The sequence below is a fragment of the Amblyomma americanum genome, chromosome 4 (assembly GCF_052857255.1).
Source record: "Amblyomma americanum isolate KBUSLIRL-KWMA chromosome 4, ASM5285725v1, whole genome shotgun sequence".
Lineage (NCBI taxonomy): Eukaryota > Metazoa > Arthropoda > Arachnida > Ixodida > Ixodidae > Amblyomma > Amblyomma americanum.
This window is the reverse complement of record NC_135500.1, coordinates 40,720,304-40,792,015: the sequence shown is the minus strand read 5'-3', so window position 1 is coordinate 40,792,015 and position 71,712 is coordinate 40,720,304. Positions and strand designations below refer to the sequence as shown.

At 50.4% G+C, this 71,712-nt stretch overlaps 1 long non-coding RNA gene across 1 annotated transcript; it reads left to right on the top strand.

Annotated features, from left to right (window-relative positions):
• The first annotated feature begins 36,543 nt into the window (after positions 1–36,543).
• Positions 36,544–40,140, top strand: LOC144127890 (uncharacterized). The gene is made up of 3 exons (XR_013313607.1): positions 36,544–36,676; positions 38,175–38,434; positions 40,058–40,140. It is a non-coding gene; the product is annotated as an uncharacterized LOC144127890 (long non-coding RNA).
• Positions 40,141–71,712: the final 31,572 nt, after the last annotated feature.

The window sequence follows — 71,712 nt, the reverse complement described above, 5'->3', positions numbered from 1 at the left end:
TAAAAGGGCGAGTTTTAGTATTAGGCGCTGGTGAGGTACCTTGTCAAATGCCTTCGCAAAATCTAAAAATAACGCATCGGTCAGTTGGGTTTCGCAGGAGAGCCCCCTACGAAACCCGTGTTGAGCCGGATCAAGGTAGCTGTTTGAATCTAGAAAGTTTATGATATGGGAATAGATGACATGTTCCATGATTTTGCAAGGCACGCTGGTTAAGGAGATGGGACGATAATTTAGCGGAGAATCCTTTTGACCTGATTTGTGGGCCGGGATGACCCTCCCCACCTTCCAGTCGTCCGGTAAAGTTCCTGTCGACAGCGATTGCAGAAACAGTAATGAGAGATAAATGGCAGAAATGTGTTTTGTGTTTTTCAGTACTTTTGAGTTCATTTCGTCCACTCCAGCGGCTGACGAAAGTTTAATTCTGTCGATGAGGTTTTCGATACCCTGCGCTGTGATTTCGATGGGAGACATTGCTGGCAGTGTTTGAGTAGGCGGAGTGGGCAATGGTGAGGCAGTTTCGTTTGTGAAAACAGATACAAACGCGCGATTAAATATTTCGGCACATTCAGTATCACTGGCATCCTCGCCTGCGGCATTCGTTAGAGCGATGATGCGAGTTGCTTGCGGGTTTATTATTTCCCAAAACCTCCTGGGGTTATTCGTTAGGATTTTTGTAGCCAAGGTGGCATTTCTCGGGTTTAAGTGTCAAGTCGGCCAACCGCAGGGCATCGAACACGGTCCGCAGGCGTTCAAGGTGTTGGTCGAAGGTTTCTGAGAACACCACCACGTCATCTAGGTAAACTAAACAGGTTTGCCATTTGAGGCGAGCCAGGACAGTATCCATCATGCGCTGAAACGTCGTTGGCGCAGAGTAAAGGCCGAAGGGCAACACCTTAAATTCATATAGGCCGTCGGCTGTGATGAAGGCCGTTTTTCCGCGGTCACGTTCATCAACCTCAATCTGCCAATAACCGGTCTTTAGGTCGATCGACGAAAAATACTTGGCGCGGCGAAGTCTGTCGAGCGAGTCGTCAATGCGGGGCAGCGGGTAGACTTCCTTTTTCGTTATGGCGTCCAGCTTACGGTAATCCACGCTAAAGCGCAGTGTCCCATTCTTCTTAACAAGCACGACGGGCGACGACCACGGGCTCTTAGAGGGCTGAATAATGCCGTATGTAAGGGGAAATGCGGTACGGCTGCTGTCGTATGGGGCGAGCGTCATCGGACGGGATGGTCCGATGCTTCGTGATCGTCGTTTGCCGCACTTTCGAGGAGGATGCGAAGCAGGTTTTGTACTGGAGCAGTAGGGTGCGGAGGTCGCGCTGTTGAGTCGCTGAGAGCCCGGAGCTAATATCGATGCGATCCAGGGACGTGTCCGGACGGTCCATGGCCTCGGACGCAAAGCACCCAGTAACATCGGCCAATTGGTCGACCCACGCGACGGCAGTAGCTCGGAAAAGGTGACGAGGTTCCCTTGTAAAATTAGTAATCAGGATTTCCGACCGACCGTCACGGAGGTGGACGACACTTCGGGCCGCGCAAATGCCATGTGTCAGCAGCCAGGAAAGGTTGCCCTCGGTGACTGCAGGTCCATCACGTAGCCCATCATCGCATTCGACGCTTGCAAAAACACTGGAGCGCGGCGGGATCAAGACACTTTCAGTGGAAATACGAAGGGCGGAGCTGCGTTGCCGAACGTCGGAGGTGTCGTCGGCTTCCGCTGTCGAAAACGTAACGGTTCTGTCATCATCATCATCATCATCATCATCATCATCATCATCATCATCATCATCATCATCATCATCATCAGCCTTACTACACCCACTGCAGGGCAAAGGCCTCTCCCATGTCTCTCCAATTAACCCTATCCTTTGCCAGCTGCATCCACCCTTTGCCTGCAAACTTCTTAATCTCATCCGCCCACCTAACCTTCTGACGCCCCCTGCTACGCTTACTTTCTCTTGGAACCCACTCCGTTACCCTTAAGGACCAGCGGTTATCTTGCCTTCGCATTACATGCCCTGCCCAAGCCCATTTCTTTCTCTTGATTTCGACTAGGATGTCATTAACCCTTGTTTGTTCCCTCACCCACTCCGCCCGCTTCCGATCTCTTAACGTTACACCTATCATTTTTCTTTCCATGGCTCGCTGCGTTGTCCTTAACCTAAGCTGAACTCTTTTCGTTAGCCTCCACGTTTCTGCCCCGTAGGTGAGTACCGGTAAGATTATGCTGTTGTACACTTTCCTCTTGAGGGAAATTGGTAAACTGCCACTCATGATCTGCGAGAATTTGCCATATGCGCTCCAGCTTATTCTTATCCTTCTAGTTATCTCCCTCTCATGATCTGGATCAGCTGTCACTACCTGCCCTAAGTAGACGTATTCCGGCACAATTTCTAGACTCTCGATGCCAATTGTGAACTGTTGTTCCCTTGCTAGGCTGTTGAACATTACCTTGGTTTTCTGCATGTTCATTTTTAGACCCATCGATATGCTCTGCCTGTCTAACTCGTTGATCATGATTTGCAGTTCACCTCCTGAGTGACTCAGCAAGGCAATGTCATCAGCAAATCGCAGATTATTTAGGTATTCTCCATTTATTCTTATTCCCAACTGTTCCCAATTCAGGCTTCGAAATACCTCCTGCAAACATGCGGTGAACAGCATTGGCGAGATCGTGTCTCCTTGCCTGACGCCCTTCCTTATTGGAATTTTATTGCTGACTTTATGGAGGACTATAGTAGCTGTGCAGTTGCTATATATATCTTCCAGTATTTTGACATAAGGCTCTTCTACCCCCTGATTACGCAATGCCTGTATGACTGCTGAGGTTTCCACTGAGTCGAATGCTTTCTCGTAATCAATGAAAGCTATATATAGAGGTTGGTTATATTCTGCGCATTTTTCTATCACCTGATTGATAGTGTGAATATGATCTATTGTGGAATATCCTTTACGAAAGCCTGCCTGATAATTTGGTTGATTAAAGTCTAACGTTGCCCTGACTCTATTAGCGATTACCTTAGTAAATACTTTGTAGGCAACGAATAGTAAGCTGATCGGCCTGTAATTTTTCAAATCCTTGGCGTCTCCCTTCTTATGAATTAAAATGATGTTTGCATTCTTCCAAGCTTCTGGTACAGTTGATGTCATAAGGCATTGCGTATACAGGGTGGCTAGTTTTTCTAGCACGATGTCCCCTCCATCCTTCAATAGATCTGCTGTTACCTGATCCTTCCCAGCTGCTTTTCCCCTTTTCATTGCTTCTAAGGCTTTCTTTACATCATCTTTCGTTACTGGCGGGATGACGCATTGCTGTGCACTGCTGTCTTTCTCATTAGCGCTCTGATTACATTGGCTACTGTACAGGTCTGTGTAGAACTCTTCGGCTACGTTAACTATCTTATCCATATTGCTAATGACATTGCCCTGCTTGTCTCTTAATGCATACATCTGGTTTTTACCTCTGCCTAGTTTCCTCTTCACTGTTTTTAGACTACCTCCGTTCTTTATAGCATGCTCGATTCTCTCCATGTTAAACTTCCTTATGTCGGCTACCTTGCGCTTATTTATTAACTTTGACAGCTCCGTTAGTTCTATTCTATCGTTAGTGTTAGATGCCTTCATGTTTTGGCGCTTCTTAATCAGATCTTTCGTCACCTGAGATAGCTTCCCGGTATCTTTTCGAACTGTCCTACCGCCTACTTCTACTGCGCACTCCGTAATTATTGATGTCAGGTTATCGTGCATTGAATGAACATCAAGATCATCTTCCTCAGTTAAAGCCGAATATCTGTTTTGCAGCGCTATCCTAAACTCCTGTGCTTTCCCTCTTACGGCTAACTCGTTAATGGTCTTCTTCTTCGCTAGCTTCTTCCGTTCCCTCTTCAAGTCTACGCTAATTATAGACCTTACCATTCTATGGTCGCTGCAACGCACCCTTCCGAGGACGGCCACATCCTGAATGATGCCAGGTTTAGCGCATAGTATGAAGTCGATTTCATTTTTAATCTCACCATTGGGGCTCTTCCAGGTCCACTTCCTGTTTTCTCGTTTGCGGAAGAAGGTATTCATGATCCGTAAATTATTTCTATCCGCGAATTCGACTAATAACTCTCCCCTGCTATTTCTAGAGCCTATCCCATAGTCACCTACCGCGTAGTCGTCAGCCTGCTTCTTGCCCACCTTCGCATTGAAGTCGCCCATCAGTACAGTGTACTGCGATTTTGCTTTATTCATTGCTGATTCTACGTCCTCATAGAAGCTTTCAACGGTCTGGTCATCATGGCTCGATGTGGGTGCGTAGGCCTGCACCACTTTCAGCTTGTACCTCCTATTCAGCCTAATTACTATAGCTGCTACCCTCTCGTTAATACTGTAGAACTCCTCTACGTTGCCAGCTATATCCTTATTAATGAGGAAACCCACACCTAGTTCTCATCTATCCTCTAACCCGCGATAGCACAGTATGTGTCCGTCCTTTAGTACTGTATACGCCTCACCTGTCCTCCTAACTTCGCTAAGCCCTATCACATCCCATTTAATTCCCGCTAGTTCCTCAAACAGCACTGCTAGGCTAGCCTCACTAGCTAAAGTTCTAGCGTTAAACGTTGCCAGGTTCAGATTCCAATGGCGGCCTGTCCGGAGCCAGAGATTCTTAGCACCCTCCGCTGCGTCTCAGGTCTGACCGCCGCCGTGGTCAGTTGCTCTGCAGCCGCTGGGGACTGAGGGCCGAGGGTTAATTGGTTTGGTCATAGAAGGTTGTGGCCAAGTACTACACCAGGGTGGCCAAATCCTGCTCTGGTGAGAGAGTGCGTTGTCGGTTCTGGTCAACGGTTCTGTACCGCAGGTAAATAACAGCACCATTCTCATGGAGAAAATATACGCCCAAAATAAGGTCACGAGAACTGTCGCGGAGCAGTGGGCAGCTAACTATGAACGTCGAGTCGCTGATCTGGACCCTAGCCGTGCACTGTCCAAGCGGAGTAATGATATGGCCCCCCGCGTCCGGATCTGCACGCCAGAGCAAGGGGTTGTAACTTTCTTTAGAAGCGCTGCCAATTTGCCACTGATAATTGAAAACTCCGCTCCTGTGTCCACCAACGCGCTAATGCTGTGACCATCGAGAAGCACAGGTACGTCGAGGGTGAAGCGGTCCTTTAGTTCAGCTGCTGTCGTCGATGTCGTCAAAGCTCTATCATCGGATATCTGCGTCGTCTGCATCGTCAGGGGGTCTTTACAGCATCGATATCCAGCGACTACGCCCCCGGAGGTCGCTGTCCTCAGTTTTCCCGGCGAGGGCTCGGCGAGTGGTCCGCTGTCGCTCGCGAGGAGTTCTGCATATTCGGTGAAAACGATGGACTGTGAAGTGACGGTGATCGGGACTGACGGCGCGCCATGGACTACTGAGGTTCCTGGGTCAAATACTATTCAATCTCACGGGGCCTTGGCGCATCAGAGGGAAATCCCTGCAGGCCAAGCTCTCGATATGGGCACCGGCGGAACAGTTGACCGGGCTCTCCACAGTGGAAGCACAAACGCCGGCGGTCAGGGCCACGCCAGACGTCCGCTCTGCGCAGGAATTCTCGATCACTCGGGATGCGGTGCTGCCCTGGATGCACGGAGGGTAGCAGGACGTCGTGATGGTTGGAAAAAACTGCCGCTGGATTCGGTACAGGGCGTCACAGCGCGTCAGCGTAGGTCGGGCGGCAGTTGTCTGGTTGGGCGTTGGTAATGCCGGTGGATTTGGGGCAGGGCGTCGCAGAGCTTCAGCGTATGTCGGGCGGCAGTAGTCTGTCTGGGTAGGCTGTGGTTCGGCGTGTAGTAACGGAGGCCTGATATCTTGCTGCACCTCTTCTCGGATAACGCTCATAAGGGAGTTGTCCGCTGGCTGCGACGTACCACAAATCTTCTCCAGCTCCTCACTGACAACAGCGCGGATCATGTCGCGGAATAAGTCGGTATTGCTTTCGAAAATCGGGAGGGAGTCCGTAATAGAAGCAAGAAGGATTGGCCGGTCGTACGCGGTGGAACGCTGCAGGAGGACCTGCTCCATCGTGACTGCCTCCGCTAGAAACTCGGCAACAGTGCTGGGGGGGGGGGGGGGGGGGGGTGCTGCGCACGAGGCCGGCGAAAAGCTGTTCTTTAACACCGCGCATTAGGTGGCGCAGCTTTTTGGTTTCCGACATGGCTGGGTAAGCCCGTCGGAAGAGCCTCGTAATGTCTTCGACGTACGTGGTAACCGTTTCGTTGGGCATCTGCATGCGGGACTGCAAGGCTTGTTCAGCTCGTTCCCGCCGATCAGCGCTGACATACGCGGCGAGCAGTTGACGTCGGAACTCAGGCCATGATGAAAGAATGTCCTCACGGTTTTCGTACCACGTACGAGCATCGTCCTCCAAGCTGAAGAAAACGTGCCTCAGCTTGGCGGCGTCATCCAATTGGTTAAATGCGGCGACACGTTCAAACTGGAGGAGCCAATGTTCCACGTCCTCCAGTTGAGTCCCGTGAAAGGACTTCGGTAGCCGTGGGTTCTGGAGGGTGTAGTACGCGGCGCCTTGTTTGACCGATTGAGGGGTAGGCGCCGAGAAAGAGTCGAATGGCCTGAGCACAGGAGGCAGTCGGCCAGGCGGCGAGGTTGTCTCCAATAGCCCATACTCAAGGGGCAGTCCAAGATTTCGGCTGCTGACCCGGTGCACTGGCGTGTCGACAGGGAGAGGTCTAGAGTCCTCGGTGTTTGGAAGTGTATGCAACATATTCGAGAGCGATTTACCCAGCGCACTCCACCACAAAATGTCACAAATGGGTTGCAGAATCAAAAAGGCTAGGCACAGGTCGCAAGGAACCAGTGTTCCAGTTGCAAAGAGCACGCGCGTCTCACTTCTCTGTCCTCATGGCCTGGCGGCAAATATATATATATATATATTGTGTGTGTGTGTGTGTGTATATAAACACACACGCACGCACCCACACGGTGGGCAGGTGAGCATACTGCCGCAAAACAGGCTTCAAACAGACAGACAACCACAACTACTGAATGCGCGGAACTCCCGCCATAAGTGCTAACGCACTAAAATCAATAAGTGGGTAGCCAGATAAGTGTACGGAGTAGACCACGCCGCCAGAGCAACCAACGAAGCGTCTGGGGGCAAACTCGAGGCAGGTGCTGGCTCTTGAATCACCTTTGGCTCGCTTGCCAGCGACCTCCTCGAACGGTTTGGTGCTCGATATCGGTATCGACGCAAGAATTTTAAAGCGAAAGCTTTACTGCCCTAGCGGCGCTGATTTCGCAGTGAGCTGCAGTTTGACCCTGAACGTCATTGCTGCGCCGCTGCCATAGCAACGAATCACGACAACGAAGACCCGGTAGGCCTGTGCTCCACAGCCGCGGAGCGGCTGGTGCCTGACCACGTGATCTAGCCGAGCGGACGCGGCTTGGCTTCTGTAACATTGAGTGCGTTCCGTACACTGGATAGGCAGCGTGCCCACCCTGCCACCCTGGCAGGTGGAAGTTAATGGTTGATCACGAGAGGTTGGTGACCCAATGAACGCTGCGGCCTATTGCTGCAGTGACCCGTGTTTGCCACAACGTTGTCAGCGCTAATGGATGCAGCCAGCATCTCACTCTCACCACCGCCACATACCTCAAAGAGCGATTGAGGCGTCCGCTAGCCCAGGGAGCCAGTTATGCGCGTTTCCTTTCCTCAAAATCATTGGAGTCTACAACGTTGTCAACGCCAACGCCAATCAGCACAATGAACGCGGACAGCTTTCGCTTTGTATATCCTGGATTAGCTGAGTTGATCCACATTCATTTTTTTTCGTTGGTGCTCATGCTGCTTGAAATGAAGTTTATGCTTGAGGAGCTGTAACGCCTTTGTAGTGCGTCCGGACCTGAGGGTATGTTAAGTAAAAAAAAAACTAATAAAATGGCTTGCGGCTTTGCATTGCTAAGCAAGAAATGTTGCGTGAAAGCAGTTTTTTGCAGGGGGACAACACTGCCACGCACCTCAAAGCGCGATTGAGATGTCCACTGGCCCATGGGGCCAGTTTTGCGCGTCGTCAACTTTTTCATCGCCAATGCCAGATTACCGAATGCACGCTGGCAGCCTATATGCTCCAGTGCCACGTTTCTGCAGCAAGCGCCAACGAGTAGTGCTCTAGTGTCGTGTCTCTGCCACAACATATACCACGCAAACGCAAGCAGCGCACATTTCTGTCACTAGCGCCACATAGCTCAAAGCGCGAATATTAGTTTCATAGTGGTACAAGTTCATGAAGAAGACGATATATAATGCGAAGCTTGAGAGTGTGTTGCCGCTTATAACGATGTGTGTTCGACTTCGGCGATAGCCTAGGGCTCTCGCGCAGTGGCCAGAGAAGCTGATCTGTTCGTTTCGCCGCGGTTCGAATCCCTGTGGCAGATATTTATTTTTATTTATTTATTTCTTTCACTCGACACAAACCCACAAACAGCGCAAGAATACAAATATCGGAAAGCCTTGCTCGGGGTTTACCCGTCATAGTAGTTCTTTCGCTCTCTAATATTACTAGCTTCAGCCATTCAAAAATCCACTGTGCAACACACCTGCAGTGGATGTTGTCGTTAAAGAGTGGAAGGTATCATTGGCTTTGAGCTCATGTGCTCGATTATCGTCCTGTTAGAAGATGTGATGACCCCCATAATGCGCAGGTCCACACGGGACGGAGAGGCAAAGAGACACCGTAGGGCTCAGTTTAAACAAACAGGTATATTCAATAATTCCACATGATGAAGATTATACATCAGAGGCTGGGGCGTCCGAGCTTACGTGCCGACGAATTCATGGGGGCGATGGAGTGGCTCCGGAGTTGGGCTCGAGCGGTTGCTGGCAGAAGCTGCACGCCGTCGGGCTTCGGCGCTGAAGGCCCTCTTCGCTAACGATGTCGTCCTGAGCGTGTATGCAGTAGAATTTCAGTAGTCGTCCGTTTCTTCGAGGATGGTTCACAAACCCTTCCTCTAGTGTCGTTCGGCTTGGAAGATGAACTGGAGGCGAGCTTGTAGATGATGACAGCAGAGCATAATTTTACAACAGAACAAACTTTGCACTACTTTTACTCATCGACCGGGCAGGTTAGTGCCTAAGTAGCATCACATTACATGCTAAGCATGGAGCCCCAGCTCAGACTGGACTGCATCCGTTTACATGTGCTTTTAAGCACTTGATTAACAAAGGACTAAGGGCGGTCATTTCCAGTGGCCCGCCCAAAGCATCAATTCTCCAATCCAAAATAACATGCGAGATGGGGACCACCCCTTTGGGTTGGGCTTAGCCTCGAACCCAGAGTCTGTTAACAATACAAACTAAATAGACAACAAAAACGCCACCACTCTCTCTCAAGTGAGAGTATACACAGGCTCTCTCTTCGGAGCTAATTCACTAGCGCCTGTCTTTCCACATTCTTGGCGAGTACTGCCTGTCCGCCATGACAGGTGTCCGTCGCGGCCCTTCTGGGAAGCTGTGGGTGCCTTCCCGGCGATAGCCCACGACAAAGGGGGGGGGGGAGGGAAAGAATGTCGTCTTCGCGGTAGCGCATAGCGTCGGCTGTGGTACGGCGCGCTCTGGCCCGCTGACAGCTCCCTTGTCCTGGAATGTAACCGGAAATTGGGGAGGATAAAGCCTGTTTCCCCGGGGGCGGCGGCGGGTCCGGTTTTTCTGGTCGTCACTCAAAGAGCATGGCTGGGTAATTGATGATGCCGCTGTCACGGGTCTCCGTCTACGCCGCGCCGTCGAACGTGGATCCTCGTAGCACACACGGAATGTCACACTCGCTCACCCTCCAGAAGAATGTTCTCCGAACATTTGAGTCCACGCAGCTCCCCTTGTCTTTCTGAATCGCCTCGCACAGTGCGTCCGACAAAACACTTTTCGCTGCACTCAACACCACTGCACAACACCATATGCCTCCGCTGTCAATACTGGCGTCTCCAGGGGCAGCACTGATCTTCTTTTACAGATAAACATGAAACTCAGCACCCAAGCCTCTCCTTTCTAGTCCAAACTGGACGAAACAAATTTACCACAGTTACAAAGGAGCTCCCACTTCTAGCACGATCACGGCACAGACAAAAATATAGATAACGAAAGGAAGTAGGGCAGGTTCTGCATGCGCTCCGCATGCTCTCCTGTGCAGGTGTTACTTAATGACAGAAAGGTTTAACTACCAACTCCGATAACTTAACACATAAGCACATAGCAATGTTATGAGCTGTGGCATTACACAATTCTAACCAGTTCAAAACTCCGCTCTGTTTACGCCATTAGTCCGACTTAGCTTTCCGATTTCGCAGCGGATATCGGCCTTCATGAGTCATACTAAGTAAGTCTGTGCCCCTTTGTCTGTTTGGGACTCGCGAGGGCTCGTGGCAGGAGCCTCTCCTGGCGTTATCTGCGCGGCAACCTCGCGCGCTTCTTCTTCTAGCAATGCATGAAGTAAATCCGGTGGCATTCTGGCCGTCACCTCTGGCGCCTGCCGAACAAATGCAGGAGAGGGCGTTTCTTGCGAACTATCTGCGCGCTCCGCTTCACTTCTGTCCCCATCAAAATCCGCGCTTTCCCTTTCCTCATTTCGTGAATACTGAACCGGTGCCGACTTGAGGCGATTTGCGTGTATCCTTATCAAGCGCCGGTTCACGTCTCGGACTCTGAAGTTTACCGGAGAAAGCTTCTCGACAACCTCGCACGGTCCTCTCCACTTCGTCTGGAACTTACGAGCTAGCCCAATCTGCCTTTGGCAGTTTTCAATGTACACGCTGTCCCCCACATTAAACGGCGCGTCTCTAGCACTGCGATCGTGCACCTTCTTCCTGCGCTTCGCCGCTTTCTTTAAGGCCTCCTTTGCGATGTCCTCGCCACTTGCAAGCGCGATTCTAGCTCCACCTTATAGTCGTCCAGTGAAGCGTATGGGACACGACGGGGGCCCTCTGGCACTTCACTAGGCTGGTCCGGGTTTCGGCCGTAGAGAAGAAAGAATGGCGATTCGCCCGTGCTCTCGTGTGCTGCGGAATTGTAGGCAAACATTGCATACGGGAGCCACAAGTCCCAGTCCCGCTGGTCGCGCGAAACAAAATGCGACAGGAACCCGGCCACGGTTTGGTTCAGTCGCTCCACCGCGCCGTTGCAAGCCGGATGGTACGGTGTTGTCTGCTTCTTAGCGATCTTAAGCAGCTCGCAAACTCTCCTCATTAGCTGCGACACGAAGTTCGTTCCCCGATCTGTCAAGAGTTGCCTCGGGGGTCCATGTCGGAGCACGATCTGTTCGACAAATGCTCTTGCAACCGTGTCTGCCTTCTGATCTGGGAGTGCTACCGCTTCCGCGTATTTTGAAAGGTGGTCGACAAATACTAAAATGTACTTGTTTCCGGAAGTGGTCGTGGGCAATGGGCCCATTATGTCCATACCTGTCCGCTCGAAGGGAGCCGAAACCTCAGGGAACGGCTGAATTGGAGCTGGTCTTCGTCCCTTGGGTGTTTTTCTTTCGAGACAGGAATGACACTTCGCACAGTAGTCTCTAACATCCTGTCGCATGCCACTCCAAAAGTACAAACGCTCCACACGCCTGCGTGTCTTCGCTACGCCAAAATGACCGGCGCATGGCGCATCGTGAAACGCGCGAAGAACCCTTTCTGTCCACGACCGAGGTATGACGACTCTCTCCCAAGCGGTTTTCTCTGGTCTCCCTTTCCTGGTTGGCCTCGTGCGCCGACACAGGGTGCCGTCTTTGTCAATGAAATAACCTAGCTGTTCGGGGTGAGACGGTGCGCCCTCTAAGCTTTCGATTATTCGCTTCAGGTCAGGATCTTTGCACTGCTCTGTGCGTAATTCGGCGGGGTCGACTACGGGGACAAACTCTTCTATAGCTGCCACGGCAGCTGTGCGGCTGAGTGCATCAGCATTCAGATGTGTCTTTCCTGACTTGTGCTCAACTTCAAAGCAGTATTCCTGCAGGTGTAGATTCCATCTAGCGAGTCGCGAGCTAGGGTCCCTGACACTCATCACCCATTTCAGAGGATGGCAGTCTGTGACTAGCTTGAATTTGCGGCCGTAAAGGTAGCATCTGAAGTGCTTTACTGCCCAGACAACGGCGAGGCACTCCCTTTCCGTAGCTCCGTACTTTTGCTCTGTGGGGCTCAGCTGTCGGCTAGCAAAAGCAACGGGATGTTCTTTGACCTCGATAATCCGAGATAGCACGGCACCAACTGCGAACTTTGACGCATCTGTGGCCATAACGAAGGGCAAATTAAAATCCGGGTGGCGCAACAGCGGTGCACTCATTAGCTTCCCTTTCAGGGCCCCAAAAGCATTCTCCGCGTTTTCGTCCCAGCGAAAGGCGACATTTTTGGCTGTTAAGGCGGTGAGCGGCTTAGCGAGCTTGGCGAACTCCTCTATGTGCCTTCGGTAGTAACCGATCAGGCCGAGAAACTGCCGGACCTGGCGGACGCTAGTCGGGGATGGAAAATCCGAGACACACCTTAGTTTCTCAGGGTCCGGTCGCACGCCGTCAGCTGAAACAACGTGCCCGAGGTATTTCACCTCGTTTTTGAGGAATTGGCACTTAGAGGGCTTCAGCTTGAGACCCGCTGCTCTTAGTCGCACCAAAACCTGCTCAATATCGCGCAAATGGTTATCAAAACTGTCACTGTATATGATAATGTCATCCATATACACGAAGCACAGCCTCCCCAGAAGACCTGCCAGGATAACATCAGCGGTTCTCTGCCAGACAGCAGGGCTGTTGGCCAGACCCATCGGCATTCTTTTCCATTCATAGTGCCCTGAGGGCGTGTTGAATGCCGTTTTCTCGGCATCTGCCGGATCCATTGCTATCTGCCAGAATCCCGCCGCCATGTCCACTACCGTGAAGTACCTGGCAGAGCCCAGCTGAGAAAGCGTCTCCTGTATATTGGGGATGGGGTATGGATCGATGCGAGTTACGGCATTTAGTTTGCGGTAGTCCACTACCAATCGATACGAGCCATCTGGCTTTTCCACCAATAGTGCTGGTGCTCCCCAGGGTGACTTTGAGTGTTCGACAATGCCGCGATCAATCAGGTCCTGCACCTGCCGCTCCATCTCCTCACGTTGGGAGTAAGGAATCCTGTACGCACGCTGGTAAACGGGCGATGAAGTGCCGGTTTCTATCCTGTGCTTTATAACGCCACAGCAGCCCAAATCCAGGTTGGACGCGGCGAATACCTCCGAGTAGTCGTTCAGCAAACCAGCCAGAGCCTCCCTCTCCCTGGATTTTACGTGAGAAAGATCGAACGACACCTTTGGAGCAGCCGAAGGACTAGCATGCTCTACAGTTGCGAGTACCGTATCGGTGGGCTCACGTTGCTCTATCGCAGAGGTGAAGAAAGCCAATGTTTTGTTCTTGGGAAGGCTCAGTGGCTGCTGGCTACAGTTAACCACCCGTAGGGGCACTCTGTGGGCGTCATTAACTGTCACGAGGCACGCGGCTGCCTTCAGGCCATTGCTGAGAGAGTCGACCGGCTCAAGCACTCCCACGGCGCCGCTCTCTACATCTGAAGGCACAAACGCGTACAAAATGTGCTCCGACCAAGGAAGGACGACCGCCTCCTCGACCAGCCGGACGGCAACCCGCGAATATACCTTCTCCAATGATCCCACTGTTTGACGGGTGTCAATATCGGTAATGCGAATCTCAGCCCCTCTCCTGTTCAAAAACGGAACCTTTGAGCCGCCCGCATTAACCTCTTCCTCAGAGAATGAGACTACTACCTTCCCTTTTCTCAAAAAATCCTGCCCTAATATACCTGACACTCCGTTTGGCAGAGACACCGTGTCCGGGCATACGTAGCAGGGGTGCTCCAATGCAATTCCGCCGAGAGAGAAGTGTAACCGGTAGAGTCCACTTATGCCAAGAGGATCTCCCGTTATGCCTACAAATTTGGTTGCCATACCACCAGACGCTTCTAACACCTCGCGGTCCCCCTTCCTTCGAAGCGTGTTAAAACTGCTCTCCTTAAGCAATGTCACCTTTGACCCCGTATCTATCAACAATTCCATGCAACAACCATTTAACTTGCAACGCACAACAGGGCATGCCTCGTCGGCCACACAAACTACCACCACCTCATCATCTACTGCTCCCTCCCCACGCTCCTCAGGCTGGGGAGGACTAACTAGTTTTTTGTCTCGGTATCTGGAGCCCCGCTGTCGGCTTGCTTAGGGCGTGTCTCGCCTGCTTCTCTTTGTGGCTCCCCACGGCGCACGTTTTTGGCAGAACCTGGCGATGTGTCCGCGACCCTGGCAAGCGAAGCATACGATTTCTTCAAAATCTCGCATACCGCGCCTGTAGCTTTGTGGCGGTCTCCGGTTTCCAGCGAATGGGCGCTGTTGAGCGCGCGCTTCAACCTGGCGTTCTACCTGCTGAGTTAGCAGCTGTTCCAAGCGATCTAACCGCTCTGTCAAGAGAGCAACCTCAGGGTTGAGCACCGCTCTCTCTATGACGCGTACTCTCGCTGCGGCTGTCGTTAACGCCTCATTTCGTTCCTCATCCAATGCGGCCTCCACGGCTTGGTCGAAATTGCTCGGCTTGCGCGAGAGCACGAACCGGCGCACGGGGTCTTGCAGACCAGCCATGAACAAAGCGGTCATTTCCTCTTTAAGTATATCCTCCGCGTATTTCTTCCTTAGCTGGTCTCCTTCCTCCTCCCTGCTTAACGTATCGCGTGCTAGGCGCTGAAGCCGCGACGCAAATGTTCGCACGTCCTCCCCTACCATCTGTCCGGCGTCACGGAACCTCTGTACCCGCACGTGACGTGGTTCAGTGTCGAAATGCTCAAACGCGAGCTTCTTAAATTCCGCAAATGATTTTGTGGATTTTACCTTTTCGTCTCGCCAGGCAAAATCATGAGCAGCTCCTGCCATCTTACACCTCGCCATTCCCAACATTTGAGCATCGGACCATCCCCCCATTTTCCCAATCTCTTCTAGCATGGAAAAGAAATCGCAGATTGGAACCCCTGTCTTATCTCCCGTAAACGTCGGAATGACGCTTCCTAATGCCAGCATACCTGCTCCGAGCGACGGCTGTGGAGTGGGAGCTCCCTCAGATACAGTCATTTTTTTTTTCAAGCCCTCCAGTGCCTCAAGCCTCTCAAATGGGGGTAAAAGTCCCACAATCAGTCCCGTGATTCCCTTTTGATTACAATTTTGAAGTCATGAATGTCACCGCATTCAGAGGACATTTGCTTTTGAGACCCCACTTCTGACACCAGTGTGATGACCCCCATAAGGCGCAGGTCCACACGGGACGGAGAGGCAAAGAGACACCGTAGGGCTCAGTTTAAACAAACAGGTATATTCAATAATTCCACATGATGAAGATTATACATCAGAGGCTGGGGCGTCCGAGCTTACGTGCCGACGAATTCATGGGGGCGATGGAGTGGCTCCGGAGTTGGGCTCGAGCGGTTGCTGGCAGAAGCTGCACGCCGTCGGGCTTCGGCGCTGAAGGCCCTCTTCGCTAACGATGTCGTCCTGAGCGTGTATGCAGTAGAATTTCAGTAGTCGTCCGTTTCTTCGAGGATGGTTCACAAACCCTTCCTCTAGTGTCGTTCGGCTTGGAAGATGAACTGGAGGCGAGCTTGTAGATGATGACAGCAGAGCATAATTTTACAACAGAACAAACTTTGCACTACTTTTACTCATCGACCGGGCAGGTTAGTGCCTAAGTAGCATCACATTACATGCTAAGCATGGAGCCCCAGCTCAGACTGGACTGCATCCGTTTACATGTGCTTTTAAGCACTTGATTAACAAAGGACTAAGGGCGGTCATTTCCAGTGGCCCGCCCAAAGCATCAATTCTCCAATCCAAAATAACATGCGAGATGGGGACCACCCCTTTGGGTTGGGCTTAGCCTCGAACCCAGAGTCTGTTAACAATACAAACTAAATAAACAACAAAAACGCCACCGCTCTCTCTCAAGTGAGAGTATACACAGGCTCTCTCTTCGGAGCTAATTCACTAGCGCCTGTCTTTCCACATTCTTGGCGAGTACTGCCTGTCCGCCATGACAGGTGTCCGTCGCGGCCCTTCTGGGAAGCTGTGGGTGCCTTCCCGGCGATAGCCCACGACAAAGGGGGGGGGGAGGGAAAGAATGTCGTCTTCGCGGTAGCGCATAGCGTCGGCTGTGGTACGGCGCGCTCTGGCCCGCTGACAGCTCCCTTGTCCTGGAATGTAACCGGAAATTGGGGAGGATAAAGCCTGTTTCCCCGGGGGCGGCGGCGGGTCCGGTTTTTCTGGTCGTCACTCAAAGAGCATGGCTGGGTAATTGATGATGCCGCTGTCACGGGTCTCCGTCTACGCCGCGCCGTCGAACGTGGATCCTCGTAGCACACACGGAATGTCACAAAGAAATACAATGCTGAGTTTAAAAATCACATGGCGTTGATCGCAAAGCTTTCGTGAGTTGAAACGATCAGAGCAGAGCAGTCGGCAAATGCGGGCTGGATTCCTAAAAAAACTGAAATAAACTGAGACGTCAGCTCCTCAAAAGGAAGCTAGGAAAGCACCCTTTTAAGTAATCGATCGTCATTTAGGTGTCCGGTCTTTCATATGATACCTCTTGGGCAAGCAGAATTGCACGTACGCTTGTTCGGACAAATTGTACAGGGCAAAAGCCGAGCTGAGCTAGAATAGGCCGACACGAATGACGAGGAAAACGTGATTATCGACTCTTTCTGAAACGGGACTGCGCTCTGTCTACTTCTATGAGTTCTCTGTTTCCTCAAGTTGCTACGATGCAGCGAAATACGCAGGTACTACGATAAAGGGTCGCAAGGCTCAGGCCGTGCTGGTAACGACAGGAAAGGAAAGCACCTTGACGCAGTTTTGATCATCGCCTTCTTTTCTCTGTGCTTTTCTCTGCGACTGCGAGTGGGATTAAGCAGCCGATCTGAATCAGACACGCCTTTTCTCGTGGTGGAATTTGCATCTTTCTCATTTGCTAGATGAAACGGACCCGCCTTCGCGAAAACTGAGCCTGCTCGCCATATCGAGTTCCATCTGCGACACCTTGTCTTTTTTCCGCAGCACCTGATACTATGCCCGGAATATTGAGGCGACCGCGATAACACGGCGTCGAAAATCGCGCGCAGTCAAGGCGACGTAATCCGCGACACAATCGGGGCCAGCTCGTTTGCGCAACGGTGCGAGCAAAGTTAGTGGAGCGGAGCAATCGAGAGCCTTCGCGCTTCCTATCGCTGTGTTCGGCTCGTTCTAGCGGCCGGTCAGGTTTACCTCCTCTCTCTCGCAACCACCGCTCCTTGCGCTGCACCGGGCGCGAGAGCTCTGCCAAATGAAATGCGTGCGTTACAGTGCAAGGGCGCTGTAAGACGGCCAGAGCGCTGAATGCTCGTCGCGTGATCGCAACGGCGAGCGGCTCTTACCTGAAATGCGCCGGAATCGCCTTCGCCTCGCTCGGAGGAGCTTGCGTCCCACGCCGTCCGAGCAAGTCGACCGTGCGGCAAAGGCGGAAGAAAGTAGGAAAAAGCCGCCCGGCCGGAAAATATGAAAGTGATCCCGGAACACTTAAGAGGCCGGCAGCATGCCGTGCAATTTCCGTCGCTTTGAGAAACGGGGCCCCTTCCATGCAGGCGCCTTTCACTTCATTGTCCGGGAAAACTTACACCCATTGGCGGCGTTATGGTATTTGGCGTTGTCCGCGAAAGGCAAAAATTGTTTCATCTAGATGGCGTATGGAGGCGCGAGGAAAGATGGAAAATAAGGGTGACCACAACGCTCCGTGGCCTTACATCAAAACTCTCCCCCTGCGAAGCCCGCACGACTGCACCATTGCGGAGTTTCGCAGCTACCGGAGGCCACTGTCGCGCACTGTGGCCGATAGTAGCACTCTGGTGGAAAGTTGCTTCACTGGGGGAGAAAGGATGGATCGCGTAGTCAGGGAAACGCGGATGACTGAAACGAATAAAGGAGTACACGGCGGCTCATTGCTAAGTCTGAATAAAAGTAGTCATTCCTGAACACCTTGAAAATGCAAGTGGACAAGATGACAGAAGCGCTTGAGGGAGAGTGGTTTTAAGATGGTTGTTTTAGCAACCCGTCCGACATTTGCCCACGCCTTACAAAACAGCTGACATAAGGATCCAACAAGATTTGCCGGCATAGTGGATTCATACTGAAATAAGCGGTTAACTGCGCTAAAGAAAACTTTTACGTATATGAAGTTTGCGTAGAATTTCCTTGCTGGGAGCATCCGCAGCAGCGATCCAAATATTTTTACCCCTCATCTATTAATATTCCAGTGGTGTTCACTTAGGCGCTTATTTAGGCAACGGCCTGTCTGCCCGGTATGCAACTTGCCACACGAAAGGGGCATCTTATCGACAGTTTCATTGGTGAACGGCAGAAACGGGTTTTGATGTCGTACGGTATCACAATAACGATACGAAACGTCCCAGCCCAAGAATCCGCAGCTTCCACCCTGGCGCCGATACCACAATATTGGTGTTTAAAAGTAACATCTGCGCCAATTACTTTTTCTTGGGAATACGCAACAACTACTCTTGTTGCAACTCATGCACATACATTTGTTCTGAAATTTGCATTAAGACCGGTTGACAAAAGCATGCTTGGTGACCGCTCCACCAGCGCAAGTGGTACCGAGGATGGTGGTTCCACTACGGCATAAACATAAAAAGTGCTCTCAATTCACTGAATTATTTGCTCTGCCACGTTACATTTTTAGTCACTGAACGAACCCAGATTCTGAACGCGTTCGTGAATAGGGAGATGTGCAGACCAAGAACGCATTTTGGCATTTAAAGAGTTTCATGGCTGCTGTGCGATGTTTTTTTCTTCTTGCTTGTTCTTCCCTCTTCCAACTCTGATTCCTTGCGGTGTTTAACCATCTGTCGCATCGGTAAACTCTCGAGACTGTCAAACTACGCCTTTAAAACGGCGACAGCGCACTCATTACGAATCCTCATTAACTCTCGCTCTTAAAACAGGCATTGGACGTATCGTTTCTTTACAGACAGCAATATTTCAATGGGACGTTCATAACCCCATGGCGCATTGCATGAACGCTTGCGCCTATCTACAGACTCATGTTCCAGTTGTCTCACTTCAAGTAAAGTCGCGTCCCATTCTCAGTATGAGACAATCAGAACATAAGACTGTGACAGCGGCGATGGGGAGCGGGCGTGGAAGTGTTTTAAGGCGAAAGCCTTTCTTGGCTCATCAGTGTGCGCAAGACCTGTTCGCAGGAAACGCTTACAGCTGTCCGCTCCACCTGTCAGCCAAACCAAATGAAAAATAAAAATAAAAAAGAGAAATAGAGGAAATAACCACAAATAAAAAGCAAACAAAGAAATAAAATAATAATGAAAATAAAAATCCACGAATAAAAAGCAACAAAAGAAAAATAAAGTTACAACCATTAAAAGAAAACGATACAAACGAACGAGAGAATGTCAAAAATAAAGAACATAAAGAAACATGAAAAATGAAGGGAGAAAGAAAGGGCAGGGAAAGGCCTTCGCATTTCCGCTGATAAGCAGACTGAAGTGCAATTGCAATCTTTCAGTTTCGGAATCCCCGTGGTTGTCTTTTTTTTCGTCGCTCATGAAAGTCAACTGCGTGAGTGCCGAACAGAAATGTTTCACAAGTCCCTTTTTATTATTTTGCACCGACCACAGAGATGTTTTTGTGGCCAAGTACTTGTCTGCCAATGCTTGTATTTGTATCCTGCCAATTGAACGTGGCCGTGAAAAATATAGATAGCAGAATTGACCCCGAAGGGGACAATTAAGCCTTACAGATGGAAAAGGATGTTTGGCTTGTTGCGCTTGTGAGTCGAGGAAAAATGCTGCGCAGACGAAAACATCCCCAGCGTGCAGCGTAATCTGCGCGCATCGCGGCGGAGACAGCGATTCGCACTCACGCATCACATCTCGCGAAGCAGCAGAGGTCACCTGCGCGTGTCAGACGCTTCGCAACTAAGCGTTGTTTCGCGCTGCCTTCAGAGCTGCAACAATGTAGACTCTCGCTTGCTCTCACCGCTGTCACTGGGGTATAGCGCACACGTGAAAGAGGCTTGGGGTTCGAATTCAAGTGCTGTCGCATTTCTGCACCGGTAGTAACAAACAAAACCCGAGCGTTCATTGAATCGAACAACGACGCTTGGGGTGCTGCCTGTCCCCGGCGAACAAAAATCAGCGTCAGTTGAGCTTTGCTAGACAGTGTTCAACCACGGTAGAAAGGCTGATCGTGGGAAAAAGGGAAAACATGCGGACTCGCAAGAACATTGTTTGGCCACCCTCCCACTCCCATTGCAGGGCAATGGCCTCTCCCATGTCTCTATAAACCCTGTCCTGTGCCACCTACGGCCAGCCTATCCCCTCAAACTTCTTTATCTCATCCGTCAACCGACTTTCTGCCACCCCCTGCTACGCTTGCCTTCTCTTGGAATCGAGTATGCATTACAATTCTAGGGTGGGCGCGTATTGTGCTTTTGCGGTTTAGCAGAGAAGCGAGAACTATAGGTGCAAGATGAATGATCAGTGAGGCTATAGCTGTAAAAGCGTAACGAGAGCGTGGTAGTTACCGTAGGGAAGTGTAAGAACTGAAAGGTTCTACTGACCTACGACTCAAAATCTAATCATGCTGACGAAGTGGGCGGATGGTTCTGTAGAATCGGAATTGTGTGAACTAATATTCAGAAAGACACTTAATTACCCTATGTGTTAGCAATGCAATAGCACTAAAGTTCGCTGATACGTTTGCCGGAAGTGACATCACTTCCAACCTGGTGATGTCGCTTGCCTCCAGCCAATTGGACTTACCTGCTCTCGTGACGTCACTTAACTCCAGTTAATAAGAATTATCCGGTCTGGTGACGTCCCTTCCCTTCAACCATTGAGTAATTTTTTCGATGTGAGGCTTTAAATGCTGGAGCGCTATAAACGGAGTGCATTGTGCACATGGGCGACTTTAGAGCTAAGGCGAAGAGGCAGTAAGGGCCGATAAGCGCTACGAACAGTAAGGTGGAGCTGCCCGAATGGTATGGTTACCTCGCGGAAAACGATATGTTGCAAACAGCCATGTTGTATTCCCGCCCTCTCTAGAGAAATGAGCAGAGCCCGCCTCTCTGCTTTGTGATCTGCGCACCGCTCAATATAATGTTGCACGCTGCTGTAAGAACCAAAAGGCGAACACAGTACGGACGATGACACTCCCGTCTTATATATCCACGCTTTCTCTTTGAATTTCTCTTTGCATACAGATTACGTGTTTTAGTTAAGTTGGAGGCTACCTTGCAACAGGTGTTCGGACCGATGACATATGCCCCTTCAGTTGCATGCTTTAAGGCGCGTTTGAGGTGTCCCCCGAGATGTAGAAATCTGAGAGCTACTGTGCCATTTCATTTAATAATCAGGATGTGTTTATGCAGTTAGCCGATTTAAAAGCAAATTTTTCCACTTACCAACTTCGACACCAAGAAATGGGGCATGTTCCAAGTTGCAGAACTCAACTTGGGCGCCATATGTTGTGTTATACTATGCCGTAACTTTTAAATGCCCTATATTCCAGCAACGCACAGGTGTAAAAATGTAGCTCCCGTTCCATCAAAGCCAGGTTCCTATCATGGCTCATCAAATATGAATGGCGGAAGGATGATACATAGCTTGTGTATTTGTTTGTTCTCTTGCTATTGTAACTCATGTATGAATTACATGCGTTACTATTTTATTTGCTGTGTACTTGCTGTATGCCACGTAAGCTGCATACTGTATGCTATGTTGCTCATGTACTACAATATTATCAGAGAAGGAATTGATATGTTAATATTTTATTTTGCTTTGTGTTCGCTGTATGCTATGTACTGGGGGGGGGGGGGGGTGCTAGGGCTGTCTGCAAGCGAAAATTGTTCGCCTTTTGCCTTAGCCTGCCCACATCTTTATGGTGGAAACAAAAATGATATGAAATGAAAAATAGTAGATAGGCTCTGCGCTTTGAATTGGCAACCATTTGCGTTTATGCAGACTTTTACCGACGTGCCACTGGCACTCATTTTCACCGCTGGCGAAAAGGCCTAGTCGTTTTTGGACAATGTTTGGACAATAGGATTGCTTCTCTGCTGCTTTGGCTGCGAAAATAGGAGAACTTAATGCACATCGACGAATGCCAGCCGCGATTGTAGACGCACCGTAATCCAGCGATAGAGTACAGGATACAGAGCTTAAAAAAAAACACAGGCTGGCCCTACGAACCTTGCGTGCCGTCGCAGCAAGCGTACTCGTACCGCCCATAAAGGCTTTCTGGCTCTGGGCGACGCGAGCTCCGCGCGGGCTAGATGAACTGGCGGCTCCGCAACGAGGAAAACTCTGGGTACTTGAGACGCTGCCGGTTGTTTCACAAAACAGGCAAGGATTGCTGCGCCACTCTGTTTCTCCGGCAGAAGCGAGCCTCAAAGGTGCTTTGCCAGAGGAACTCGGCTATTAATGCGAGAGCATTCAGTTTATCACGCGACAAAAAAAAAATGCAGGCTTCTCTGCCACGAAATTAAGTCATTGGTCTATAGAGGTTACGTGATCTGGTGACATCGTCACAACCTGCGCTGACAGGCCTCTTCGATTGGCCCATATCGGTCACGTGGTCTTATGGCGTCATCATAAAGTGCCCACCGGGGCAGGTTGCCACCCCCGAAAAACCCAAAAATTCCAAAGGATCCTCAAAATTTTTGAAATAGCCCCACCCAGTAAATAGATTAAGGTGAATTAGCTTGGATTAGTGATGGATTAAAAGTGGGTCGGTATAGGCATAATTCCATATGACATTGCAAAGGGAAGTGCACGAACATTCTATAGAAGGTAATGAGTCCTTCATGCAGTAGAAGGGCATTGGAACCGGTCACAAACGAAGTTTTGGAGGAAACATCGCGAGAAGAGCATTAAACACAGCCTGTAGACACCATACTGGGCAGCCTAAATGCAATCGCATTTTCCTTGAGAACATGGTTAAGAAGTTTGTTTACACACGTGCTCTGTGATCACGCATTCCTAACGTCCAGTGGGACAAAGTGCAACATCGCGTTAAACGAACCTCGCGTACAAAATCTGCGACACTGCATTTAACGCGCAGATCCTGTAAGGAGGACCCGATGAAAGCAGAACCAAAAAGACCAAGATAAATGTGCAGCTGTGATACAGGCGCCACTTTTCTGTGTCAACTGCGGATGGCCTCTGCCAAAAGGACAGCGCAGATGCAAAATATCCGCTGTTCAACGTCACCTTTGTGCAGTACTTGTGCCTGTGTTTATTTTACATTTTATTTCTAGCGCTAGGATGTTCGTGTGACGAGCATCAAACAATACTCCCTAACCTAAGAAGGTGGGGTAAGCCACCTGAAAGCGTCGATCGAGTTGTGTTCCCCGAGCGATGACAAACGAGAAGCTCACCGCAGCTAAGCGTGTTTTGAACTTCCTCTCGTAGTCGATAATAGAGGTAAGCGGTAAATGCGTCCATTCAGAAAAAGTGTTTCACCTTCTAGCGCACCTCAGAGATGGTTGTAGTCACACTCAGGCATCGACTGCTTGTCTTCTGGACGGGCCGCCGCTTTCGCCCGCTTCCGTTCTTGGAGCTGACATGCGCTTGGCTGCCTTCGCAGCTCTAAAAGTCGCCGCCATCAGCCGCTTGTTTTACAGCGATGGCTGTAATAGCTTTGCACAAGACATTTAGTAGAAGAAATGTAAGGGTTACAGCAGAAGCTGTGCAACGCGCTATACGTAACGCGCCAGGTGGTTATCACCGCCACGTACAGGGTCAATCACACTGGGCGTGAACACGGCTACGCGTGGCTGCGTGCATGCGGAGCACCATTACGACCAAGCCGGCAGCGAACTCGTGCAGATGACACGAAGCACCGTGTCGACGTCTCTGTGCTGCTGGGCCACTCTGCAGTGATTCACGATCGCGTTAGATGCAATGGCACTCCACACGTGAATGACCACGCATGCAGAGCCATGCTCCTGAGGAAGAGGAAGACGAAGACGTTGTTCGATCGCCTGTCGCCTCAGCTCTGTTTATATAGTTAATTTTTCCCAATTTATCTAGTTTTATATGAATATTCGAGGACGGCAGCAGCTTGAAGGTGGTACTGTCCCTACGGGAAGAGTACGGCTGCTCCGGCGCCGGCAAGCCTAAAGGGACCACGCCATTCAAAGGAGGCTGGCTCGGAAGAGGCGGCCATGGCTTCCCAGACTGTGGAGCGACCAGAACATGGACTCGACGACCCGTCCAGCGAGACCTCATTGCTTAGTGGGGCTGAGTCAACGATCGTGGACGGTGACGAGTCAGTGGCCGATATGGCTGACGTGGACAACGAGGGCTTCAAGTTGGTGAGTCATCGCAAGCAACGAACGGTAGGGATCCCGGTAGTGGTTGAGCCCACAGAAAAGGGGATTGATTTAAGAGAGAAGAATACCATCTTACTTTTCGCGGCCATTCAATCACTGCTGGGATCAGCTCCGATTCGAAGTCGGTTCACCATGCACGGGGCTCTTCAGCTGGATGTCTCGACGGAAGAGCAGGTTGACAAGCTCCTGCAGAGCTCTCAGATTTTTGGCATCAAAGTTAACGTGCGGTTGCCCCATTCCTACATGAAGAACACCTGTGTTATTAAGGGTGTACCAAGGTGGTATTCACTGCTTCTATGAGGACGTAGAATCAGCAATGAATAGAGTAAAATCGCAGTACACTGTACTGATGGGCGACTTCAATGCGAAGGTGGGCAAGAAGCAGGCTGACGACCACGCGGTAGGTGACTATGGGATAGGCTCTAGAAATAGCAGGGGAGAGTTATTAGTCGAATTCGCGGATAGAAATAATTTACGGATCATGAATACCTTCTTCCGCAAACGAGAAAACAGGAAGTGGACCTGGAAGAGCCCCAATGGTGAGATTAAAAATGAAATAGACTTCATACTATGCGCTAAACCTGGCATCATTCAGGATGTGGCCGTCCTCGGAAGGGTGCGTTGCAGCGACCATAGAATGGTAAGGTCTAGAATTAGCCTAGACTTGAAGAGGGAACGGAAGAAGCTAGCGAAGAAGAAGACCATTAACGAGTTAGCCGTAAGAGGGAAAGCACAGGAGTTTAGGATAGCGCTGCAAAACAGATACTCGGCTTTAACTGAGGAAGATGATCTTGATGTTCATTCAATGCACGATAACCTGACATCAATAATTACGGAGTGCGCAGTAGAAGTAGGCGGTAGGACAGTTCGAAGAGATACCGGGAAGCTATCTCAGGTGACGAAAGATCTGGTTAAGAAGCGCCAAAACATGAAGGCATCTAACACTACCGATAGAATAGAACTAACGGAGCTATCAAAGTTAATAAATAAGCACAAGGTAGCCGACATAAGGAAGTTTAATATGGAGAGAATCGAGCATGCTATAAAGAACGGAGGTAGCCTAAAAACAGTGAAGAGGAAACTAGGCATAGGTAAAAACCAGATGTATGCATCAAGAGACAAGCAGGGCAATGTCATTAGCAATATGGATAAGATAGTTAACGTAGCCGAAGAATTCTACACAGGCCTGTACAGTAGCCAATGTAATCAGAGCGCTAATGAGAAAGACAGCAGTTCACAGCAATGCGTCATCCCGCCAGTAACGAAAGATGAAGTAAAGAAAGCCTTAGAAGCAATGAAAAGGGGAAAAGCAGCTGGGGAGGATCAGGTAACAGCAGATCTGTTGAAGGATGGAGGGGACATCGTGCTAGAAAAACTAGCCACCCTGTATACGCAATGCCTTATGACCTCGACTGTACCAGAAGCTTGGAAGAATGCAAACATTATCTTAATTCATAAGAACGGAGACGCCAAGGACTTGAAAAATTACAGGCCGATCAGCTTACTATCCGTTGCCTACAAAGTATTTACTAAGGTAATCGCTAATAGAGTCAGGGCAACGTTAGACTTTAATCAACCAAATGATCAGGCAGGCTTTCGTAAAGGATATTCTACAATAGATCATATTCACACCATCAATCAGGTGATAGAGAAATGCGCAGAATATAACCAACCTCTATATATAGCTTTCATTGATTACGAGAAAGCATTCGACTCAGTGGAAACCTCAGCAGTCATACAGGCATTGCGTAATCAGGGGGTAGAAGAGCCTTATGTCAAAATACTGGAAGATATATATAGCAACTGCACAGCTACTATAGTCCTCCATAAAGTCAGCAATAAAATTCCAATAAGGAAGGGCGTCAGGCAAGGAGACACGATCTCGCCAATGCTGTTCACCGCATGTTTGCAGGAGGTATTTCGAGGCCTGAATTGGGAACAGTTGGGAATAAGAATAAATGGAGAATACCTAAATAATCTGAGATTTGCTGATGACATTGCCTTGCTGAGTCACTCAGGAGGTGAACTGCAAATCATGATCAACGAGTTAGACAGGCAGAGCAGATCGATGGGTCTAAAAATTAACATGCAGAAAACCAAGGTAATGTTCAACAGCCTAGCAAGGGAACAACAGTTCACAATTGGCAGCGAGAGCTTAGAAATTGTTCCGGAATACGTCTACTTAGGGCAGGTAGTGACAGCTGATCCGGATCATGAGAGGGAGATAACTAGAAGGATAAGAATGGGGTGGAGCGCATATGGCAAATTCTCGCAGATCATGAGTGGCAGTTTACCAATTTCCCTCAAGAGGAAAGTGTACAACAGCATAATCTTACCGGTACTCACCTACGGGGCAGAAACGTGGAGGCTAACGAAAAGAGTTCAGCTTAAGTTAAGGACAACGCAGCGAGCCATGGAAAGAAAAATGATAGGTGTAACGTTAAGAGATCGGAAGCGGGCAGAGTGGGTGAGGGAACAAACACGGGTTAATGACATCCTAGTCGAAATCAAGAGAAAGAAATGGGCTTGGGCAGGGCATGTAATGCGAAGGCAAGATAACCGCTGGTCTTTAAGGGTAACGGAGTGGGTTCCAAGAGAAAGTAAGCGTAGCAGGGGGCGGCAGAAGGTTAGATGGACGGATGAGATTAAGAAGTTTGCAGGCAAAGGGTGGATGCAGCTGGCAAAGCATAGGGTTAATTGGAGAGACATGGGAGAGGCCTTTGCCCTGCAGTGGGTGTAGTAGGGCTGATGATGATGATGATGAAGGTGGTATTCAGAACGCGACCTACTTGATCATCTGAAACCACAAGGTGTACTGCACGTGAAACGACTTGTGCGTCGTGTGGTCTCCAGGAAAAGAATGGGCTGCGAAACCTACCAACTCTATCGTGTTGACATTCGCTCCCAACTCAGAGCGCCCCGAAAAAATTGATCTGGGATTCACAAAACACGCAGTTGCAGATTTCACTGAAGCTCCTCCACGGTGTTTTAGATGCCAACGGTTTGGGCACGTGGCCAAAGTTTGCACAAAGGATCGACGCTGTAAGCGGTGCGGAGGCGACCACGACTTTGAAACCTAGAGGGCAGATTTTGCTTGCGCCAATTGCGGTGGCGATCAATCCGCGAGTTTCGGAGGCTGCCCCTTCCGTGTGAGCGCTCTGCACCGTCGGATGTCCTTTATTACTGGTCCAAAAACCCCACCGACTGAGACGCCTGTCCCTGGATTAGACGAGTTCCCAGTGTTGGAGTCTGATGTTGTTGCGTTGCCCAACAATGTCCCTAAGAGACCTGAGTCCAGCAAGACGCCAAGGCCCAGTGCGCGCGAGTCGCCTTTTCGACTTCCAGCAAAAAGTGTCCATGTTCCTGAGCGGCCGGATCACAGCCAGACTCCACGGCAAGGGGGACCCTCATATGCTCAAGTGACAAAAAAAAACCAGCTACTGCGGCCAAGAGTGTGTCCCCGTCGGCATCTTTTGTCGATGTTGTAAGTGAGTGCGTTGCGCAAAATAAGGAGCTCAAAAATCAAGGTATGTCTGACCTTCTTCATGTTTTGTTTGGGCCCTGCGTTCACATGTTACAGCGATGGCGCCTGGTAACCTGAAGAACTTCCTACAGCTGGTGCTTTCTTTTGAGTCCCTAACTTCCACCTTCGCAGCAAACTTCCTTGCGAACTAAAATGGATGGGGCTAAACCTCGTGGATCTCATATGCACCGAAAAGTGCCGTTTATATTGCAGTGGAACTGCGCTGGGATTTTAAGTCGGTTAGCTGAACTCAAACTATTCTTGAAAGAGACTTGTGTTCCAGTATTGGCCCTGTCAGAAGCTGGCCTGCCAAGCGGGAGATGTTTGACTGGATATGTCGCTCATAAAAACTGCAGCATAAAGTCATTTCCTGCAGGAAGTGCTGCGCTTTACATAAGAAGAGAAATTCCACATGTTTCTCTAAGCGTTGCCGATCTTTGCACGGATGACATTGAGGTAGCGGCTGTGAGAATACAGCTCGGCTCTCGAACCCTTTCTATTGCATCCGTGTACGTGTCTCCGCGGAAGAAGGTAGCATTAGATTTGTTTCTACAGCGGCTCTGCGACCGCTGCCCAGCACCTAGAATCATCTGCGGTGATTTCAATGCCCATCATGCCGTTTGGGGTGACAGGAACACGGATTCCCGTGGACGCAAACTTGTAGAGGTTATTGACAGTTTGGACCTGTGTGTTGCCAATGACGGAAGCCCCACTTTTTTCCGGCCTCCAGCCTCAGCGACGGCTATAGACCTGACGCTGCATTCACCTGACGTCCGCGTGAGTTGGTCAACAGCGCCCGACCGCATGGGGTGTGATCACTATCCGATTTTTGTGTTTGCTGCCGACTTCCGTATGCACGGTCCTAAAATTAGCAACGTGGTCAACTGGGACAAGTACAGAAAGCACCTAGAACGTGTTTCTGGTGATGTTGTTGACAAAATGATTTCTAGTAAGCTAGCAGCAACTACGGCGGTCAAGTTACCTGATCATTTTTCGGCCCCGGATTTAAAACACAGGAACCTTTGCGCAGCGAAAAGAAGGGCGGAGCGCCAAGTCGTGCGGAAGAAGGACGACAGGCAACTGAAGACGACCTTCAATAGGCTGAATTCTGCTATTAGACGGCACACGAACAAGCGGTACAGGTCGCAATGGGCCTCATTCTGTGCTAGTTTGACTGTGTTCTCACCGATAACGAGAATATGGCGAGTTATTGGCAGCCTTACCGGAGAATCTCGCCCTTCGAAGCCTTATGAAGCTCTTGCAATACGCAAGGAAAAACCTATTGCGTGCTTGGCAGAGGAATTAGCAGACGCACTCGTACGCGCTGATTCTGGTATAGATATATTTTCACCACCTGCTTCCTCCAGGTCTATCATGGACGTCCCGTTCACGCTTCGTGAGCTTCAGACTGCGCTCAGTGGCCTGCGGCGCCGGTGTTCACCAGGTCCCGACGGCATCACCAATCAAATGCTGAATAATCTGCCCTTGCCACTCAGAAAGGAGCTCCTCAACTTCATTAATCGAGTTTAGGAGACTGGCGATGTTCCTCCGTCATGGAAGGTGGCACATGTAGTTCTGGTACTGAAGCCTGGCAAAGACATGACAGACCTTGCCTCGTATCGCCCAGTGTCATTGACCTTGTGTGTAGCTAAGTTGATGGAGAAGCTGGTAAATGAAGGCTTATCATGGTGGCTTGAGGACAGCAAGGCACTGCCATCCTGTATGACAGGATTCCGCCGAGGTCTTAGTGCCCAAGATAGCGTCTTAGACTTGATCAGTCACATTGAACACCAGAGAGCTTTCGGCCTTTCCACCTTGGCCATTTTTCTTGATGTTGCGAAAGCTTACGACAGCGTGCTTCAGAGCTCAATTCTAAACAGTTTGTAAGACATGGGCATACAGGGCCATATGTTAAGATTCATATACAAGTTTATAAGTGATCGCGCAGTTCGTGTACGGTTAGGGAGTACGTTAAGCACCGAAAGGGTTCTATCACGAGGTGTGCCTCAAGGAAGTGTTCTTTCCCCCACGCTCTTTAACGCTGTAATGGCTGGCCTATCCGATTCGTTGAAAAATGTTGCAGGCAAGTGCGTATGTCACTTTATGCTGACGACATCTGTATTTGGATTACTGGCTACCAACACAAGCAATTAGCCCTGATAGCTCGACAGGCTATACTTTCGGCACAAGCTTACCTTCAGTGTGTGGGGTTGTCTTTGTCAGTGGACAAATCCGGCTTTATTCTCTTTCCAGGTGTTGGAAGACGTCAAGCGCGGTTGAAGATAGACCTCGGTCACTCTTGCATCCGTCAATTCAACCACGCGCGTTTTCTGGGCGTCATTATTGACTCCCGTCTACAGTGGCGCAAAGCTGTAGACGCGATTGTTTCATCTACATCTTCTCGTCTCAATGTGATCCGTAGAATTGCACGTGAGCAATGGAGAAACCATCCTTCTTCAATGGTCAAACTTCATGAAGCGCTGGTGGTCAGCCGGATAATGTATCAATTACCTTTAATTTCCCCCTCGGCATCACAACTTGAGCGTCTCGAAGTTGTCCACAGAAAGGGCCTAAGAAGAGCCATTGGAGTTCCCCAGGCGGCTGCGAATAAGGCAGTACTTCATGAGTCCCTATCGAAACCTCTTAGCCTTATCGCTTCTCAGAGACTATTAATGCATCTTGACCGCTTAGGAGAGACGGTAGCTGGGCGATCCCTTCTCCAGCGGCTCTGCAAGAGATATGAGTCGAAGGCTTACTTGGCACTGAATACTCTTAGTTCTTTAGGCATTAATGTCCGAAGGCAAAGCAAACGGTTGAAACCCCCCTGGTCTTTTCCGATCCTCGACTGTAAGGTCACAATTCCCCATGTGAGCGCAAAGCGCAGCTCTCCTTTGGCAGCAACGCGTTCGCTTGTACTGGAATACTTGGAAACAGAGTATGCCTGTCATCTTCAAATTTTCACGGATGGTTCTGTGGACAAGGTCAAACAAGCTAGCGCAGCGGCTTTTTACATTTTTTCTTTGGACTGTAAGTGGTCCGTACGCTGTACTGCTGTCGTATCCGCCACAACGGCTGAAAGTGTTGCTATTGAGGCGGCTTTACGGAAGTTAGGGTCTTGTCCGGCTCAACCTGTTGTCATCCTAAGTGATTCAAAATCTGCCTTTCAGAGGTTACAGCGCGGATTCCCTACTGACGCCTTGTCTCTAAGCTCTCTGCGCTTGGTGCAGAATCTGCGCAGCAGAGGCTTTACTCTACATTTCCAGTGGGTGCCCTCTCACATAGGAGTCAACGGTAATGAGGTGGCAGACAGTCTCGCCCATAAAGCTCTCTCAAGGATTCCATCAAAAAAAGTACCTCAAGATGGGAAAAGTCTCTGCAGGAAAACGGTGCTCGATCACTTTAGTACCGTGTGGAGTGCGTACCACAAGCCATGTGTGACCAAGGGACTGAGAATATCTCAGGCGACCCTTCTACATCGAAATCGCACGGCCTCTGCTCGCACTCCTGCATGTATTCATAAGACCGGCATAGCATCGTCTCCGCTCTGCTCTTTATGTGGTGTGTGCGGGGATATCGAACATTATATTATGTACTGCCCAGAGTACAACGCCGAAAGGCATGTGATGTTCGCTTCCTTCAAGAAGACAGGAACCCGTCACAGCACAGTGCAGGACATTGTCTACCCGAGTGGAAACCAGACATGCAGAAGGGAGGCTGCACGCCTTCTTTTAAATTTCTGGAGAACACAGACCTTGTTTTTAAATGGTGACAGCAGGAACGGGCTATCGCCTACTGTGATTGAATGTGTGCGTAGATGGTGTCTTCCGGAGTGGACTACTTTATACTGTGAGTGAATGTGTGTATGAAGTGTGGCACTACAGTGGCCTATGTTCTACTGTGACTGAATATGTGCATAGATGGTGACTTCTGGAGTGGACTGTGATGTGAACTGTGTGGATTGATTGTGGACATAGATGATGACTGCGGGAGAGAATGTGTGCTATTATAAGAGACTGTGCGCTTAGCGGGGTAGATGCGGCATTGTTAATATCGAAGGGACGCTGCGGTGGAGCCATTGCCGGCAGACAAAGCAAGGCTAACCCCACCTGTAGCATTCAACACCTCAACCTCAACCATGCTCCCGGTAAGTGTGATTGACCGTTTACCTCAAAGTGCGGTATAGCTGTCCACTCACCCATGGAGCCAGTTATTCGCCTTTCCTTTCCTCAAAACCAACAGAGGGTTTAGTCGCTGAGTAAGACAACACTGGGAACAAGACTATTTGCTTCGTGCAAGCGGGCCCAGGAGTCCATGAGGTGCTCCGGGAACGCGATCGAACCGCAGATATCAAACGGAAGGAGGCCGAGTTTGCACGTGAGCGTATAGACACGAAAATGGGCCTGTGAGACGCCCAACAGGGCAGTGGCCTGTGCAAGGTCAAAATGGGCCTGCCGCTCCAGACATCCCGGCCGCCAATGCCAATCAGCTTTTGCTAATTAGTGCTCTAAGCCGTAAGCTTATATCTATTTTCTTTGTTTTACTATTGCAGGATTGGCACCTCTCATAGCTTTTGGTACTTTACGTTTTAGCAGCGTTCAGCTGGCTCCCTTTGTTGTGCTGGGCATAGACCGTTCAGCTTTCCCCACTCGCGTTCGCTGCTTGGCGCGCCGTAGCGCTTGCCCACCTCTTTCTTCACCCTTAGCCACGGCCGTCTTGGCTGCCTTTTCGCCTTAGTGCGCAGCAAAACAAAGCTGCCGCTGGTGACATAGGGGGCCGGTCTACCTTTTGACTCACCCGTCTTCATCAAGCGCAGAACCAATGGATGAAGCAGCGTATCGAACAGTGCACACCCTCACGACAAACTGCATCTTATAGCGGGGGGAAATTGTATCCGATTTCCTTAGGAACCCCAGAGAAAAAGGGAAAGAGAGGGATAAGGAAAGTGATGTAGCAGCCTTGTTTGCAGAACTTAAGCGAGAGATGCGTACTGAACTGAGAGAATCGAAAAAGTCTGTTCAACACTGCAGTGACACATGTGACGATTTCAAAGACGTGACTCAAGATCTAAAGGAACTAAGAAATGAATTAAAAGGCTTGGTCTCAGAGGATGACAAATTGAAATTTGAGAATATGCGACGGGCTCTGAGGCTAGAAGAGATGAAACAATATAAAAGGAGGAACAATCTAGAGATCAAAGGCGTTCCAAATTTGTGTGATTCTCTTGTAGCCGTTCAATAAATCTAAGTTAGTAGGACGCGTGATCGACGACAAATATTAGGTTGGGGCAATATAAAAAGACTGAAAAATAATAAGCCCCTGCCTGCAGCACTGACATATTGCAGGCTTAATCCAATCTTAAAAAAAATGAAAAGGCCCGAACGCAATGGTATACTTTTGGCCCCCGTAGGTGGGGAAAATGGAAAAGAAATTAGGGGGGGGGGGTAAAAAGCTACATAGAAACCCACAGCCGGGGGAGCGGGCCCGGGGAGACTCCCCTGATCTCCCCTGGGACGTCGCGGAATGGCTGGATGACGGGTATGGAAATTGGGACTTGGGATGGGGTTATGGGAATTGGGAAGGGAATAGGGACCGCGACTTTTGGCTCTGATCCTTCATTCGTCTCGACTCCATTGCTGGCCGGTAGGCCAGAACAGGGAGAGCATCGAGATTGCCCAATGGTGCGGCTCCACTTACGCGATTCCACCCACAAACGCAACGGGCTCCGACCGCCAGAGACAGGAAAACCTTACCCGGGGTCAGCTACCTCGGTCTCTTCCACAACTTTGAGGGTTTGTTTCGGACCTGCCAGCTACTAGCCGTCGAGTGCTTTTCCCTGTTTTCAGACTCCGGTGTGGTGTGGTGTGGTCCAGCCAGTAGAGGCTTAGGTCGTCAGCCTATCGACCCTCCGACCATCGGAGCCATGACCTAACACCTCCGGGGGGACCCACCTGTGCTTCCAACCGACCAACCATACACTTATTTTCTGCCCTAGCTTGCTCCACGCCTACTGAGGAGGGAGTGTTCTATAGCCGGGCGACCGGGCCACAAACCAAGAACATGGCTTAGGGTGAAAAAAACCGGGGCTATTCCTCCGGTACTCCACAACATCGACGGTGTTTGCACTGGTCATACTACGCACCCCTTACCTCTGCGTCCCGCAATGGCCCCCACAACACCGCGGTAAGCCGTGAGGCTGCCTCCCCGAGGACGTCGATTCCGAGAAGCCTGGCTGCTGTAAACTCCCGCGCGGACCTGGCCTCTCTGTTGCCACAAACCGGCGCGTCGGCCGCCAGCCGCGCACGCCCCCACATGCAGAGGCTGAATGCATGTATTTGAAAAACTTTTGACTTTTGACATGCCTTCCGTGCCAGATTCCGTGGGTCCAGCCTGATGATATAACCAGGCCTGCCTCCGCTCAGGCATCGGACCACGAGGGCGCGACTGGCCCTCACAGTCGCTTGGGAGTCGCTGCCACTCCCATGGGAAAACAATAACGGAAAAAGGCGCCCGTGTGGTGTGCGCTGTGTGCACGTTAAAGATCCCCAGGTGGTAGAAATTACTCCGGAGACCGCCGCTACGGCACCTCTTCATTTCTTCTTTCACTCGCTCCTTTATCTCTTCCGTTAAAACTCGGTTACGTCGTAATTTCCTTTCCTCAAAAACCAATTTTACCATTTTTTTCGTTAAAATAATCAACTCTGTTATGGCTCCGGCAGCTTTTCGGTAAGGTCCTCTAATTCTTCGACTGTTAATTTGATGTGTGGAAGAAGATATACAGAACATATTGTTATTGTTTTGTAGCTGGTGATGCTGACCGCAACCGTCTCAAGTTTCGTATTTCGTCCTGAGTTTGACTTCTTGACCACTTTAAGACGATTGCAAAGCTATATGCAGAAGCGACCATTCTATACTTAACATTCATAGAATCCTGGGAGTCCTCATAGCACTCCTGGCGCAGTGGGGTAGCGGTTAGGCTTTGGGCCACTGCCCTACGATGGGTGGTGCTGCCACCGGTGGGGCTTGTGCGACCCAGATTGCTCTTGTCGAGGAACCTCTAGCGACCAATCATTCACTTAACTGCCACCTTCCGTAGTGCGCAGTTTGCTCACAATTCGATGGACAGGTTGTGATGACGCCACAAGGTTACGTGACCTAGGTGGCCCACCTACCTCCTAAGTTGCTTCTCTGGACACAAGCTCCTTTACGCTCAAGCGTTAAAAGAAGATTCTCATTTACTTGCATCGCTTTGGCTCCACCATGCGGGGACTTAGTTCCTCGAGTAGAATTTCCATTCGCTATTGTCCGCAGTAAGGAATGTAAATGCAATTTAACACCAAACAAGAACGCGATGAGCGCAGCACCAGGACAGGAAGCGACAAGCAAACTGCGTGCTGCTAATTGAGGCCCTCGCCAACGTTTATGCAAGCATTTATGACAGTACGTAGGTCTTCCCGTCATACTATTAGAAGATTGCCGTCGCCATGGTAACTTCTGAAGGAAATTCCCGAGATATTGGGGCGGGATTTGGGAAGAATGCTTCATGTGAGCTTTTCCTGCTTCAACGCTATTTCTTCCGCAACAGTCAATCGCGCGCAGGCGTTGTTCGTTTGTGTGTTACCCGTCATTCAGCGTCCTGTTTTCGTGGCGCCAATCAGTGCTAGTTGCCTCCTACCAGGGCCCTCCTCCTGCACGCGGGCCACATGGTGGTGTTGTCAAAACTAAGTCGCCTTTCCGGGGCCCGAGCTTACCACGACCGCAGTGCTGAAGGGGGTGCATCAGTGGAAGGATTACACGTGTTTCACCCGGAGCACGCAACCCGAGGCGGCGTTGCGGGAAACACGCGAAGGAAGGTCGAACGAGGCTGGGCACGCGTCGCTCCACACCGTTGCTCATTGTGTCAGCCGCCCCGCTTGTCTACCCTCAGCGGCTGTCCTTTGTGCGGTGAGGAAAACGCGCGGGTTTTATTGAATATACGCGCTATTAAAAGAAGCCAGCCCGTCAGCACCCGTACCGCCAGCCATAAGACCGCTAGGGACCAGCGGGTGCTGGAAAGGAGGTTGAAACCGGAGAGTTCCGAAGCAATCGCGCTCGCGGCGATCTTGTCTGTCAGGCGAGAGCAGAGAGTGCCACTGGGAGGAAAACAAAACAGGGTCGTTCGCGCCAGCCCGCTCGTAGCCGGTAACCTAAATGATGGCGCGAGGCGAGCACGTCGCCTGCGGCGCTGCCGTATTTATTCGCCCTGACAAAGTAAACCCACTCCGAGGTGGAGGACGTTGGCTAAGGCGAGGCCTTGACCGCAGGAGCGAACGAGGGAGCTGAAAAGTGAGGAGCGAACAACAAATCACGCAGTCAGACGACAGCTGCTGCGACCTTGAGTCGGGAAGCGGTCGGCCAAAGCGAAAGACAAAACGGGCGAGGAGGCATTGGCGCGTGTCGTTAGAGGCGCATCGTGAGCGTAGGCCGTAGACCTGGGAAAATCCCGGAGCACAATTTTGTGGTTGCCTGACCTTCCTGCACCCCGCACTCCCCCCCCCCCCCCCCCCCCAACTCCCCCAATTGACCTTCTGCCGCAGCGGTGCCACATTGGGTAGCGGGTGTGCTGACATAAACATAAGCGGGGCGAGCGCGAGTGGCATGTTATATAAGTGCCGAGGTGGCGAACTCCCACCGAGCCGTTGCCGGAACAGACTTCCTTCCGTTTCGCAGGTAAGCATCCTGCGCTGTGGGCGCAAACACCACGGCGGTGGTGACCCGCATCGTTTGGCAGCATGCACGCCGACGGCTCGGCAGGAGACCCCGAGCGACCCTGGGAGAGCAATCGCCAGATTCTTTGGCTGATAAGGAAGGCACGTGCGGGCTTGGTGTAGCGCCAGACTTCCCAGAGGGAGCAATTATACTAATCGGCGACGGCTGCGCTATAGTAACTCGAGATGACGATATGCACCCCCCCCCCCCCCCCGACAGATTCTGTGTACGAAGCTTCCCCTAAGTCATTTTGAGAAACACGCATCTGCCATCACATTTCTAACAAATTTACTCACATCGCCTGGCTTTTAAACCGAAAATGACTAACCGCATGGCAACGCCTTGCTACTGGGGACCTTGACGAAGGAGTTAAAAATAGAGGTGTTATAGAGCGAAGGACGTTTGCCAGCGTTCTCAGCTGCCTCTAGACGCTATTGTGTTGACACTTCGTAGTCGAGCGCGCGCCAGACATTTTCCGTAGTCGCACCGACGATCAGGAAAATCCCAAGGGAAACAAAGGCCACGCTTTAGGCTTTGAAAACTTCAGCGCATAATCAACGATGCTTTAAGCCTAAGTGCAGTGTCCGGCAAATCGGGTGGATAACCAGCATAGTGCACCGACGCTTCCTTTGACAAAATTGTTCTGCTAATGTTGTTTGCCTAAACTATATTCTTTTGGGAACTGCTCCGAAGCCTTGTGCTACTCGTGTAGGCATAGTCAGAGTAAGAGCAGTTAGACGGGGGCACGCTGATAGGTTATGAGTTGATGCCATTAAATGCTAGAATGATCCAAAAGGCCGCTCTCACTTTTTATGGCTATTTTTGTGCCACAAAAAAAAATCGCACTTGAGTAGCACAAGTTCACATCCTGAATGGCCTCGTCTGCTGACAGGCCATGCACCGATGGAAGAGAGCTCAACTCTCTTCAGCGGTCAAAACAGAAAAGTAGATCGCGCAGTGACGCAGATGCAGTCGTTCCGTTATAAGATCTTTTGAAGAGCGACTGGTTACCGCCACAGATTCGGAGTTTGATGGCACTGAAGAGGTATCGACTAATCGACTATTCGGCAACAAGAAACAGGACAGAACGAGAAAGAAAATTATGCAAAAATAATTTTGAACAAGTTTCGTGAGCGCAGAGAGCAAAAAAAAAAAAAGAAGGCGATGCCAGTGTGTTCGGTCGCTTCTTCTGAGTACGCCTACAATGCGCGCCAAATGTGTTGTTGCTCGTGGTACCTTATCTGTTCGGCACAGATATTCGATCTATGTTGCAATAACTGCTGGGACAAAGTGTTGCTCATATTAGGGGATGTAAACCAGTGAACGTATTTTAGCAGCGGTGGATAACGCTTAATTTTGGCACGGTGAATGTAACATGTCACCTGCGTTTAGAATTTCTTCCCCGATGCATGAAGACGACTGTGGCATTAACAAAGAACGTCTGTTGCCCTTTTTTCAGCAACAACTTGAAAGCAGATATGCTGAAGAACGTCCTCATCGCTGCCCTCCTGCTGGCGGCTATCTTCTGCATTGCTTCGGCCCAGTTTGGTTACGGCCGTGGATTTTATGGAGGTCGCGGATTTTATGGAGGTCGTGGATTCTATGGAGGCCGTGGCTTTTACGGAGGACGTGGATTTTACGGAGGATACGGAGGATTCGGGCGGGGCTTTGGCTACGGCAGGGGATTCTACGGCTGACAAACACAGCTTCCTCGGTCCTGTGAGTTGCAGTACACACATTTTTCAGATTGACCATTTGTGCGCTTTTCTACGTCAGTAAATATTTCAAGGATATTTTTTTAGGTAGCGCTTTTGTGCCACTAAACAGCCTGAAATTTTACCTTGCTCAATAAGAATGCCATATCGTTCTCTGAGGAAACTGTCCTCGCGGGGATCGTTCCTTCGTCGATTTTAAACAGTCGCTGAGTGAACACGTCGATTCGACCAACAGTTGTGAGGCGTTTCCGCGGCAGTGGCCTAGCGGTTTCAATACCAGCCTCGCACTCGAGAGGTGCGGAGTTCGATTCTTAGTTCCACTGGGTACCCACAAGGGTTATAATGGGTAAAAGCTTTCCCCTGGTCTGGTGCGTGGTCTCTTTGGGGTGAAGTGCTTGGAGATTGGGTTTTTGGTCCCACCTTGTGGGAACGAAAAATACCCTTTGATATGGTGCGCTTCGGCCAGTCTGCCTTTGGGCCAGTAGAATCTATCATCATTAGCAACAGTTGTGAAAAGACACGCGTGTGTTTCCTCGGGGAACATATGGGAAACCATGGTCGCCAGGCTAATTTGAAAACCCTTATTTAATGGTCGGAAGGGGAAAAAAATTCTAAGCTCATTTACCGTAAGCTCATTTGGTCGTAAATTTAAAATGTAATTTAGAAGGGCATTCAAGGAAAAAGGTAAAATACTAGCATGAGAGAGATTTCGTTCAGCACAGGGAAGTACTGCAATTTCAGAAGAATGGGGATAATATTATACATATTCGCTTCGCAAAAGCATTCACTTATGCTCGAGAAATATGACAGAGCTTATAAGATGCAAGAGTCTGCTTCGTGACTTGTGGCTTGATGAAAAAAACGGCGTTGGATGATAATTGAAGAATGAAGGAACATGAAGATCCATGACCGGAGATATTACAATGCGGGAAGTGTGTTTTTTTTTGTTTCAGAAACCTAGATATTCAACTTAGTTTAAGCGACTGAGGGCCGCGCTCGCGAGTGCATGAGAGGGAAGAAAGTGGCACATAAGAAAATTTTGCAGAAGGTTTTGCTTCTTCATAGCCATCGCTAGGGGGAAAAAACGCGTCAGTGATGTTTAGCGGCCTGCTCAGCTGAAGGAACGCAATAATGGTAAACGGAAAAATTGCTGCTTTAGAGCATTGGCCATGCTGGCGCTTTTAGTTGGCTATGAGGATCAAAAAATGGGTCTAACTATTGTGTATGAGGTAGTCGTTTTGTGGCTGCGTTCATTGGACATAGAAATGTACTTTCTTAGGCGACAGATGTGATAGAACTCGGTGCTCAGAACAAGGACTCAGCTTAAAATAGCCGGACGGCATCGCTTATTTTTTAAAATCCTGTGTTAACGGCAATCTTGTGCATATGCAACGAAGGCGCTTCGAGGCTTTAATTCTGCTACAACAGCCGTCTATGGTGACAGAAGGCTTTTGTCACACAAAGTTACCAGAAATCTTTACCTGTCACAACTGACTTATTGAAGACAGCTTATGAAGTTATTGACCAAAGCCTAAAAGCATGTCTACCAGGTGCTTTAGAAAGGCCTCTCTTGGATGTGCATATATATTGTCGCCTATGCTTATTCTTGCATATTATTTTGTTTCAGATACGAAGGCCCTCATGTTCACTCAAGCATTACTCCTACCACGGCAATATTTGACTTCGCAATAAAAGCGGGTCTACCTTTTATCCTTTCGTTGTTGCTTTTAAACTGTGCGTACGAGCTTTCCCATGCCCACGGGATGAATGCGCGAAAGGATCATGGATAAGTTCTGCTGGCAGTTTACTTGACTAGTAGACTATAGTGATGCTCTCAATCTATGTGCGATACTCAAAAAATAAAACAAACGGGGAAAAATTATGCAACTTTACGTAGAGACCAGTTTTTCCACTGATAGATAAGAAAATGGCTACACTGCGTGAAAAAGTCTTTGTACGTGAAAAAGTCTTATGCTGCCGCGACTGAAGTGATAGACGCTCAACACAGAGAGAAGACGGCGTTATCACTATGGTACTACCGTTTTCGAAGTCTCATTAAGTTAGTAAGAGGGATATTCGCACGAATGCTCTAGCGTCTTTTCCTGCAGGTCATACCATGCATGAATGATAATGAGTTTATTCCATTCGAAAAAGAAGAAAGCGAGAGCAACGACGAATGAGGATGTGAAAAAAAATGAACTGCTGATACAATACATAACTTAAATGAGCGCAGAATACACAAAACGATCCAAGGCAGAAGAGTCTGCCCTTTGCGCCAGAAATGCAACACGTGGTGATACCTACGTGTTCAAGAAACAAAACTGCGGGAATAATAATAATAATAATTGCTCTGGGCAGAAATATGTGCGTGCTTATTCGTACGCCCAAAAAGCAAAATAGCTACCATGGGCCATCACTTCAAAATCGAGTTATTTCAGGGCCAATGAGATATCTGAAATTTATTTTACTTAGTCGCTTTCCTTCGAGCCTCGAAGGAGAACCGACAGATTTATGCGTGGTTAGTAGAAATGGAAGTGATAGATGCATTAGCAGAGGTCGAAGCAGGTTGCCTCCCGCTCGCGCGCTCACAGCACTTGGGGCCTGATTTCAGGGTATACTCTCCGCGGAGGCGGTAGCTGTCACTGGTGGGCCGGCGTGAGATCCGTGTTGAATGCGGGAAGGCGTGCGCGTGCCGGGAAGCGCTCCACCAGACTGCAGCGCATAGGACAAAGCATGAATCTTATAAACTCCAAAAAAAACAACGGCGGGGCGCCCAAGTGGTCTGAGCGTGGGAGCTGGGAGCTGGAGGCAACCAACTTGGACCTCCACTAATGCATGCATCACTTCTACTTTACTGAGTATGCATCAATACGCATAGGTCTACAAGCAGTTGCTTTAAGCGAAGGTATACATTTGTACCCTGTAATGGAAGAAATGAAAAAGAAAAAAACAAGTAGCCACGAGATCCGAGAACTGCGAACCAAACATCAAATATGTACTGAGAAGTGATAAACGGCTGCAGCATTTTCCAGCTTTGTGTGTGGTACGGTGTTCAAAAATCAACTAAAGAAGGATGACCGCCATCGCCCCTTTGTAACGGCATGAGAGAGGAGCCGCGCAACGATCGGCAGGCCTCGGATGCAGGCGCTAAAAGGTGCGCGCAGCAACAGCAGCAGAAGGAAAATGTGGTGCCCATGAAGTATTAGCGGTAAGCAGCGCCGCCAGTGCGATGGACGTTTCTGCGGTCCTTGAGACTCGCCCGTGAACGCCGGGATGCATAAGTGTCAATAGCAGTGGGTATCATCGCCATTGGCCCGAAACACACGAGGCGATCCTTGCGCCGCTATCCACAGTGGTGAACACATGGAACTAGCCCTTCGAAGCGTCATTTCGGTCTAGAGGAACAAAGAGTGCGGTCACAAGCATGGCTCGCTGTCGCCCGGACACGAAGTCTACAGCAATGATGGCCCGACTGTGGTTCGATGGAAGAGGGTGAAAGGCTGTGGTGATTCGATGTGTTGATCATGTTTCTTCAACGTCGCCTGAGAAGCAAGCAGCTGGATATGTAACTGGAAAATGGATGACGGCAAAACAATAGATTACTCTAGTGTAAGCGAGGTAGGTCTACATGAGCTCCGCCTTCATTACGACAAGGACTGTCGAACGTGGCTATGTTTAAGCAGCTGTTGCGCTTATTACAAGCAATATTACTTAGAATTGGCTCTGAAGTGCAGGTTTCGTTACAAAATCTGGCGATATACGCTTGCTCGTGTGCGAGAGGAAAATTTGCTGTGGTATAGGCACTTTAGAAGAGCATGATCCATGCCGAGTGAATTAGTGAACGAATATGATGTTCTTACTCCTCTAGTCGAGGTAAGCTTTCTCGGGGTAGCTGCGAACGAACACTCACCTTCCTGTTGAATCACTGTCCAGGTGGAATGCAAATAAAATTTACGTGTCAGATGCGACACAGAGCTCTCGATCGCAAGAAGATTGTCTTAGAAAGAAAACGGCTGACGTGGCCTTCCGCATCCCTTATAATCTTTTTCCTTAGATATGAAGTGTGCCTTAATTCCTTTTCAGTGTGTCGGGCGTCGTTTGGATAAAGACTTAAGATGTAGTCTTGCTAGAGTTTTCCTATCTGTTGTCACGATCTCCACCTGATCCGAGCATTTCTCTTGGCCCGCGGTTTGCAAATGCTCGTTCTGATATTATTATGCGCCGCTTTATGATATTATTTAAATCGCTCTGATAATATATTATCCGTCTCTGGAAGTTTCCGGTTTCCTAGAAGTGGATGGAGGAGCAGTCGTTGTGTGGAGTTCTGCAAACGACAGCAGGGAACTTGGCGCGGGGCAGGGAGTCTTTCGCCAGGACGAGTTCGGCTCGGAACTGACTAGTTGGCACCTGTGCGACGTGCGTCCCGTGCATTCGGCAGATTCAGGACAGGGTTTCGCTGAATTGTGGCGCAGCAGCAGCAGCAGCAGCAGCAGCAGCAGCAGCAGCAGCAGCAGCAGCAGCAGCAGCAGCAGCAGCAGCAGCAGCAGCAGCAGCAGCAGCAGCAGCAGCAGCAGCAGCAGCAGCAGCAGCAGCAGCAGCAGCAGCAGCAGCAGCAGCAGCAGCAGCAGCAGCAGCAGCAGCAGCAGCAGCAGCAGCAGCAGCAGCAGCAGCAGCAGCAGCAGCAGCAGCAGCAGCAGCAGCAGCAGCAGCAGCAGCAGCAGCAGCAGCAGCAGCAGCAGCAGCAGCAGCAGCAGCAGCAGCAGCAGCAGCAGCAGCAGCAGCAGCAGCAGCAGCAGCAGCAGCAGCAGCAGCAGCAGCAGCAGCAGCAGCAGCAGCAGCAGCAGCAGCAGCAGCAGCAGCAGCAGCAGCAGCAGCAGCAGCAGCAGCAGCAGCAGCAGCAGCAGCAGCAGCAGCAGCAGCAGCAGCAGCAGCAGCAGCAGCAGCAGCAGCAGCAGCAGCAGCAGCAGCAGCAGCAGCAGCAGCAGCAGCAGCAGCAGCAGCAGCAGCAGCAGCAGCAGCAGCAGCAGCAGCAGCAGCAGCAGCAGCAGCAGCAGCAGCAGCAGCAGCAGCAGCAGCAGCAGCAGCAGCAGCAGCAGCAGCAGCAGCAGCAGCAGCAGCAGCAGCAGCAGCAGCAGCAGCAGCAGCAGCAGCAGCAGCAGCAGCAGCAGCAGCAGCAGCAGCAGCAGCAGCAGCAGCAGCAGCAGCAGCAGCAGCAGCAGCAGCAGCAGCAGCAGCAGCAGCAGCAGCAGCAGCAGCAGCAGCAGCAGCAGCAGCAGCAGCAGCAGCAGCAGCAGCAGCAGCAGCAGCAGCAGCAGCAGCAGCAGCAGCAGCAGCAGCAGCAGCAGCAGCAGCAGCAGCAGCAGCAGCAGCAGCAGCAGCAGCAGCAGCAGCAGCAGCAGCAGCAGCAGCAGCAGCAGCAGCAGCAGCAGCAGCAGCAGCAGCAGCAGCAGCAGCAGCAGCAGCAGCAGCAGCAGCAGCAGCAGCAGCAGCAGCAGCAGCAGCAGCAGCAGCAGCAGCAGCAGCAGCAGCAGCAGCAGCAGCAGCAGCAGCAGCAGCAGCAGCAGCAGCAGCAGCAGCAGCAGCAGCAGCAGCAGCAGCAGCAGCAGCAGCAGCAGCAGCAGCAGCAGCAGCAGCAGCAGCAGCAGCAGCAGCAGCAGCAGCAGCAGCAGCAGCAGCAGCAGCAGCAGCAGCAGCAGCAGCAGCAGCAGCAGCAGCAGCAGCAGCAGCAGCAGCAGCAGCAGCAGCAGCAGCAGCAGCAGCAGCAGCAGCAGCAGCAGCAGCAGCAGCAGCAGCAGCAGCAGCAGCAGCAGCAGCAGCAGCAGCAGCAGCAGCAGCAGCAGCAGCAGCAGCAGCAGCAGCAGCAGCAGCAGCAGCAGCAGCAGCAGCAGCAGCAGCAGCAGCAGCAGCAGCAGCAGCAGCAGCAGCAGCAGCAGCAGCAGCAGCAGCAGCAGCAGCAGCAGCAGCAGCAGCAGCAGCAGCAGCAGCAGCAGCAGCAGCAGCAGCAGCAGCAGCAGCAGCAGCAGCAGCAGCAGCAGCAGCAGCAGCAGCAGCAGCAGCAGCAGCAGCAGCAGCAGCAGCAGCAGCAGCAGCAGCAGCAGCAGCAGCAGCAGCAGCAGCAGCAGCAGCAGCAGCAGCAGCAGCAGCAGCAGCAGCAGCAGCAGCAGCAGCAGCAGCAGCAGCAGCAGCAGCAGCAGCAGCAGCAGCAGCAGCAGCAGCAGCAGCAGCAGCAGCAGCAGCAGCAGCAGCAGCAGCAGCAGCAGCAGCAGCAGCAGCAGCAGCAGCAGCAGCAGCAGCAGCAGCAGCAGCAGCAGCAGCAGCAGCAGCAGCAGCAGCAGCAGCAGCAGCAGCAGCAGCAGCAGCAGCAGCAGCAGCAGCAGCAGCAGCAGCAGCAGCAGCAGCAGCAGCAGCAGCAGCAGCAGCAGCAGCAGCAGCAGCAGCAGCAGCAGCAGCAGCAGCAGCAGCAGCAGCAGCAGCAGCAGCAGCAGCAGCAGCAGCAGCAGCAGCAGCAGCAGCAGCAGCAGCAGCAGCAGCAGCAGCAGCAGCAGCAGCAGCAGCAGCAGCAGCAGCAGCAGCAGCAGCAGCAGCAGCAGCAGCAGCAGCAGCAGCAGCAGCAGCAGCAGCAGCAGCAGCAGCAGCAGCAGCAGCAGCAGCAGCAGCAGCAGCAGCAGCAGCAGCAGCAGCAGCAGCAGCAGCAGCAGCAGCAGCAGCAGCAGCAGCAGCAGCAGCAGCAGCAGCAGCAGCAGCAGCAGCAGCAGCAGCAGCAGCAGCAGCAGCAGCAGCAGCAGCAGCAGCAGCAGCAGCAGCAGCAGCAGCAGCAGCAGCAGCAGCAGCAGCAGCAGCAGCAGCAGCAGCAGCAGCAGCAGCAGCAGCAGCAGCAGCAGCAGCAGCAGCAGCAGCAGCAGCAGCAGCAGCAGCAGCAGCAGCAGCAGCAGCAGCAGCAGCAGCAGCAGCAGCAGCAGCAGCAGCAGCAGCAGCAGCAGCAGCAGCAGCAGCAGCAGCAGCAGCAGCAGCAGCAGCAGCAGCAGCAGCAGCAGCAGCAGCAGCAGCAGCAGCAGCAGCAGCAGCAGCAGCAGCAGCAGCAGCAGCAGCAGCAGCAGCAGCAGCAGCAGCAGCAGCAGCAGCAGCAGCAGCAGCAGCAGCAGCAGCAGCAGCAGCAGCAGCAGCAGCAGCAGCAGCAGCAGCAGCAGCAGCAGCAGCAGCAGCAGCAGCAGCAGCAGCAGCAGCAGCAGCAGCAGCAGCAGCAGCAGCAGCAGCAGCAGCAGCAGCAGCAGCAGCAGCAGCAGCAGCAGCAGCAGCAGCAGCAGCAGCAGCAGCAGCAGCAGCAGCAGCAGCAGCAGCAGCAGCAGCAGCAGCAGCAGCAGCAGCAGCAGCAGCAGCAGCAGCAGCAGCAGCAGCAGCAGCAGCAGCAGCAGCAGCAGCAGCAGCAGCAGCAGCAGCAGCAGCAGCAGCAGCAGCAGCAGCAGCAGCAGCAGCAGCAGCAGCAGCAGCAGCAGCAGCAGCAGCAGCAGCAGCAGCAGCAGCAGCAGCAGCAGCAGCAGCAGCAGCAGCAGCAGCAGCAGCAGCAGCAGCAGCAGCAGCAGCAGCAGCAGCAGCAGCAGCAGCAGCAGCAGCAGCAGCAGCAGCAGCAGCAGCAGCAGCAGCAGCAGCAGCAGCAGCAGCAGCAGCAGCAGCAGCAGCAGCAGCAGCAGCAGCAGCAGCAGCAGCAGCAGCAGCAGCAGCAGCAGCAGCAGCAGCAGCAGCAGCAGCAGCAGCAGCAGCAGCAGCAGCAGCAGCAGCAGCAGCAGCAGCAGCAGCAGCAGCAGCAGCAGCAGCAGCAGCAGCAGCAGCAGCAGCAGCAGCAGCAGCAGCAGCAGCAGCAGCAGCAGCAGCAGCAGCAGCAGCAGCAGCAGCAGCAGCAGCAGCAGCAGCAGCAGCAGCAGCAGCAGCAGCAGCAGCAGCAGCAGCAGCAGCAGCAGCAGCAGCAGCAGCAGCAGCAGCAGCAGCAGCAGCAGCAGCAGCAGCAGCAGCAGCAGCAGCAGCAGCAGCAGCAGCAGCAGCAGCAGCAGCAGCAGCAGCAGCAGCAGCAGCAGCAGCAGCAGCAGCAGCAGCAGCAGCAGCAGCAGCAGCAGCAGCAGCAGCAGCAGCAGCAGCAGCAGCAGCAGCAGCAGCAGCAGCAGCAGCAGCAGCAGCAGCAGCAGCAGCAGCAGCAGCAGCAGCAGCAGCAGCAGCAGCAGCAGCAGCAGCAGCAGCAGCAGCAGCAGCAGCAGCAGCAGCAGCAGCAGCAGCAGCAGCAGCAGCAGCAGCAGCAGCAGCAGCAGCAGCAGCAGCAGCAGCAGCAGCAGCAGCAGCAGCAGCAGCAGCAGCAGCAGCAGCAGCAGCAGCAGCAGCAGCAGCAGCAGCAGCAGCAGCAGCAGCAGCAGCAGCAGCAGCAGCAGCAGCAGCAGCAGCAGCAGCAGCAGCAGCAGCAGCAGCAGCAGCAGCAGCAGCAGCAGCAGCAGCAGCAGCAGCAGCAGCAGCAGCAGCAGCAGCAGCAGCAGCAGCAGCAGCAGCAGCAGCAGCAGCAGCAGCAGCAGCAGCAGCAGCAGCAGCAGCAGCAGCAGCAGCAGCAGCAGCAGCAGCAGCAGCAGCAGCAGCAGCAGCAGCAGCAGCAGCAGCAGCAGCAGCAGCAGCAGCAGCAGCAGCAGCAGCAGCAGCAGCAGCAGCAGCAGCAGCAGCAGCAGCAGCAGCAGCAGCAGCAGCAGCAGCAGCAGCAGCAGCAGCAGCAGCAGCAGCAGCAGCAGCAGCAGCAGCAGCAGCAGCAGCAGCAGCAGCAGCAGCAGCAGCAGCAGCAGCAGCAGCAGCAGCAGCAGCAGCAGCAGCAGCAGCAGCAGCAGCAGCAGCAGCAGCAGCAGCAGCAGCAGCAGCAGCAGCAGCAGCAGCAGCAGCAGCAGCAGCAGCAGCAGCAGCAGCAGCAGCAGCAGCAGCAGCAGCAGCAGCAGCAGCAGCAGCAGCAGCAGCAGCAGCAGCAGCAGCAGCAGCAGCAGCAGCAGCAGCAGCAGCAGCAGCAGCAGCAGCAGCAGCAGCAGCAGCAGCAGCAGCAGCAGCAGCAGCAGCAGCAGCAGCAGCAGCAGCAGCAGCAGCAGCAGCAGCAGCAGCAGCAGCAGCAGCAGCAGCAGCAGCAGCAGCAGCAGCAGCAGCAGCAGCAGCAGCAGCAGCAGCAGCAGCAGCAGCAGCAGCAGCAGCAGCAGCAGCAGCAGCAGCAGCAGCAGCAGCAGCAGCAGCAGCAGCAGCAGCAGCAGCAGCAGCAGCAGCAGCAGCAGCAGCAGCAGCAGCAGCAGCAGCAGCAGCAGCAGCAGCAGCAGCAGCAGCAGCAGCAGCAGCAGCAGCAGCAGCAGCAGCAGCAGCAGCAGCAGCAGCAGCAGCAGCAGCAGCAGCAGCAGCAGCAGCAGCAGCAGCAGCAGCAGCAGCAGCAGCAGCAGCAGCAGCAGCAGCAGCAGCAGCAGCAGCAGCAGCAGCAGCAGCAGCAGCAGCAGCAGCAGCAGCAGCAGCAGCAGCAGCAGCAGCAGCAGCAGCAGCAGCAGCAGCAGCAGCAGCAGCAGCAGCAGCAGCAGCAGCAGCAGCAGCAGCAGCAGCAGCAGCAGCAGCAGCAGCAGCAGCAGCAGCAGCAGCAGCAGCAGCAGCAGCAGCAGCAGCAGCAGCAGCAGCAGCAGCAGCAGCAGCAGCAGCAGCAGCAGCAGCAGCAGCAGCAGCAGCAGCAGCAGCAGCAGCAGCAGCAGCAGCAGCAGCAGCAGCAGCAGCAGCAGCAGCAGCAGCAGCAGCAGCAGCAGCAGCAGCAGCAGCAGCAGCAGCAGCAGCAGCAGCAGCAGCAGCAGCAGCAGCAGCAGCAGCAGCAGCAGCAGCAGCAGCAGCAGCAGCAGCAGCAGCAGCAGCAGCAGCAGCAGCAGCAGCAGCAGCAGCAGCAGCAGCAGCAGCAGCAGCAGCAGCAGCAGCAGCAGCAGCAGCAGCAGCAGCAGCAGCAGCAGCAGCAGCAGCAGCAGCAGCAGCAGCAGCAGCAGCAGCAGCAGCAGCAGCAGCAGCAGCAGCAGCAGCAGCAGCAGCAGCAGCAGCAGCAGCAGCAGCAGCAGCAGCAGCAGCAGCAGCAGCAGCAGCAGCAGCAGCAGCAGCAGCAGCAGCAGCAGCAGCAGCAGCAGCAGCAGCAGCAGCAGCAGCAGCAGCAGCAGCAGCAGCAGCAGCAGCAGCAGCAGCAGCAGCAGCAGCAGCAGCAGCAGCAGCAGCAGCAGCAGCAGCAGCAGCAGCAGCAGCAGCAGCAGCAGCAGCAGCAGCAGCAGCAGCAGCAGCAGCAGCAGCAGCAGCAGCAGCAGCAGCAGCAGCAGCAGCAGCAGCAGCAGCAGCAGCAGCAGCAGCAGCAGCAGCAGCAGCAGCAGCAGCAGCAGCAGCAGCAGCAGCAGCAGCAGCAGCAGCAGCAGCAGCAGCAGCAGCAGCAGCAGCAGCAGCAGCAGCAGCAGCAGCAGCAGCAGCAGCAGCAGCAGCAGCAGCAGCAGCAGCAGCAGCAGCAGCAGCAGCAGCAGCAGCAGCAGCAGCAGCAGCAGCAGCAGCAGCAGCAGCAGCAGCAGCAGCAGCAGCAGCAGCAGCAGCACGCTTCAACTTTGCTGTTCGCTGTGAGGAACTCGTGCCTTCAAGCCTCCTTGTCCCATTGGTGACGAAATTTCTCAGGTAGTCGTTTCTCTCGAGATCGCTGTTCGCCGCTTTCGGCTTGTTACTGAGACTTCCAGGATCGGAGCGGGTATTTCTTGCACGGTTGACTAATGACAAAACCGGTGACCGCTTGTGGGCCATAGAGCGAGTGGTTTCGCAATTGAAATATCTTCCCGAGCGCGTTGGCTTTCGGAAGACGCCGAAGAATAAGCTGTTCAAGGACACCTAGAAGCAGAATGTTAGGATTTGCTTCCTCTTCTATTTAGAAAATTATTTATAGCTCCACAGCATTAAGATTTTCGAGGAAGCTTTGTGAGGGCTCTTACAATATTTCCCTCTCGACACGCTTTCCGAAGGTTTTCGTTCATTTGCAGAACAAGTGAACCTAACTGTGTGCCGGATAGAGGGCTTATTCTACCGGACAGGCCGCCATTGGAATCTGAACCTGGCAACGTTCAACGCTAGAACTTTAGCTAGTGAGGCTAGCCTAGCAGTGCTGTTTGAGGAACTAGCGGGAATTAAATGCGATGTGATAGGGCTTAGCGAAGTTAGGAGGACAGGTGAGGCGTATACAGTACTAAAGGACGGACACATACTGTGCTATCGCGGGTTAGAGGATAGACGAGAACTAGGTGTGGAATTCCTCATTAATAAGGATATATCTGGCAACGTAGAGGAGTTCTACAGTATTAACGAGAGGGTAGCAGCTATAGTAATTAGGCTGAATAGGAGGTACAAGCTGAAAGTGGTGCAGGCCTACGCACCCACATCCAGCCATAATGACCAGACCGTTGAAAGTTTCTATGAGGACGTAGAATCAGCAATGAATAAAGTAAAATCCCAGTACACTTTACTGATGGGCGACTTCAATGCGAAGGTTGGCAAGAAGCAGGCTGAGGACCACGCGGTAGGTGACTATGGGATAGGCTCTAGAAATAGCAGGGGAGAGTTATTAGTCGAATTCGAGGATAGAAATGATTTACGGATCATGAATACCTTCTTCCGCAAACGAGAAAACAGGAAGTGGACCTGGAAGAGCCGCAATGGTGAGATTAAAAATGAAATCGACTTCATACTATGCGCTAAACCTGGCATCATTCAGGATGTGGCCGTCCTCGGAAAGGTGCGTTGTAGCGACCACAGAATGGTAAGGTCTAGAGGTCTAGAATTAGCTTAGACATGAAGAGGGAACGGAAGAAGCTAGTGAAGAGGAAGACCACTAACGAGTAAGCCGTAAGAGGGAAACAGGAGTTTAGGATAGCGCTGCAAAACAGATATTCGGCTTTAACTGAGGAAGATGACCTTGATGTTCATTCAATGCACGATAATCTGACATCAATAATTATGGAGTGCGCAGTAGAAGCAGGCGGTAGGACAGTTCGAAAGGATACCGAGAAGCTATCTCAGGTGACGAAAGATCTGATTAAGAAGCGCCAAAACATGAGGGCATCTAACCCTACCGATAGACTAGAAATAACGGAGCTATCAAAGTTAATAAATAAGCGCAAGGTAGCCGACATAAGGAAGTTTAATATGGAGAGAATCGAGCATGCTATAAAGAATGGAGCTAGCCTAAAAACAGTGAAGAAGAAACTAGGCATAGGTAAAAACCAGATGTATACATTAAGACACAAGCAGGGCAATGTCATTAGCAATATGGATAAGATAGTTAACGTAGCCGAAGAGTTCTACACAGACCTGTACAGTAGCCAATGTAATCAGAGCGTTAATGAGAAAGACAGCAGTGCACAGCAATGCGTCATCCTGCCAGTAATGAAAGATGAGGTAAATAAAGCCTTAGAAGCAATGAAAAGGGGAAAAGCAGCTGGGGAGGATCAAGTAACAGCAGATCTGTTAAAGGATGGAGGGGACATCGTGCTAGAAAAACTAGCCACCCTGTATGCGCAATGCCTTATGACCTCGACTGTACCAGAAGCTTGGAAGAATGCAAACATTATCTTAATTCATAAGAAGGGAGACGCCAAGGACTTGAAAAATTACAGGCCGATCAGCTTACTATCCGTTGCCTACAAAGTAATTACTAAGGTAATCGCTAATAGAGTCAGGGCAACGTTAGACTTTAATCAACCAAATGATCAGGCAGGCTTTCGTAAAGGATATTCCACAATAGATCATATTCACACTATCAATCAGGTGATAGATAAATGCGCAGAATATAACCAACCTCTATATATAGCTTTCATTGATTACGAGAAAGCATTCGACTCAGTGGAAACCTCAGCAGTCATACAGGCATTGCGTAATCAGGGGGTAGAAGAGCCTTATGTCAAAATACTGGAAGATATATATAGCAACTGCACAGCTACTATAGTCCTCCATAAAGTCAGCAATAAAATTCCAATAAGGAAGGGCGTCAGGCAAGGAGACGCGATCTCGCCAATGCTGTTCACCGCATGTTTACAGGAGGTATTTCGATGCCTGAATTGGGAACAGTTTGTAATAAGAATAAATGGCGAATACCTAAATAATGTGCGATTTGCTGATGACATTGCCTTGCTGAGTCACTCAGGAGGTGGACTGCAAATCATGATCAATGAGTTAGACAGGCAGAGCTGATCGATGGGGCTAAAAATTAACATGCAGAAAACCAAGGTAATGTTCAACAGCCTAGCAAGGGAACAACAGTTCACAATTGGCAGCGAGAGCCTAGAAATTGTGACGGAATACGTGTACTTAGGGCAGGTAGTGAACGCTGATCCGGATCATGAAAGGGAGATAACTAGAAGGATAAGAATGGGGTGGAGCGCATATGGCAAATTCTCGCAGATCATGAGTGGCAGTTTACCAATTTCCCTCAAGAGGAAAGTGTACAACAGCATAATCTTACCGGTACTCACCTACGGGGCAGAAACGTGGAGGCTAACGAAAAGAGTTCAGCTTAAGTTAAGGACAACGCAGCGAGCCATGGAAAGAAAAATGATAGGTGTTACGTTAAGAGATTGGAAACGGGCAGAGTGGGTGAGGGAACAAACACGGGTTAATGACATCCTAGTCGAAATCAAGAGAAAGAAATGGGCTTGGGCAGGCCATGTAATGCGAAGGCAAGATAACCGCTGGCCCTTAAGGGTAATGGAGTGGGTTCCAAGAGAAAGTAAGCGTAGCAGGGGGCGGCAGAAGGTTAGGTGGGCGGATGAGATTAAGAAGTTTGCAGGCAAAGGGTGGATGCAGCTGGCAAAGGATAGGGTTAATTGGAGAGACATGGGAGAGGCCTTTGCCCTGCAGTGGGTGTAGTAAGGCTGATGATGATGATGATGATGATGATGATTCTACCTCACGGTCGTCGCCAAGTGGGCATCTGCGAGGTGCATGTACATGTTGTGTGTGTGTGTGTGTGCGCGCGCAAAGGAAAAAAACACAAAATAAAAGAATTCCTCCGCCCAGTCGGGCTTCTGTCTGGCAGAAAGTAGAATCAGTTCGAGCGCCAATTAAAGGTTAGGGATTTTCGCCAGTAACGTGCGGCACCTCTAGGTGCCGAGGTGTGCACTGTTGAGTTAACGTGTTAAAATATTCCACTGTTGGCAAAGGCTGTGTATCCCCAAGTTTTTGCATGCAAACAGGTCGGAATTCGATGAATGCCGGGTAAGTGGACTACATTTCATGGATAGAGTAATAACTTGAGATGAAGACTGAATGCTGGCGTAAAAATGTGATATGTGAAAAACTCCACAATGCGAGTCACTTTTCAATTATAAAACAAGAATGAATAGTTTCAGGAGAGTACTTGCTACGTAGATGAATTGACAGCAACTCTCTTTTTCTTTTGAAGTATTGCAACTATTTGAGGAGGCCCTACAGTTGTCACGAACAGAACAGAAATCAGTATTTATGAATAAATTAATAAAGGAATGCAGCGGTGTACCGTGCAGACACATGCAACCTCTCGCTGAAAAGCGAAACGGCCGGCGCGATAAGACCTTCCGTACTTAATCGCTCGGACCTAAGTTCACCGTCGAGACAAGGACTCGTTAACCTGCGCTCGTCAGGTACTCCGGCTGGCTCATGACGATCAGGTGAACCGGTGCATCGCTGAGTGTGTGAACGTCGTGTAGCGATGTAGAGCAGGCCCAGTCGAAAATTTCTATGGGAAAGATTGCCAGTTACTTAGTCGAAGATTTCCTTTGGATAAGGAAGGCGGTTTTGCCGTTCTTCCAAAGTCCCTGTTCAATAGCAAAGCAAATGAAGCCATTTCCATGCTCTTCAAATGTCACAGCAACCAATCCCTCTCTAGTCTCAAAACTCGAGCAAAAAGTTATGCACGACTCTAAACCTGGATGGAGTGGTGAAAGCTATTAAAAATTGCCAGTGAAATCATCTTGAAGTTTTCTTCAGTGCAAAAATGCACAAACCGGACGTCTCGTTAAGGGTAACCATTTCATAAAAAGACACTTGGCACAATTCAATCGCCTTGTTTCAACAGGACAAACTATACCTACTAACAATCAATGATCCGTACTTTATAAATAACTCGGCAGAAGTAGTTACCTTCCTGAAGACACAGCGTAACAAGTGCTTTCAGGCCTCCTGGACCGACATTGAACCACCTCTACTATTCACTACTCTACGCAGATGTGCTCAAGTGCGTCGACGATAGCACTGACCATCTATAAGTAGTAGATTTTGAAAATGCTGCAGGAGCGTCTGCACGGGATTTTTTATAGCTTCTATCTCTCTACCTTCAGTCCACATTTATCAGCTGGCAGGGCATGCCGCGCTTTCAGTAAGAGGAGGTTTGCATTGTGCCTTGTCTTGCACCAGTGTTAAGCACATTGTATTTTGCAAATGTTGACAGAATCATGAATGATCGCCTATTTAGTTCCAGTGTGCAAAGAGTGTTTAGATATGCTGATGATTTTCTTGTAGTTCTTGATTGTACCATTGAAGACCTAGAAAACATATCCTCGAATATAATAGCGGTGTTTAAGAAGTTCTGAAGCACTTCAGATGACATGTGAATTTCCAGAATACAAAAAAATTCGTTTCCTTAACGTCAAATTAGCGTGTGAACAAGACCACACGTGCCGGAGCTAAGCACCTCGTACTACCAAATCGACGCTTTAGTATCATTCGGCACATTCGAAGTTGATAAAAAGAGGCATTGTTACCACTTGTTTCAATAAGGCGCTGGAAGTCATGTGTGCACCACTGGAAGCTATTTTCCAGGAGAAAGAAAAACTCAAGACATCTTGGTGTCGGTAGCCGAAGGGATGATTCGCAACAAGCGTAAAGGCGTCGCAGAAAAATGTAAGAAAGTAGCAGCAATACCGTGTATGCACATGATGTCACATAATCTGAAGAAAATAGGCAAGCGAGCAGGCGTTCAAGTTGTGTTTTCAGCCCCTAATAAGCTTGCAAAAATATGTAACATGACAACTCCTTTCCCTGTAAAGAAGCAAACCTGCACAAAGAAGCACAGGAAGAAATACGTTGGCTGCACGGAAAGGGTTGTCACTCCCTGCCACTGTCATGTGGTAAAGTTTATGGGGGTCAGACCGGAAGAAGCTTAAATGACAGGCTATGTGAACACAACAAAAACCTACAAAACGGTAAAGGTAATCTGTCTGAAAATTGTGTAGAATGCGAGCTGGGTGCATGAACTCCAGACTTTAAAAGATGTCAAGTAATTAACAGAAAGAGTAAACAGCTAACAAGAGAGATCATAGAGGCACTGCGGGGACGAAGACCTAGTGGGTGGCTACGTGTCTGCTTCTAGGTCTGTGTTTTCGCTTTTCGCTGTCTTCTCGCGTGTGGCGTGGGTCGGACAGTGCCCTCCGTGAGACCGAATGCTGACGACGCCCCTGCGGAGAAATTCCCGGCACGGCAGGCGCATTCTAAAGTGAGAAAACCCAACCGGAACCCTCAGGGGCAAGCTAGGCTTAGCTCGGCGCTTCCGAGCGAGGCCGCGCTACGCGTCTGCATGGATTCTGCGTTGTCGACGACGGCTACGCGGATGCCCGCTGTGTTGCCACCTGACGCAGCCTCCACGTCCACGCAATCGTCAGCGCCTCTGGGCCTCCAGCCTGCGCCGTCTTCCGATGCTACGACTTTAGCCTGTGACATGGACTGCTCTACCGCCTCCGTGCCCGTGGCACTCCCTCAAGAAACTGTGCCCGTCGCGCCTGTTCAGTATTCCCGCCAAGGGCCGTCACCAGCGTCTGAGCCTCCTCCACAGATGCCTCCCGTGAGTCAAGGCTCTCTTCCGCCTGCTGAGAACTCGTTCCGCGTTACCATCAAGCCTACATTGCGCTTTGATATGACTGCCATCCCTGCCCGGAATGTTCAAGCCACAATTGACCATGCCCCTGGCTCTTCGAACTACTGCGGGTTTGTCGTCCATCGCCCATCGAACACCATCACGGTAAACTTGTCATCCTTGATGGACGCCCAGAAACTTTGCACAGTTACGCGGATCCCCCTGGATGACAGCAAGCATGTCCCGGTGCAAATATATTTTGCATCTGGTCCTGACACACTCCGCTGCATGGTTTATCATGTCGACAGCACGATACCTCCCGAGGAGGTGCGCGCAAATATTCGCTGCTCAACTCATGTTGTACTGCAAGCACGGCCTATGGGTCGCCGGGGCTCATACCTGCTCATCCTGCAAGGCCCGTTGACTCTCCCGAAGTACCTTACCTACTACGGTGCGGTCGTCAAACCACAACCGTTCCGACCTCGTCGTATTTTTTGCTATTACTGCCACAAAGAAGGACATATGCAAAATACCTGCCCTAATCCAGCAGCTGTGGCCGACATGAATGAACCAACAGCTCATTGTGCCCTGTGCAAATCGCCGGACCATGACATTCGCTCCCCCGCTTGTCCAAATAAGAAGCAAGCGAAGAAGTTTCACAAGTCGCCTGCAAAAATGGATGTTCCTACAAGTAATCGCTTTGCAGCTCTCGCATGTGACGACAACGACTTCCCTGAACTTCCTTTATCTGAGCCTGCTGCTCACCATACGTCTCCTCGCCAGCGTACATATGCACAAGCGGCTCACCTTCCCGGATCAAATGGTACGCCAAAACGTCCAGTGCATTCATCACATGTGGATACCACAGATGAAGACACAGCTTTAGACAATGCAATTGTGGAGGCTCGCCGCCGGCTAGACGAACTCACCCAGTGCCGGCAACAGCGTCGTTCTCAATCCTATCGAAGAATTCTCATAACTCGGGAGCATTCATCAGAGGAATCACCTAGGGTAAGCACTGGGCCACAATCAGGTGCCGACCACCTGTTAGCCGTGACTACCCCGACAGTGGATAAGATATTAGCGCTGATGAAGCAGGTGACATCCCTCATCGTGGAAGCTCTTCAGCCTCGTCATGGGTAGCGCATCATCATCGGGGGTGGTGCAGTGGAACTGTCGAGGTTTCGCTAATAAGGCCTCTGAAGTGAACATCCGCCTTCGCGATGGAAAGCTGAGGGCATGGGCGTTCCTTCTGCAAGAGCATAATGCACTCCCACGCCTTTCAGGTTTCTGCGCATACCATTCACCATCTATCCCTGATCGCTGTTGCACCGCCTCCTCCCTCAGCCCAGGTAAATCTGCAATTTATATTCACAGTTCAGTTCCGCACACACCGCTCGACCTTTCACGGTGGTGCAACACACGTCAAGAGGTTGTCGCCCTTCTCGTAACACCTGCACGCACACTCCTTATTCTAGTTTCTTTTTATAGTCGCCCTGGCTCCTCATCTCCCAATCTGGGATGGGTTCGTTTTCTACGTTCTACCAACTCGGGTATCCCTATTCTAGTTGGTGGTGACTTCAACGGCGCACACACTGCGTGGGGTTACCCATCGGATTCCTCAAAGTGTTCACGCATCCAAGGGAGCTTTTCGGATCATTCCTTTCAACTTTTAAACCACCCGAATACTTCTACCCGCCCACGAGGTGGCCCGTATTCACCTGATTTGACTTGGTGGCTAGGCCCCGGTAACCCTCGTTGGGCTGTTGATTCTGATACTTGGGGTAGCGATCACAGCCCTATTTTTATCTCCCTCACGCCTACGCGTCTACGGAAAATACGCCGCACTGTACGAATAACATCATGGGACTCTGTACGCGCATACAATCATTTATCTACATTCAACCCCTCTTCAGCATTGTCTACTCTATCTGCTGTTCTCGCTACGCACACTATTACCATTACTGTAAATGAAGACGACCCAAACCCGGACATACATCTCTTGAATCTGTGGGCTCTTCGTCGCCAGGCGGATCTTTACGCTACTCGTCACCCCGATGACCCTTCGGCTCTTCCTACTCTTCACCGCGCTACCGCACGGGCGCGGCGCTATGCAAAGCGGCTAGGCAGGCAACGCTGGGCTGCATGGTGTGCCCGCCTGTCCCTACGCAGGGCAATCGACATCTTTGGAGAGTATTTCACGCCATGGAGCGCCCTTCTCAGGTTGCAGATTACACAGACAGCATTCGCCTCGCGCTAAATGTGGATGAGGACACATTTGCACAACAAGCGGCCCGTCAATTTTTTCCAAACCATGACTGCACCGCTACGTCTCCACCTGACTTATCGGTAACAGAGCCCCCCGACGGGATTACTTCTGACCTCACCATGGCAGAGCTGCTGGCCTCCATTGACCGTTTAAAAACTACTAATACTCCCGGGCACGACGGCATACCTAACTCCTTATTCCGTAACTTGGAAGGGAGGGCTTTGGAAACCCTACCTGATACTTTTAACGAAGTGTGGCTTTCTGGCGTCATGCCGGGAGACTGGAAGCATTCTATTGTGGTTCCAATACCCAAGTCAGGTCAGCCTCCAGTATCTCTCTCGGCCCTTCGTCCAATTTCTCTTACCCCTACCATCTGCAAGCTTTATAAAAACATTCTAGCCGCACGCTTATCATGGTGGCTGGAATCCCATGATTGGTACCCAGATTGCCAAATTGGTTTCCGCCCACAAATTGGAACGGAGGACGGCCTTGCTACTTTGGCTGCTGACGTGCTTGACCACTCTCCACAGTCACCTTGTACGAACCGTAATTGCTACAGACATAACAAAGGCATATGATAACATCCTTCACTCTGCCATTCTTGCCTCCCTTCAAACTCTTGGTCTCCCTCACCGGTTCCTCCTCTCCATTCACGCCTTTTTTAGCAAATCGAACCTTCAGCGTGCGTGTCCACGGAAAGCCCTTTGGTAATTTCACTTCCAATAGAGGAGTGCCGCAGGGCTCCGTTCTCGCCCCCACATTATTTAATGTGGCTTTAATTCCTCTTGTTCGAGCCCTAGAGACCATCCCTTCTATCCGCGTGCTTGCATATGCCGATGATATCACCTTGTGGTGCTGTCATCCAGATGCGTCTATTCATCAGTCGGTCCTTCAACACGCGCTGGATGTATTGACATCTCGCCTCCCACCTCTGGGTCTAACACTCTCTCCTACTAAATCATGTTTCATTCGAATTGGAAATAAAGCCGCCTTACGGAAAGCTCCCCCTTTAAATTTTACGGTACATAATTCTCTGATTCCTCAGGTAGAAACTGTTCGTATTCTTGGTCTTCTCCTCCATACATCTGGGACTGGCACACCGTGGCTGACAGCCACCCGTAAATCGGCTCACGCTACTCTAGGTCTGATTCGTCGCATAGCTATGCGCTCTGGTGGCGCACATGCTCATACGGCCCGCCAGCTTGTGCGCTCTATCCTTCAGCCACGGATAGTATATCAGGCTCAATTTCAACGTCTCACCCGCAGACAGTGGGACTCCCTTGAAGCTATCAATCGTGAGGCTATGCGCGTCATAACATATCTGACTCGTTTAACACCCATACCTGTGCTACAGGAGTTCGCCCAACTTAATACACTCAGTGAAATCATCGACCAACGGGTGGCAAATAGAGCTCGAAAACAGTCTCTCAAACTTCATCGTTTAAAGACACTTCCACCGTGGTCCTATTGCCAGCTCACTGACAATCGCCCCACTGTTTCCCCGTCGGTATCAGCAGCGTATCTGCCTGAAGGGTGCATATTATACACGGATGCATCTCATTCTGCAGAGAGGGGAGTTACTGCTGTGCATAGTCCATCTCATCCGCATCTCAACTCTCGCGCGACGTATGCTGTGGATACGTGCACTCCCCTGGCATTGGAACTTCAAGCCATTTACAATGCCATTGCTTCCCTTCCGCTCGTTCCAACATTCAATACAGTTCACATTTAGACCGACTCCCGCGCCGCCCTTAAACAGCTGAAGGCTGTTCGACGAACGTTCCAGATTTCACAATCTATTCATGTGCTCTGCGCAAAGTATCCATGTCCTGTGCGCATACACTGGATTCGCGGCCATGCCCAGGATCCACATAACATTCAAGCGGATGCTATGACTCATCTTCATACATTAGACGATCCGCCACCTTCCCCTCTTCCCCCCGATCCGTTCCTGTCCCATGTTTCCGATTGCGAAGTTCTGCGCCAGCGAACACGCGCTCTAATTCCTCCGTGTTCGCACCCTCTCCCCCGTAGTCTTACTCGGCAGGAGGAGGTATCCGTGCGCCGGATTCGGGCAGGGGCGGCTCTGACACCATCTGTCCGTCATCGGTGGCGTGCCAAAGATCTGCCACTACCTGACAGGTGCCCTGACTGTGGCGCTGCACCGGACATATGTGATGTGCGGCACTTTTTGTGGACGTGCCCAGCGACGGCTGCTATCAGAAAACGGCTCCTCAGGGAGGTGGGCCTGCGGTGGAACCGCGAAAGTGACTTCGTGAAGTGGACAATGGACAACCGTTTCATTAACAACCTCTGCGACTACCTCAGCGCAACGGTTCTTCACTCCTTCTTTTAACTTTCAATCCCGTGCATTCCTTCCCCCCCCCCTTTCCTTTTCCAACTTATGCCTCATGGCACACTTCTCGAATTAAAAAAAACATAGTTAAAAAGACTCGAAAGTAAATGTGTGCACCTTCCTACTGCATTGCTACCAAAGGAGTTGTTTCTTGATGGCGCGAACAAAAGTTAGAATATGTGGCGCAAGTGAAATACAGTGCGATAGGCTTGCGGCCTATCTTACGGTGCGCGCACTCTGTATAAAGAGATGTACATGCATGGAATAAACATTCAGTTGAAAGTCAGCGCATGTGGTGTCTCCTTCGTGTTGTCCGTATTTCCGCTGCAGTCTTCAGAATGAACAACCAACTTGCCCAGTCAGCTACCGTCATCAGGATGGCTTGATTTAAGGGGATTAGCGCTCCGAAGCCACTCGGGCTATGAGAGACGCCATAGTGGAGGGTTCTGGATAATTACTATAACCTCGAATTCTTTTTTATATCACCTCGAATAGCACAGCACGCGGGCTTCAAGCATTTTGCCTCCATAAATTTCCAGAAGAGCATTAACTATTAACTTCGAGGCGCCGACTCGAACCCTGAAGCTCCTGCTGCGGTTTCCGAATGAGCCGAATCACATGCAGTAGTTCTTTGCTTTAGTAGGATGGAAAGTTGGGCTAGTTGGGTTACGTTCATTTTAAAGGAAAAATACAGCGCGAACAGAGGCGACGGACGAAGAAGAGATGCACAACACAAGCGCTGACGCATATAAAATTTTATTCAGGAGGAAAACATATAAAAGCGACCGAAAAAACGGCGAAGTCAGCAATCACATGAGGCAATCAACACAAGGAACAAACTCAAAAACTCAAAAAAGCGCTTGTGTTGTGCCCCTCTTCTCCGTCCGTCGTCTCTGTTCGCGCTGTATTTTTCCTTTAAAAAGTTCTTTGCTTGCCTGGCAGTATTTAATTACACAAGTGAGAAACTGGCTATGGAGAGTATTTGAGGAGATATCAACAGGCCGTTAAGCTTGAACTTCTACTGAAGCATCCGTAACAAGTGCTCACGCGCTAGAACCGATAATTTTTTTTGTCGGCCACGTTGAATTCACTAGCGGAAAAAGGCCGTCCTCAATAACCTCGACTCGCAGCAGTGGCGAAGTGGCTGTGGAGTCGTGAGGTGGGAGTACCGTCCATTTGCAACGTGTGGCATTTATAAAGCGAATTGAAAGATAAAGTTGGAATAAAGCGAATTGAAAGATAAAGAAAGGCTGCTCAGGCCAAGGTCACGGCACCAAATCCCGGCCGGGGCGGCCGCACTTAGTTGGAGGAGAAATGCAAAAGCGCCCCTTCGTCCTATGCGATGTCAGTAGACGTTAGAGCCCAGTGTGGTGCAAAATAATTCGGAGCTTTTCACTGCGGTGACTCTATGAACCACGCGCTGCTTCGGGATATTAATCCTCGCATAACAAGAACTCGGTGATTTCGAATAAGTGCGGTATTGCGAGAAACGCAGCCATATAACTCCGACAAATTGTCGACGTTTAACACTCGGTTTGACTCTTCTATGTCCTCCATTGCGTCTTTCTTCATTGGTATCTACTAGATTAGTGCGCAGTACACCAACAATTTCTAGTTTTGCGCACAAAATGTCCTCATACCATCAGTTTGTTCTTTTAGTGAGAGCGAAAATATTAGCAGCTCGCATAACCTATATCAAGACAGTTGGTAGCTTTCTGGTGGGAGCATCACGAGCTAACGGCAGAACAGTGCTGTGTCAGGGAAATAGAACAACAAGGCACTGAACTTACAAAGCTTTTTGCTGAAACTTTTGTGCCACGTAAATGTGTCGCAGTAGAAGAAACCACCATCAATTATGAGTACAGAGGGCACCCATGATTCAAAGTGTCATTATCATCTGCCTGACAATGCTCACTGCATGACCAAGGCCTCTCCCATATCTCTCCCACTAACCCTGTCCTGTACCAGCTGCGGCCACCCTATCCACGCAACCTTCTTAATCTCATCCACCCTCCTAACTTTCTGCCGCCACCTGCTAAGCTTACGTTCTCGTGGTATCCATTCCGTTACCATTAACGACCATCGGTTATCCTTCCTTCGCATTACATGTCACGAACAAGACCATTTCTTCTTCTTTATTTCTTCTAGGATATCGTTAACCCGCTTTTGTTCCCTGGCGCACTCTGCCGTCTTCCTGTCTCTTAACGTTACACCTGCTATTTTCCTTTCCATAGTTCGACAAAAATTGTCCACATCGTGTCAAAATATATGCGATTTAGCATGTATTTGTCTGCATGCCTGCGCATCCAGGCAAAGCAACCTTTGCAGTGCATGTGACTAGTCAAAGAAGCAAAATTTTGCCGAGCCACAGCGCCAAAGGTGATCGCGCTTTCTAAATTAAAAAAAAAACTGATGCGGCTTTTACCAGTGTCGCCTGTGCCTTCGGTAGGGACAAGCATTGCCGAAATGAGGTAAGTTTCGCCACAAACAAAAAAATTTGTTTTGTGGTGAGCACCAAAATAATGATAATAATAATTCGTTTTAGGGGAAAGTAAATGGCGCAGTATCTGTCTCATATATCGGCGGACACCTGAACCGCGCCGCAAGAGAAGGGATAAAGGAGAGAGTGAAAGAAGAAAGGAAGAAAGAGGGGCCGTAGTGGAGGGCTCCGGAATAATTTCGACCCCCTGGGGATCTTTAACGTGCACTGACAACGCACAGCACACGGACGCCTTAGCGTTTTACCTCCATAAAAACGCAGCCGCCGCGTTCGGGTTCGAACCAGGGAAGTCGACCGCGGCGGCTGCGTATTTATGGAGGCAAAACCAAACGACAATTTTGGAGTAGAATTAGATGGCTAAATAGCTGAGGCTTCTTTATTGCCATTAAAGAAACTTGTAAAGAAGGCCATCGAATTACTCCCCACAAGAACATAGGATCTATTCTAATAGAATTCACGAATGAAGCAAGGCAAAGCTATTAGTAGATAATGTAGTTTTTGCATTTTCGCTTTGTTTAGTACTAAACAGTCGGGTTTTTAAATGCAGTGGAAACGTAATATTGTGAAATAACTAAATAAATAGCAAATATTGCCCGTCGCGATGGCTCAGTGGATATGGCGCTCAGCTACTGATCCGGAGTACCAGGGTTCGAACACGACCTATGCAGCCGCGTTGCGATGGAGGCGAAACGCAAAGGCGCTTATGTGCTGTGGGATGTCAGTGCACGTTAAAGATCATCACGTGGTCTAAAATATTGCGGAGCCCTCCACTACGGCACCACTTTCTTCCTATCTTCTTTCACTTCCTCCTTGATTCCTTCCTTGGGGCGAGGTTCCCGTTTCCACCAAGATATGTGAAACAGTTACTGCGCCATTTCCTGTCCTCAAAAGCAATCTTCATTTTTCTGCAACAGCAAAGGAAACGCGCATAACTGTCCCCCCCGCTCCCCCCCCCCCCCCCCCCCACAGGGACAGTGGACACCTCAGTCGCGCTTTATCTACGTGACGGTAGTGACAGATGTGCGCTGCATGCGTTGGCATCTACAATGTTGTAGCAGAAACGCGGCACTGAAGCTGTAGACTGTCGGCGTTCACTGTCTTCTCTGCCGTTGGCAATGACAACGTTGTAGACTCCGATGATTTTGAGGAAAGGAAGAGCGCATAACTGGCTCCCTCAGGGGTACAGTGGACGCCTCAATCGCGCTTTGAGGTACATGGGGGTGTTGAGAGAGAGAGAGATGTGGGCTGCGTGCATTAGCGCTGAGAACGTTGTGGCAGACACGCGGCACTGAAGCTGTAGGGCGCAGCGATCAACCCTTAATTTAACAGCCCCCTGCCATGGTGGCAGGATGGCCGCACTGAATATCCAGTGCGCGGAACGCACTCTACGTTACAGACGCCAAGCCGCGTGTAGTTTCCCGACACACTACAGCTTTCGCTCTCTAACCAGGTTTAGCAGTAGGTGAACCACTGCTAATTTCTCGAGAATGCCCGAGTAATTTCTAATCAATGTCGACAGAGAGGGCGTAACCTTGACCACGCTAGTGATGCCCTCTCCCTTTTTCTCTCGCGTCGATGATAGCGCAACGTGTCTTCGTAGTTTGGATGTGTCCTTCACTGCGAAGACACACAAGGAAGGTGTACCTTTCCGGTGCATAGTGAGCAAAAGAGGTGCCTGGCAAAATCAAGTTAACCGCCACCTTCTAAAACAGCTCAATAACCTGGTTGTGGAAGATCAGTTTGGCGTCAGGAACAGTCTTGCAGTCAATGAATTTCTGCGGGAGAACCACTCACTAGGTTGTATTTTTTCTGTATATGTGGTTGATATATTTTACTCTATACCGCATGCAGAGTTGATGGCATCTGTTTTAGCCTGCATAGAAACGGCCTTATTTCTTTCTAAAATTCTGCAGGTATATCTGTAGATAACTTCCTAGCACTCTTAGAGTTTTATTTCTCTTCGACAAGCGTTTCCTTTCAAAGTCAAATGTATGTGCAAAAACGAGGAATGTGTATTGGTTCGTGCGTCGCTCCCGTATTGTGCAACATCTTTCTTGCGGGCATTGACAGAACCCTATCGGGGGCATTCGACGCAGGCAAAGGTCTCAAGACCTTTAGGTACGTTGACGATATTTTAATTATATTGACTAAACAACCGCCCTTGACTTACTCGCAAACTGTGGAGGATACTTTATCAGATTTAAAACTACATGCTAAGGGTTTGGATTTTACATATGAACTAGCGAAAGAAAACAAATTACAGTTTTTAGATATTGACATAGCCATTACTGAGGAAGGTGTTTGCTGGATGTATCGTCCTAGTGCCCGCAAAGAATTGTTGCCGTATGATTCGACGCACTCGAAAACTGTGAAACGTGCCATTGCCATCATGTGCCTTGATTCAGCTCTAAAGAAATCGTGCTGTCATAAAGCACAGGAAAGCTTTGACGCACAGATACAAAAGCTTAAAGTGGCAGGCTTTCCTTACCTCGTGATTAGTTCCGTGACGGAAGCATTGCTGAAAAAGGTAAAAAAAGAAAGAAAAAAAGAGCGAGGTGAAGTATCTGAAAAGAAAATCAAACCTGTGGTGATTCCGTACCCCCACAATGTGGCTCATAATCTTAAGCATGTTGCCCTGAAATACACAGTACCTGTGGTGTTTTCTGCACCCAGAAAACTTGCATCGCTTTGTACGAAGATTGGAAATGATAATGCTAAGTAAACAGAATGCGAAACTAAGCATGCAAACCCTTTCCTTAGATGTGCTGTGGGGGTAGTTTATAGCATCCCGCTGACTTGTGGAAAGGTGCACGTTTGGCCGATGTATTAATGAACGCCTAACGGAGCATAAACATGAATTAAAAGACTAGCGCAATTAACAAAGACACAGACATAGAAGTAGACAGGACGAGCGCTAACGCTCGTCCTGTCTGTTAGCGCTCGTTAGCGCTGTTAGCGCTCGTCCTGTCTACTTCTATGTCTGTGTCTTTGTTAATTGCGCTAGTCTTTTAATTCATGATGAAACACCAACTAGCCCAGCTTTCCGCCTTGGGGAGCATAAACGCTCGCTAATAACTGGTAACGGATCACATTTGCCGCATCACTGCAAGGACTGCGGCAAATAAGAGCAAAAAATTTGTGAAGCAAAGCTCCAAGAAACTCAGATATTATGTAGAAGTAAAGATAAGACTGCCCCTGAAATGCTAGAAGCCCACCGGATTAAAAAAAGCGGGAGTTCCTGTGTCAGCACCCCATCGCTGGTCATTCATAAGAATGAAAGTATATTTTTAGATAAGTTTAGAAAGATTTGAATAACTTTTGTTCCCCCCTCTGTAGTATCCTTCACCTCGCACTAGTCATTTAACTATTGTTTGTTATATTGTTTTTGTCTCCTTTTCTATCACGCCTTCCTCTTGGCTATAAATAAGACGTTCTTGAATTCAATAAACAGTGGCAAGTAGCGCCTGTCTCGTGTCTTTCTCTTCCTGTGTGCTGTGTTTTTGTGCGCTTCATCTACTCGAGTTAAAATACTTGGACTCTACATTCAGAGTAATGGTAAAAATGCCACAGCCATCAAGAAAATGGCCTCTTGCGTAAGTAAATTCAGCAGGTTAATTAGAACAATCACCAATAACACAAAGGAATGAGAGAGGCAGACACAAGGCGACTTGTTCAGGCCTTCGTCCTGAGTTGGATCGTATATATGGCACCGTATTTAAATCTGGACCGGACTGAAACAGAGATAATTAACACCATGAAAATCGCATTATGCCTACCCACAACTACGCCTACGGATAAGTTATTGGGGTTTGGAATGCACAACACCATAGAGGAACTGATTGAGGCTCACAAAATCTCCTAGTTGGAAAGACTCGCTAACTCTAAAACCGACAAAACAATCATTAGAAAGCTAAAAATTGGCTATGTCACAGAAAAATCGAGAAGCATCGAATACCTAAGATTATTTGCGCGACGCTTCAAGTTAAGTCGCTTCCAAAAAATTATGAGCCCCACGAGACATGAAGCTAGAAGACTGGCTAGAGCTAAACCTCTCCATAAATATTACGGTGCCCAAAGGGAGCTAACCTACGTGGACGCGGCAAAGCACGAGGAGATTAAGGGCCACGTGATAGCCGCTGTAAACCAGGACGACGAAAAAACAACAGCTGCCACTGTCCTCACAAACAACATCGAGGAAGCAGAAGACGCATCAGTCTCCCTGGCGATAACCAACACACAATGTAGAGTCATAATGAGTGACTCGAAAAGTGCTGTAAGGAACTTTGCACAAGGAAAAATACACAAAATTGCGCACCAAATCCTCGACAGGGCAAAAGATATTGAAATTCGCCAGATTAAAATGATCTGGGTCCCGCACACTCCTTTCATCTAGGGAATGAAATGGCTTATGAAAAAGCTCGAGGTCTCATTAACCGGGCCATGAGCTCTCATCCCTGGGAGATAGCTGAGGAGCGCATGACTACATACCAGGAGATTACAAACTATTACAAAGAACAGAGGTTAATATGCCTGGCCCCGCAAAAATCACTAAATAAACAGAAACAGGTTGTTTGGAGGCAACTTAAACAGGCACATTCCCTAGCCCACACAGAAGAGCCCTAATGTACCCCGGTAACTTTAAACCACAGTGCCCCATGTGTAAGGATCCAAAAGGGAGCCTTGCACATATGATGTACGGATGCCCCAGGCTTAGGCCTAGACCGCAATGGCATATTAGCAACAAAAGACCGTGGGAGACTGCGGTAACCAGCTCGGAACCTGAAGTTCAGAGGCTGGTGGTGGATTGGGCACTGGAGGTCGCCTGCAGGCACGAAGCCGCGGCCATCGCCTGAAGCCTGGACCCAACACCGCATCCACGGCGGTGACAACGCAACCTTTTTGGTTGAATAAAGTTTTCAATGAAAAAAATGTTAAATACTCTGTAATGCCTCTTTGATGTACAAACTTTGTTTTGTTTGTGAACCTTTCGCTCCGGCCCATTCTCTGGTTTACGACCGGCGAAAGCCGCGCACCAAACGATCACCCTCTTTGTCACTTGGTAGCTGGTCTCCGGCTGAGCTTGCCACGCTGAGTCGAGGGCATCTCCTTTGTGACCGAGACCGCTACCCCACGCGCTCTAAGGGTGTCTGGGAGTGCACGCAAAAGTTCGCGAAGAGGTGACAGCATGTCCTGTCCCGATGAAATGAAATGCAGCTTTGACATGTGGGCAGGGTTCCCCGAGCACATTCTTCGCAGCATGTGTGAAAATATTTTGACTGAATTACGTGGTAAACTGACCACACAGTAGAGAAATGTCCGCTTTTGGAGCTTCCCTACGGCCGCGCGGTCGCGCATAAGTTGAAGATTGGCGCAAGGCTTGGTGTTTGGTGGTCTTTTCCGCACCTCACGAGCTGGCCAGGTTATGCCAACTAATGAAGTGAGGTGAACGAAAGAAGGCAGAATGTTGTAAAAAGCACCAGACCCGTTTCATACCGTGCGAGGAAGGTGTGGTGTACGATATTCCGCTCTCATGTGGCTAGCCGTAGTACATTCGCTAAACCAACCGGTGGGTTAATGACCGCATGAGAGGGCACGCCGCCTCGATGAAGTTGCTGGCGCCCAAGCCCAGCCCAGCACCCGAACGCCAGGATTGCGAACGGAGCAATTGCAGACAAAACCATTGTAAGTGCAGCACGTGTGGACGGACGCAGAATGACTGCCTGAGGGAGCATGCTGCGCTGTTAAGAACTTCGTCCCCCAAGAGCAACCTCACGCTGCATTTCCGTGACTGCGAAGAAGGCGCCTGTGAGCCAGACCTGCGTCACTGCAAGACCTTGAAGAATCGCAGGGAACTACTGATTCGAGATATCACAGAAGCCTTCGCAATCAGCAAAAGAAGTCCAGACTGTGTTACTGCTCCCTCTGTTTGCTGGCTAAACAGATAGCCTTCTTAGATAGCTACTAACTTTTGACTGCCGTAATTGCGGTTTTTGTTTTCTGTTTGTTTATGCGTGCGCAACCTTCCTGTTTATTGCCTCATTGCAATAAAGTCTCTGTTGTTAGTGGCGCTCGTGGTGTCTCCTTCTCTGGTCCCGTATCTTGCGCTAGCTGTTTTCATGGAAAACCAACAGGCACAAATGCACGCCTTAGCAAAAATCTGAGCATCATTGAACAGCGCCCTGCGCACTGATTTCTTTTCCTTTCTACTCTTATCTCTTTCCATTTGTCCACGTGTGGTGCAATGCGCTGACAGATGGGAATCTACCAGATCACCCAGAAACAAAAAAAGGTCTCGCCGTCGTACTCTAAAATACCGGCCTGTCTGGCCGGTATTTTAGGAACCACACGACAATCTCACCTTGTAAGCAACGCCACCTTACTTAGCACATAGCCTGTGGTGTGCCTAAGAACAAATCCGGTGGGTCGTGCTTGAGGGGCTGTTGCCATCCGCCGCTCCAGGAGAGGGCAGATCCTTCCAAACTTGTTCGGTGCCGAGAAAACCACGCGTATTCCGTGCCTCGCGCTCACTCCCTACATGCCAGCTCACATCCTTCAGGGGGAGCTTTACATCGGCGCATTCGAAGGTGGTGAAGAGATGTACTGTGGTGCCGTGCTTTAGGTCAGCACTCACGAGGTCATGCTACCATCAGATGAGCTCTACGTTTGCTCTTCAGTATGAAAGGCTAGTAGCAGCCGGCTAGCCTTCCGACGAAACCTGCTGTCATTCCGTAACTACATAGGTTGCCTCATGGCTTGAAGAAAGTGAGTGCGAGGTCCGCAATACGCGTGGTTTTCTCGGCAGCGAACAAGTTTGGAAGGACCCATCGGCCGTGGTGTTAGGCACACGACCGGCTATGTGCCTTGTAAGGTACGATTGCTTAGAAGGTGCCATTGTCTTGTGGTCCCTACTGTATCAGCCAGGCAGGCAGATCGTTACGTCAGTGTGCGGCTGCGAAAGTTTTTGCATCTTCGGGTGACCCGGCAAACTCGCATCTGTCAGCACATTGCTCCGCATGTGGACAGGAGCAAGAGGATAAAAGGAAAAACAAAAAGAACCCAGAGTGCAAACCGCTGGTAAATCATGCTCAGATTTTATTTACTTTGTCATCGTGATGAGTACACAGGGGAAGTTTCTCAAGCCTGTCATATCTGAAGAGGTGGGGTTGAATGCTTCAGCCGCCCCTCCGTTCGGCTGTACGATAGGGATGTGCATTTTTGGCTTGGCACTATCGGTGAACACGAATTCGGTTGTCTGTTCTTTTTTTTGTGGTTTACGCCACCATCTCGCACGCGCATACCTCGAGATTATAAATGTGATTCTTTCGTGTAATAAACCTTTCAGCGGCGAGAGCGCCGTGTTTGTCCTCTTCTCTCTTAGTCTGTGTTTTTCGCGCTTGTTTATTTGAATATGAATCCTCTCCAACAAGCCCAGTTAGCTGCCCTATATGATATGATTATCTTCAGTTCAAGGAAACAATAAATGAAATTATATTCACATGTGTAATGAAAGTTCATAATTTGATCTAGGATTTGTACACACAATCTGGCTGTGGCTACGATGAGATGCCTAAGTGATCTCTCGTACTCTTCTTTTTGGACTTATTGTAGATCTCTCAGAGATGTTTTACAAGGATTCCTCCCAATCTTCATACTTCCTTTGCTGTGAAAGCGAACAAGAGTGCCGTTTTTACCCAATTCAGGTAAGATGCAGGTACCATCAACCTATACCCACAATTCTCTTACAGCCAGTTCATATAATCTGGTAAAACAAAATTTTCAAAAATATCATACTGCTTGTCGAACTCAGCAATTTCATCAGCAGCCTCCGTCATAGCGTATCGTGTGTCTAGCACCACCCCATAATTTATTCACTCATGGCCTTATCGGTTGTCTCGATGTGGGTTGATGGCATATTCATAGATCTATCGAGGAAAAAACAGTGTGATCTGCTGGCACGTTTTGTGATTTACTGATTTATATGAATGAGCTGTCAGAGAAGTAAGACAATTTTGTAAATGAAATGAATTTTCCTCAATTACCTGACCGCCCCCTCATATACATTTTTAAGAAGAATGCTGGAGGCCCGTTTGCATGTTAAAGCCCCTCAGATAGCAAAATTATCTGCGTGCCTCCACTGCAGCGTCTCCCATAGCCTGAGTAATTTTTGGACCATAAACCCAACCAAAACTAATAAACTTACCACAGTTAACAAGCTACCATGAACTAAACAGATTAGTTTTAACCCGTTCAGAGACAAGTTTAAAAGCTATATTTTTCCGTGGACGATACGAATTTGTCACTCCCTTCTTCGACTACTTGTGGGCTTGGTTTGAATGAATTTTAGATGTTGCTGATTGTGGCCGATCTTTTTGTACTCAAGACCCTATGCGAGGCAGCAGTTTGCGTGAATAAACGAGATAAAAAGAAAGCTACTCTCTGCAATACGTGAAGGGACATCTGTTTTGTTCTCATCGTCGTCTAATTAAGACTTATTGATTTGTTTATTTACCTTACAGCCCAGATGGGGGCATTATATAGCGGACGAAATGTTTCGAATAAAGCAGCTGCGCTATAACGAGTGGTAGAGAAGTGCGATAGGCAAAGGGGAGCTAACGATACGAAAGCTCTGTTTTTGTACCGACATGTTTGCGAACTTCTTTTGTTCTTTCTTAGATCCAACTGTTATCTCCACTTTGCCTATCGTACCTTTATGCCACTCGTTATAGTGCTGCTGCTTTATTCGAAAAATTCCGTCCACAATATAATGCCCAGTTATGGACTGTGGGGTAAATAATCAAATAAATGCGCCTCTAACAATTTAATGTAAGAAAGAAAAAAGTTTGCAAACATCTACGGACAAAAACCGGGCCTTGGTATCGTCCAACGTAGCATAAGGAACAGGACAACATAAACCCAGCAAGAAAGTACCGGCAAAAATGTAACGGCATTCATCGCTGACACAGGGACCAAACACTGTGACGTGCTTTCTGTATAAAAAAATGCAAGTAAAGCTGTCTGAGAATAAGATAATCATTATTGCTGGCTATGCTTGCTGGAAATATGTTCCGTTCGTTCGCTGCCAACGCCAGCGGCTTGTTCTGGTATTTCAATGTGCGAGCGAAAATCATGCGGACTATATGCGCATGATCCAGGCTATCTGAGCAATGAGGCGCAGGGAAGATTTATTTCTGGGATAACAGCTGGGAACTACGGTAAAAGCTTAATTATCCGCGTCGGCCTTGGATGTTGAAGGAGGGCGCCACGAGGGGCGCAAGTCATCACAATCATCATTA